Genomic DNA, 72089 nt, shown 5'->3' on the forward strand with positions numbered 1-72089 from the left:
CAGAGATGCAGGGATGGTTCAACATACAAAAGTCTGTCAAAGAAATACACCATATCAACAAGCTGAAAAATAAAAACCTCATGATCCTCTTATTAGATGCCAAATAGGCTTTTGAGAAAATACAACATCCCTTCATGATAAAGTTCTTGGAGAGAGCAGGGATACAAGGAACATACCTAAACATAATTAAGGCAATGTACAGCAGGCCAACAGCCAACATCAAACTAAATGGAGAGAAACTCACAGCAATTCCACTGAAATCAGGGACAAGACAAGGTTTTCCACTCTCTCTCCATATCTATTCAACATAGTTCTTGAGGTCCTAGCTAGAGCAATGCAACACTAAAGGGAGATGAGGAGGATACAAATTGGAAAAGAAAAAGTCAAACTCTCACTGTTTGCTGATATGATAGTTTACATAAGTGATCCCAAAAATTCTAGCAAGGAACTTCTATAACTCATAATCACTTTCAGCAATGTAGCAGGATACAAGATTAACTCAAAAAAATCAGTAGCCTTTCTGTACACAAATGATAAAAGGGCTGGGGAGAAAATCAGAGAATCTACCCCCTTCACAATAGCCACAAATAACATAAAATATCTCGGAGTAAGTCTAACCAAACAAGTGGAAGACTTGTATGACAAGAACTTTAAATCTTTGAAGAATGAAATTGGAAAAGACACCAGAAAGTAGAAAGATCTTCCATGCTCTTGGGTAAGTAGAATTAACATCGTAAAAATGGCAATCTTACCAAAAGCCCATCAAAATCCCAGCAAAATTCTTCAATGACCTCAAAAGTGTTTCAGATTTCGAATACACTTTTACACTTTCCATCTGAGCCCATCATAGCTGCGTAAAAGATTTAATTTCTCTAATTATTGTGTTGTATTTGTATATATAGATATGTATACATGTATGTGTATGTGGTATACGATGTGTTCGTGTAGGTGTGTACACATACACAGATGGATGTGCACTCTCATGTGTGGATGAAGATATTGCATGTCCTCCTCAATTACTCCCATTTTATCTTTTGAGACAAGATCTCTCACTGACCCTGGACCTCCCTGATGTGGCTGGGCCACCTGGACAATGACCTCCAGGGATCTGTGCCCCTGCCTCTCCAGGACCGGGAATGTAGATGTGCACTGCTGTGCCCCACATTAGCATAGGTACTAGGAATCCAAAAGCAGGTCCTTTGCTTGTACAGCAAACACTTTACCCATGGAGTGTCTCCCTGTTACTATTTTTCCTAATGTAAAGAGGGCATTTAAATGAAATTAGGCATTATTAGGGTCATGATAATTTATGTGACTAATGTTCTTCACAGTAGTGCATGACTTTTTCAATTTTAGTTCAAAGTTCTTGAATCTTTTACTTAGGAAAAGAAGAGAAGACCTAACTGCATTGAATATCAAATGACTAAAACTCAGAAGATGGTGCTTACGGGACTGTGGCGGCCACAGTGAATGCTCACACGCTGCCCAGGGAGAGCTGAAGACTCAAAGGCACACACTGCTGTGTTCCAATGTGCTGCCCAGGAGCCCAGGTGTCTGTAACCCTGTATCAATTCACCACAAATTACCAGATATGCCAGCAGAGCATGGGAGCGTCTAAAATGATAGTGTGCCTATAAATATGTGTCCTAAGCAGAATACTTAAATCAATAAAAAATTATCACCCATGTTGAAAAATTTTCAGTGATGAAATTTTCCCCATGTTGCTTACATCTTAGCTATTGGTGCATATCCCATGTTCAGTTTTCTATACTTGGCAGTTTATTCCTATTTCTTCCCACCTTTATTTTTTTCTCCAATTATTTGCCTCAGGATCAATTTCTTTTATGTAACCTTTATTTTAAGATAGATTCAGTTGTTTGTTTTTTCATTGAATTTCTGTTTTTTAGGAACTTAAAGTGATAGATGTTTTAATTTGTTGATCATAATAATTTAATACATATAGCCTGGGGTCTATAGGTACTAGAATATTAAGGTTTGGTGGGATGGAATGCCTGTTAGTAGAAAAAGCTTGACTGACCTTCATTTAATTCCTAGCATAATAAATAAACTCAAGCTTATATTCTTCACCATCTTGCTTATAGCGTGTTTTTTATGTGTATGCCCTTATTGTCTGTTTTGTTGTATGTGTTTCTCAAGAATGTTTATATAAATCAAGCCAACAATGAAAGCATATTTTTTATAGCAATGAGCATAGAAGTTAATGCAATTTCTTTAGTATCAGAACTTTTTGTGGAATGGAGCCATGCACAGCAAATCACTCTTGGGGCAGTTCCTACTGAAATGGAATTAAGATAAAATTTGATGCTCAAAATGTGTTGCTTCCTGGTCATGGTAGGTATTATTTCACACATTAAATGACATCAATAAATAAGGAAAACTAGCATGTGGCAAAGGCAGCCCGTCCACGCATATGCATCAAATATCTGCTGTTTACATGATCCTTTCAATAAATTACATAGCATCAGTGTGTTTCTCCAGCAGGGAAGACCCGGACAAACTAGAAAAGCAGTTACCTGATTTTGTTGCATGATAAGCTAAAATCATATAATTTTAATACCTTGGCCACATTCTCAATCTTCCCTTTTGGATTAGAGCAGGATTAAAATACCATAACTTTAATACTTCTCACAAACTCTGTGTACTACTTGGAAACACATGAGTAGATACTTTACATCACATATTTCATGGTATAAAGCACAAAACACAAATGCATTCATCAGGGGCTGCTGTGTTAGTCAGAAAACCCTGCTGTTGCCCTACACAGTCCTTGGTAGATTCCAGTGGACACGATTAGTCAGTCTTCTCTAGTCACTGTCATGGTGACCCTCAGTGGAAGGTAATGCTTCATACTAAGAAACTCAACATATCCTAAATAAATTCCCCTAGTGTGGCTGCCTTCCCTTCTTTTCTTATTCCCTTGAAAAAAAATAGCCTTCTCCTTCAAAACCAGGTGCTGTTGTATATAATCTCACCCTGTTTCCCTTCTCTAGGGCTCTCAATTCCCTCTCTCCTCAATCTATGCATCAAAGTTAGATTCAGTCACCTTATATGCTTTATGACTTATGCACGAACTGCATCCAAGTGTGGCAGGAAGCAATGTGGCCATAACAGTGAATTAGATAAATTTACCCTACCACATAGACCTTATATTTGTTTTGCATAGATTGCAATGTTTTGGTTTTAGTTATAGTACAGAACTTTAGCAACGCAGACAGAGCCAACCAACAACATATTATGATATCGGCACATAAACAGATATAAAGAATAATGAAGTAGAGGATATAGAAATAAAAGCCTGGAGTTACAGCTGTCTGATTCTAGACAAAAGTTCCAGAATTATGTTGGAGAAGACAGCCTCTTTCACAAATAGTATAGGAAAAGCAATGTGTCAACTAGAAGAATGAAACTAGATTCCAGTCTCTCAACATTTAGAGAAATCAATTCAGACATGAAAATTTGAAATACTAGTGAAAAACATAGGGGAAATACTTTAAGATCTAGATATAGGCAAGGACATTCTGAGTAGAAAATAAGAGGTAAAGTTCACAAATGGCCTTGCATGAAAAGAAAAAATTGCACAACACGCTTGGGAGACAACTTGCTGCGCAGATGCACCTGCTCTGTCAGCATGGGGAGCTAAGTGTAAGTCTGTAGCATCCCTGTGAGTTTTGTTTCTTGTTGTTGTCCTTGTTTTTGTTTTTAAAGCCAATGTGTTTGTTTGAATGCAAATGGCCACCATAGGGCCATAAGGATTGACACCATTAGGAGGTGTGGCCTTGTTGCATAGGTATGGCCTTATTAGAAAAAGGGTCACTGGGAGTAGGCTTTGAGATTCAGATGCTCCAACCAGGCTCAGTTTTATTCTCTCTCCCTGCTGCCTGCCAATCCAGATGTAGAACTCTCAGCTACCTCTCCAGCACCATGTCAGCCTGCATGACACCATGATACCCACCATGAGGATAATGGACTAAACCTCTGAAGGGTAAGCCAGCCCCAATCAAATGTTTCTTTTATGAGTGTTTCTGTGATCATGGTGTGTCTTCACAGCAATGGAAACCCTAAGAGAACCATGTACACAATCCGTGCCTATAATACCAGCATTAGGAGGTGGGGCAGATCCCACTGCCTAGCCAACCTCATGGAAATGGAAGCTTCCAGTGCAGTGAGAGACTCTGCTTAAGACAATAAGGTGCCCTACTCTGTCCTCCACATATGTGTCAATAAGCTGGTGAACCCACACACTCATGTGTACACACGCACTATGCATATACATATGATATACATATACATGCACCCTAAAAAGTTGCACAAGAAAGTAAACAGCAAATTGGAGAAGTGGCATCCAGAAAGGAGAGAATCTTCACCATCCATTGGTCTCACAGGGAATTATTACTCAGAATGTATAACAAATTTGAAAACTTAATGCCAAATGAACAATCCAAACAGTAGAGGAGTAAAGGAGTTGGATGCAGTTTTTAAAAGAAGTTCAGATGCCAAGAACTCCTTGCACACATGTCCATCTCTGCCATGTGAATTCTTGAAGAGTCACAAGCCAGCATCTATTCACCTGGACAGGATATTTATGACAGATCAAAGAACCAATTCTACTCAAGTCTAGCTTGGTGATCCTAAGAGAAGTTACAGCAACATAGAGTGATTGGGGGGCAACTGAAGTCCCCAAAAGACCCACCCTACTGTGTGTATAGAATCAAGAAAGCTACACCCCTGGAATTTCCTGAAAAACTTCCAGGCATCTCCACTAAGAGTCTATTCTCCTCTAGCAATTGCACTTTGCTTACAAAAACTCAGAGAGGGTCCCGTGAATTTGGTTTCTAGGCCAAGTTTTATGGACTTCAAGCCTTGTGAGTTTCCTTTGGTACTGATTCTTAGGAACTTCCCACTCTTCTCCAGAATGGTGCAACTCCGGGAACTGGCTACATTAGCCATCATCTTTAGCCATCAGGGAAATGAAAACCAAAACTACATTGAGCTTCCATTTCACCAGTCAGTGGCCACCATCAGGAACATTTCGGGGAGGAGGTGGAGGGACAGGGAATCAGTACCAAAGTTTCTCAACAACTAAGGATAGAACTGCCGTGTGATCACCATACAAATCCCAGATGTGAACCCAAAACAGCAAAGTCAACATGTGAGAGATTGCTGCAAGCCCATGTGTGCTGCAGCAACATTAACAGCAATTGATTTCAGGGTTCAGTCTAAGTACCCAGCACAGGATATAGGATAAAGAGAATTGACAGAGACATCTCTCTGGCTGGACAGTCATCCAAAGTTCTTCTATAATGTTGGGGCATCCATCTTCAACCTACAGGCCCATAGTATCTGGCAGACTTTTCAATGAAGCAGGAAATTGGAAAGACTTCTGCTTACATTGGCCGTTTGTCAGTCAAATTTTCCTGTGCCCTCCTGAATGCATGGCAGACTCATGCATGAAGCAGAAACCCTGAAAGATTCTCTCACCTTCTTTAGGCAAGTTCAGCAGTCATTTTTCTGTGGGTTCTGCATATCCAGTTTATATAGCATACTGTCAAGCAGTCTAGATAAGAATAGTTTTTTGTACAAATTACTAGCCTTCTCTCATTGCAGGTGAATTCCATAATGAATTTCTTCAACGCGCATCAACCTCCCTGAAGCAGATTATGTCTCACTGTTGAGAAAAGTCTAAGTGCTTAAAACATTTTAAATGCCATACTCTGCAGCTCTTTAAAGTGTTGAAGATTATCTAACTGAAACATATCTCTGTATATCTAGAAAGCCTAACTAATATGACAAGTTTGATTATTAAAAATGGCTATCTATTAATCTATATTTCTTAACTATACATTTTATATGAGCTGCATAAACACAATACTTAAACAATAGAAAAATATAACATATAACAAAATTGAACTTAAATTTTTATCAATAAACCAAAGTCCATACCAATGTAAAGTATTTATTTCTATATCATATTCCCGTTTAAGTAAAAACAAGCTTTTGTAAACAATCATTTTGAGAATTATGGCATAGTTTTCTCCAAATTGCTTCTTGCTGTTTGTTTGGTAGTGTATTTATAGGGTTCATGCAGACCTTTCCAGGGGTATTTTTTCATCAAATCACATTAACCTAGAAGGAATCTACAGGTTCTCATCATCTATGAAAACAAAAGCAAAACATCGTTCCCAAAGTAATATATGTTTAGATTCACATTTTGAAGTCAAGATACCTTTACATTATATTAGTGGGTTTAATTTAGCAGCCCCCCAAATCAATTATCTCCCCTCTGTAGTCAGAAAGCTCAATGATATACATAATCCAGACTCTCTGTGTATTTCTCATTTTTAAGTGGTTTTTTATTGCTCTATTACTTTTTTTTTTTTTTTTTTTTTTGGTTTTTTGAGACAGGGTTTCTCTGTGGTTTTGGAGCCTGTCCTGGAACTAGCTCTTGTAGACCAGGCTGGTCTCGAACTCACAGAGATCCGCCTGCCTCTGCCTCCCGAGTGCTGGGATTAAAGGCGTGCGCCACCACCGCCCGGCACTCTACTACTTTTTAATATTTATTTTATTCTCTTTACTCCTTTAATCTAGGCCTGTACTCTTTCTTCTCTCTCTTAAGCCCATGTATAAATATATATCCATCACTTTGACCCATTCAGAGGTCTTTTTCATATCTTATTGTATATCTGTAATTATTTTCTGACCAGGAGTTTATTTTGTCTGTTTTGTTGTTGTTGTTGTTGTTTGTTTAGAAACGCTAAGCAGGTGAGTCTAGGATTAAGGCTGCAGATTTGCCTGTTGACTCTGCCAGTCCAATGTGTTGGAGGTGTGTTCACTGTCACTGTGAACCATGCTCAGCTCCCAAGCTCCAGGGATACAGCAGGTCTATGTCACCATTAAGCAATCTGTAAAACACTGCTAAAAAACCCAGTTTAAGTGCTCTGTAGCAATACCTCCCACCAGAACCAGAGCCTCAAAATGTAAACAATACAATGTAAACAATCTAAAGTATCTTATAGTAGTTATATCAGCATCATGACATCATATCAAACAAGTGAAGTCTTTGTTGTGGGGCCCCATTTTATTCCTGGAAGCTTCAACGATTACTGCAGGAAAATTTGTTGTTCATTGTTGAAAAATTAAATATTGGCACCGGCGCGCAGGCAGTCCTGGGCGGCAGAGGCAAAAGGCAGGCAGGCAGGCCCGGGTGGCGGAGGCACCGGCAGGCAGGCCCGGGTGGCGGAGGCGCCGGCAGGCAGGCCTAGGCGGCGGAAGCACCGGCGCGCAGGCAGGCCCGGGCGGCGGAGGCACCGGCAGGCAGGCAAGTCCGGGCGGCAGAGGCACCGGCGCGCAGGCAGGCCCAGGTGGCGGAGGCACCGGCAGGCAGGCCTAGGCGGCGGAAGCACCGGCACGCAGGCAGTCCCGGGCGGCGGAGGCAACAGCAGGCAGGCCCTGGGGGCGGAGGCACATGCAGGCAAGCCTAGGCGGCGGAAGCACCGGCGCGCAGGCAGTCCCGGGCGGCGGAGGCAAACGGCAGGCAGATAGCATCGGTAAGAGGAGATGGGCAGACGCCAAGGCAAGAATTCACCCAACAATCTGAAAAACAACATGAAAACACCAGAACCCAATGATCTTACAACACAAGGACTTGAACACCCTAACACAGGAGAAGAGGAAAAAACTGACTTTTTGAAAGCAATAGAGTCCCTTAAACAACATGTAAAGAACGCCCTCATAGAAATGGATGAGAAGTATAACAAAAAGTTTGAAGAAATGAGTAAATACGTAAATGATACCCTGGGAAGCCAAGAAAAAACGATCAAACAGGTAATGGAAACAGTCCAAGAATTGAAAACTGAAATGGAAGCAAGGAAGAAAACACAAACTGAAGACCAGCTGGATAAGGCAAATATAGGTCAAGGAGCAGAGACTACAGAAACAAGCATAATCAATAGAATACAAGAGATAGAAGAAAGAATCTCAGATTCTGAAGACACCATAGAGAAAATAAACGGACTGATCAAAGAAAACACCAAAACCAACAAATTCTCAACACAAAACATTCAGGAAATATGGGACACAATAAAAAGACCAAACCTAAGAATAATAGGGATAGAAGAAGGAGAAGAGGCACAGCTCAAAGGTCCAGAAAATATTTTTAACAAAATTATGGAAGAAAACTTCCCCAACATAAAGAAAGATATTCCTGTGAATATTCAAGAAGCATACAGAACACCAAACAGACTGGATCAAAAAAAAAAGTCCCCTCGCCATATAATAATCAAAACACAAAATATACAGATTAAAGAAAGAATATTAAGAGCTGCAAAGGAAAAAGGCCAAGTAACTTATAAAGGTAAACCGATCAGGCTTACACCTGACTTCTCTATGGAAACCATGAAAGCCAGAAGGTCCTGGATAGAGGTACTACAGAAACTAAGAGACCATGGATGCAAACCCAAACTACTATACCCAGCCAAGCTATCGTTCACTATCAATGGAGAAAACAAGACATTCCAGGATAAGAACAAATTTAAACAATACGTTGCCACAAATCCAGCCCTACAGAAAGTAATAGAAGGAAAATCACAACCCAAGGAATCCAACATTGCCAACACTGCCTACAATAACCCAGGCATCTAGCGACCCTTCAACAGCACAACTCAAAGAAGGGAGACACACAAACTCTTCTACCAAAAGCAATAAGAATAACCTGAGTTAACAACCACTGGTCATTAATATCACTTAATATTAATGGTCTCAATTCACCAATAAAAAGGCACAGGCTAAGAGATTGGATACGAAAACAGGATCCAACAGTCTGCTGTTTGCAAGAAACTCATCTCAACCACAAAGACAGGCATCTACTCAGAGTAAAGGGTTGGGAAAAGGTTTTTCAAGCAAATGGTCCTAAGAAACAAGCAGGTGTGGCCATACTAATTTCTAACAAAACTGACTTCAAACTAAAATCAATCAGAAGAGATCAAGAGGGACACTTTATACTCATAACAGGAACAATTCAGCAGGATGAAGTCTCAATCCTGAATATCTATGCCCCTAATATAAAAGCACCCACTTATGTAAAAGAAATACTGCTAAAACTCAAGGCAGACATCAAATCACACACTCTAGTAGTAGGAGACTTCAACACACCTCTCTCACCAATGGACAGGTCAATCAGACAGAAAACTAATAGAGAATTAAGAGAATTGTTGGAGGTAATGAATCAAATAGACTTAACAAACATCTATAGAACACTCCACCCAAATAGGAAAGAATACACCTTCTTCTCTGCAGCTCATGGAACCTTCTCGAAAATTGACCACATACTTGGAAACAAAGGAAACCTCCACAGATACAAAAAAATATCAGTGTCCACCTGTGTCTTATCAGATCACCACGGATTAAAGTTAGAAGGCACCAACAATACTACCCCCAGAAAGCTGATAAACTCATGGAAACTGAACAGTCAACTACTGAACCACACCTGGGTCAAGGAAGAAATTAAGAAAGAAATTAAAGTCTTCCTTGAATTTAATGAAAACAAAGAGACAACATACTCAAACCTATGGGACACGATGAAAGCAGTGCTAAGAGGAAAGTTCATGGCACTAAGTGCCCACTTAAAGAAAACGGAGAAAGCATACATTGGGGACTTAACAGCACACCTGAAAGCTCTAGAAAAAAAAGAAGCAGACGCGCCAAGGAGGAGTAGAAGACTGGAAATAATCAAACTGAGTGCAGAAATCAACAAAATAGAAACACAGAAAACAGTCCAAAGAATCAATGAAACAAAAAGTTGGTTCTTGGAGAAAATCAACAAGATTGAGAAACCCCTATCCAAACTAATTAAATGACAGAGAGAGAACACGCAAATAAATAAGATCAGAAATGAAAAGGGGGACATAACCACAGACACAGAGGAAATTCAGAGAATCATTAGAGCTTACTACAAAAGCCTGTATGCCACAAAACTGGAAAATGTAAAAGAAATGGACACTTTTTTAGATAAGTACCATATACCAAAGCTAAACCAGGAGCAGTTGAACGATCTAAATAGACCTGTTAGTCGCAAAGAATTAGAAACAGTTATCAAAAATCTCCCTTCCAAAAAAAGCCCAGGACCAGATGGTTTCAATGCAGAATTCTACCAGAACTTCCAAGAAGACCTAATACCTATACTCCTTAATGTATTTCACAATATAGAAACAGAAGAGTCATTGCCAAATTCCTTTTATGAAGCTACAGTTACCCTGATACCAAAACCACACAAAGACCCAACCAAGAAAGAGAATTACAGGCCTATCTCACTCATGAACATCGACGCAAAAATTCTCAATAAAATACTGGCAAACCGAATCCAAGAACACATTAGAAAAATTATCCATTATGATCAAGTAGGCTTCATTCCAGAGATGCAGGGCTGGTTCAACATACGCAAATCTATCAATGTAATCAACCATATAAATAAACTGAAAGAAAAAAACCATATGATCATTTCATTAGATGCTGAAAAAGCATTCGACAAAATTCAACACCCCTTTATGATAAAGGTCTTGGAGAGATTAGGGATACAAGGGTCATACCTAAATATAATAAAAGCTATTTACAGCAAGCCGACAGCTAACATTAAATTAAATGGAGAAAAACTCAAAGCCATCCCACTAAAATCAGGAACACGACAAGGATGTCCACTCTCTCCATACCTCTTCAATATAGTGCTTGAAGTTCTAGCAATAGCAATAAGACAACATAAGGGGATCAAGGGGATCCATATTGGAAAGGAAGAAGTTAAGCTTTCATTATTTGCAGATGATATGATAGTATACATAAGCGACCCCAAAAACTCTACCAAAGAACTCCTACAGCTGATAAACACTTTTGGTAATGTGGAAGGTTACAAAATCAAGTCCAAAAAATCAGTTGCCTTCCTATACACTAAGGATAAGGAAGCAGAGAGGGAAATCAGAGAAGCATCACCTTTCACGATAGCCACAAATAGCATAAAATATCTTGGGGTAACTCTGACCAAGGAAGTGAAAGATCTATTTGACAAGAACTTTAAGTCTTTGAAGAAAGAAATTGAAGAGGACACCAGAAAATGGAAGGACCTCCCTTGCTCTTGGATTGGGAGGATCAACATAGTAAAAATGGCAATTCTACCAAAAGCAATCTATAGATTCAACGCAATCCCCATCAAAATCCCATCAAAATTCTTCACAGATCTGGAGAAGACAATAATCAACTTTATATGGAAAAACAAAAAACCCAGGATAGCCGAAACAATCTTATACAATAAAGGATCGTCTGGAGGCATTACCATCCCTGACTTCAAACTCTATTACAGAGCTACAGTACTGAAAACTGCTTGGTACTGGCATAAAAACAGAGAAGTCGACCAATGCAATAGAATAGAAGACCCTGACTTTAGTCCACAAACCTATGAACACCTGATTTTCGATAAAGGAGCTAAAAGTATACAATGGAAAAAAGAGAGCATCTTCAACAAATTGTGCTGGCAAAACTGGATGTCAATCTGTAGAAGAATGAAAATAGATCCATATCTATCACCATGCACAAAACTCAAGTCCAAATGGATTAAAGACCTCAATATCAGTCCAAACACACTGAACCTGATAGAAGAGAAAGTGGGAAGTACTCTACAACACATGGGCACAGGAGAACACTTCCTACGTATAACCCCAGCAGCACAAACACTAAGGACATCATTGAATAAATGGGACCTCCTGAGACTAAGAAGCTTCTGTTAAGCAAAGGACACTGTCACTAAGACAGAAAGGCAACCCACTGACTGGGAGAAGATCTTCACTAACCCCGCAAGTGACAAAGGTCTGATATCCAAAATATATAAAGAACTCAAGAAATTAGACCGTAAAAGGTTAATCAATCCAATTATAAAATGGGCACTGAGCTGAACAGAGACTTTTCAACAGAAGAAGTTCAAATGGCCAAAAGACACTTAAGATCGTGCTCAACTTCCTTAGCAATCAGGGAAATGCAAATCAAGACAACATTAAGATACCATCTTACACCTGTCAGAATGGCTAAAATCAAAAACACCAATGATAGCCTCTGCTGGAGAGGTTGTGGAGAAAGGGGCACTCTCATTCATTGCTGGTGGGAATGCAAACTTGTGCAACCACTTTGGAAAGCAGTGTGGTGGTTTCTCAGGAAAGTTGGGTTCAGCCTACCTCTCGACCCAGCAATACCACTATTGGGAATATACCCAAGAGATGACCAAACATACAACAAAAGTATATGCTCAACTATGTTCATAGCAGCATTGTTTGTATTAGCCAGAACCTGGAAACAACCTAGATGCCCTTCAATGGAAGAATGGATGAAGAAAGTATGGAATATATACATATTAGAGTACTACTCAGCAGTAAAAAACAATGACTTCTTGAATTTTGCATACAAATGGACAGAAATAGAAAACACTATCCTGAGTGAGTTAAGCCAGACCCAAAAAGAGGAACATGGGATGTACTCACTCATATTTGGTTTCTAGCCATAAATAAAGGACATTGAGACTATAATTCGTGATTCTAGAGAAGCTAAATAAGGTGAACCCAAAGAAAAACATATAAGCATCCTCCTGAATATTAACCTTCATCAGGCGATGAAAGAAGACAGAGACAGAGACCAACATTGGAGCACTGGACTGAAGTCTCACGATCCAAAGGAGGAGCAGAAGGAGAGTGAGCACGAGCAAGGAACTCAGGACCGCGAGGGGTGCACCCACACACTGAGACAATGGGGATGTTCTATCAGGAACTCACCAAGGCCAGCTGGCCGGGGTCTGAAAAAGCATGGGACAAAACCGGTCTCGCTGATCATAACGGACAATGAGAACTACTGAGAACTGAAGAACAATGACAATGGGTTCTTGATCCTATTGCACATAATGGCTTTGTGGGAGCCCAGGTAGTTTGGATGCTCACCTTAATAGACCTGGATGGAGGTGGGTGGTCCTTGGACCTCCCACAGGGCAGAGAAACCTGCTTGCTCTTTGGGCTGAGGAGGGAGGAAGACTTGATTGGGGGAGGGGGAGGGAATGGGAGGTGGTGGCGGGGAAGAGGCAGAAATCTTTAATAATTAAATAAATTAATTAATAAAAAAGAAAAATTAAATATTATTTATAGACATATATTCAATGAAAGATACAAGATATATAAAATGTGCATGGAAAATGTAAATTATTTCCTTAAAAATCTATCTTCTTTCTGTCCCATACCACATGGCTCCTGACAAGAGACAGAAAATCTGAATTTTTCTTTTAACAACATTCTTGGATTTAGAGAAGAATAGCCATTTTCCAACTCCAAAGCCATTTACTATCTTTAAGTAGAAATGTATACATGTCCAGATAATCAAATTTTACCATGTAAATTATACAGAACCATCAGTCTTATTACTCTTTGTTTGGTAATTCTTTCTGAATAGCTATCTTTTCATCTTTAGGAATCTAGATGTCCAAGGTCTCTCAACTCTTTGAAGATGAGTATTTTTCTTCAAAGACAAAAACAGAACCATGTTCCAACCCATATTAGGTTTTCTTACAATCTATATGATTGTCACCTCTGTGGATGAGCTGTCATTTCTTTTTCTCAAGAGGATTCTCTTTTTTAACCAAATCTTTATTCATTTTGATGGTATCCATAGCTTTCCTTCTCCTGTGGAAACAAGAGTGAAATCCCTTCTCCAACGTAGTACATCTACTGGTTTCTATTGTGAGGTCAATACATCCTTGAAATACACCAGCTGATTTAATTCTGAAGTTTCTTCTACTGTCCAGTGTCTCTCTGCTGATGTCGCTCCTTTCTCATTAGCGTGTGGTGGTGTAAATGAATGCAGAAAGATTATAAAAATATATACTGCTTTAATAAGGAAATAGACTTACAGGACCACAGGTTCCTGCGGAGAACAGGAAAAGCAGAGAAAAAAAGGGCTGCTGGGATCACGCCCGGCGGATTTATCAGTAAACATTAGCCCAAGGCAAACACGCCCCCAATGGGTGGGGCTATATCCCTACATCTCCCCCTTTTGTCTAAATAAGATAGAACTAAACCAAATACAACTATAGACAATAATAACAAATAATAAATATAACAAACAATATTGAGAACAAAAGTTTTGCTAAATATTCTATCTTAAGGAGTCTAAATAACATAAAGAGTAACTACAATTATATAATCTTCAACTTTGTCAAAGATCTGAGAAGGGAATAAATATTACTTAACAATCGAGAGATATCCAAAATGTGCAACAATTGACAGAGACAACTGACTACCTGGGCAATCACCCAAAGTCTCGTTTGCAATGTTGAGTCAACCAACTTTGGCTAAGGCCTAACATAACTGGCATACCATTCTTAGAACTATCCTACCCTGTCTTGGCAGGATAAGACAATCCTGTTTCATCCACTTAGGGATATTCTGTATTTTTGTCAGAAGTTGAGGTATGGGCTTTTCATAACCCAAAGGCCAGTTCTGCCAAGTAGACAAGCTCCCAGTGGAGTGTCTTTGGTGCTCAACGTTCTCTCGGGAGTAGAGTGGTGTTGCCAGGAGTGATTGTGTCTCATTGGCACAGAAATTTTAGGTTAGATTAAAGGCCATTTTCTACAGCTCTTTGAAGAGGCTGAAGATCATACTATCTATACTAAATATAATCTCTATGTAACTAAAAGACCTGATTAACTTAAAAATAAATATGACAAACATATAATTCTCAATACCTATCTAATTTGAAGACTAAAAGAATAAACAACTGTGCAATATATGAAGACAATGATCTTCAACTGTAAACAATGTCATAGTATCAGAGGTAGAAATGTACATTGTAATATGGTAGATGTATCAATACAAAGTTATAAGCATACTCATATAAAAATAGAGGTAGTAACACTCACATTCAATATTCAATATATCAATATACAAGAAACAGTACCAATACAATTTTCTATAAACAGTAATTCACAAAAACCAATCATCCCATAAAACCAGTTAATCCCCCTTCTTCCTTCTCTTCTTCTTCTTTTTTTTTCATAAAAATATCACCCCATCCCCTCAACCCTAAACCAACCACTAAAAGATGTCCCTAACCCTGAGGGCAAACTCTGTTGGGAGAGGGGATGTTGTCCTCTAAGATTGCTTCTAGCTGACATGGGGGCGACGTTCTTCTTAGGGGGTCCTGTGAAAGCAAATGATGGTAAAATTCCCAATTTAACCTTTGACCTAAGAAAATTGTAACTAGTCTCAGAGCGTTTTGAGAAGGTTCGGCCAGAGTGTTGTCAAAAATGTGCACCATTCGAAATTGTCTCATGTAGTTAGTACCAAAAAATAGGTCTAATATTAGCGCTTTAAAAAAAAATTCATGACGTCATAAAAAGCAGATTGAGTTGATGTCGTGGGGCCCCATCTTCATCCTGGAAACTTCAAAGATTACTGTAGGAAAATTTGTTGCTTGTTATGGGAAATTTAAACATTAACAACAAGGACATATACTGACATATAAAGAAAGACACAGATATGAGGAAAAGCAAAGAAAGTTTAAGACATACATATATAAAAAAATTAATACTTACAGAACATGTCCCTCCATCAGTAATTAAATATTAAGGGTCCCTTAAATTCTTTGAAGATGGGTATTTTCCTGTGGAGATAAGAAGAGAACCCTGCCCCCAACCTATCTGTATTTCTTACCATCAGTACGATCGCCATCCATGTGATTGAATTGTTATTTATCTTTCCCAACCGGCTTCTCTTCATCAAAATGAACCTTTATCAATTTTGACAGTATCCACAATTTTTCCTCACCTGTGGAGACAAGAGCAAATCCCCTTCCCCAACGCAGCACATCTCCTGGCTTCCATTGTGAGGTCAGCACATCCTTGAAATAAACTGGTTGATTTAGTTCAGTAGTCTTTTCTATTATCCAATGTCTTTCTGCAGCCGATGTTCCCTTCTCATTAGCGTTGAGAAAATTCAAGGTTAACAAAGCATTATGTAACCTATTTCTGGGAGTGTTTTCTACCCCTTTATGTTTGTTCAACATATCGTTTATAGTTCGATTTGATCTTTCTATGACTGCTTGACCTGTAGGATTGTATGGTATACCTGTAACATGCTTGATATTGTAATAATCAAAAAACCGTTTCATTTTCCTAGAGACATAAGCAGGACCATTATCCATCTTTATTTGTGTAGGTATACCCATGATAGCCATGACTTCTAATAAATGAGTGATAACTGAATCAGCTTTTTCTGAACTTAAAGCCGTTGCCCACTGAAAGCCTGAATACGTGTCAATGGTGTGATGAACATATTTTAATTTGCCAAATTCTGCAAAGTGGAACACATCCATCTGCCAGATTTCATTCCTTTGAGTGCCCTTTGGATTAGCCCCTGCAGGCAGTGGCATTTGGTTATAGAAAGAGCAAGTAGGGCATTTCTTTACAACCTCCCTAGCTTGTTGCCATGTAATAGAAAACTCTTTCTTCAAACCTTTGCTATTAAAATGATGTTTTTTTATGAAATTCAGAGGCTTGTAGCACACTACCAATCAATAATTGATCAATTTCTGCATTACCTTGTGCTAAAGGACCTGGCAGACCCGTATGGGATCAGATGTGTGTTATGTACATAGGGCAAAGCCTGTTCCTAATCAAATCTTGCACCTGGATAAACAAAGAGGTTAGTTCTGTATCATCAGGTATAAATTCAGCAGTTTCAATATGTAAAATAACTCTTTCTGCATATTGTGAATCAGTAACTATATTAATAGATTCTTTTTTTTTCGTTTTTTTTTTTGTTTTTTTTATTCTTTTTTAATTAAAATTTCCAACTGCTCCCCGTTTCCCATTTCCCTCCCCCTCCTCCCACATATTGCCCACTCCCCCCGCTCCCCTCCCCCATCCCCACTCCTCTTCTCCTCCCCCCAGTCCATTCCCCCTCCCTCTCGATACTGAAGAGCAGTCCAAATTCCCTGCCCTACAGGAAGACCAAGGTCCTCCCACTTCTATCTAGAGCAGACCCGAGAAATTGCTGCTGCCAAGAAAACATGCTTTACTCTATTCTTTCCCAAGCTTTCTCAGGCTTTCTGTAGATTCAGTGCCCCATGTCTGGGCGCCATCTGTAGTAGGAGCTGCGGGCCTCTTCCCACAGCCCGGCTCATGGCTGCCTAGCTAGCTTATGACCCGAAATAAAAACACACAAATTGTATTCTTTTAAACACTGCTTGACCCATTTCTGTTCATATGTGTAGCACCCAAGGTGCGCTTACCGGGAAGATTCTAGCCTACGTCCATCCTGGGTTAGAGTTTCATCGCGTCTGTCTCTCAGAGGAGCTGCCCTGCATCTGATCTCACTTCCTCTTCCTCCCAGCATTCTATTCTGTCTACTCCACCCACCTATGGGATGGCCTATCAAATGGGTCAAGCAGTTTCTTTATTTTTAACCAATGACCTTCCTCCATCACTGCTGGGATCACACCCAGCAGATTTATCAGTAAACATTAGCCCAAGGCGAACATGCCCCCAATGGGTGGGGCTATATCCCTACATTAGCATTAAGAAAATTCAAGGTTAATAAAGCATTATGTAATCTATTTCTGGGGGTATTTTCCATCCCTTTATGTTTGTTTGGCATATCCTTCATAGTTTTATTTGGTTTTTCTATAACTGCCTGACCTGTAGAATTGTTTGCTATACATGTAATATGCTTTAAATTATAATAAGTAAAGGACTGTTTCATTTTTTTAGACACATATGCTGGACCATTGTCTCTCTTTATTTGTGCAGGTATGACCATCATGGCCATAACGTATTTCTAAGAGATGCGTGATTACTGAATCAGCCTTTTCTGAGCTCAAGGCAGTTGCCCACTGAGAACCTCAATAAGTGTAAATGGTGTGGTAAACATATTTTAATTTTCTAAATTCTGTAAGATGGAACACATCCATCTGCCAGATCTCATTCCTTTGAGTACCCTTTGGATTACTCTCCACAGGTAATGGTTATTGGTTATAGAAAGAGCAAGTAGTACATCTCTTTATAAGTTCCTTTGCTTGTTGCCATGTAATAGAAAATTCTTTCTTTAAACCTTTGCTATTGACATCATGTTTCTTATAAAATTCTGAGGCCTTTAGCACATTTCCAATAAATCAGTCAATTTTTGCATTATCTTGAGCTATAGGACCTGCCAGGCCTGAATGGTGATGAGATTTTTGTTATATATATGAGACAAAGCCTATTCCTGATCATGTCTTACACCTGAATTAATAAAGACAATTCTGTATTGTCTGGTATAAATTTAGCAGTTTCAACATGCAAGACAACTCTTTCTGCATATTGTGAATCAGTAACTCTATTGAGAAGTTCTTTAAAATCCCTTAGTACCACGAAATAACATATAATTATACCTTTGGACAGAATTATAAGGGATTTTTTCTACTGTCTTAATTCTTCTGATTTGTAACCTGCATTTTCTGATTATTTGCACCAGTATAAAATGTACAGGCTCCAGTTATAGGTGCATCATGTACAATTCAGGGAAGAATCCCAGTAGTTCTCTTTATAAGGTTAAATCTATTGCTTTTGGGATAATTGCTATTAATTCTCCCAAAAAATTAGCACAAGCTCATTATCATGGTTCATTGTCTTCCCATAACTTTTTAATTTTATTAGTAGAAAAAGGCACTATAATCTCTGCTGTGTATATTTCTGCTAGTTGATGAAGTCTCAATTTTCCTTTTATAATTAATTCAGGAACTTTTTCCATATAAGTTTTTAATTTTTTACTTGGTTTATGTGGTAAAATGATCCATTTTAACATACTATCTTCTCTCTGCTTTAAAATTTCTGTAGGGCAAATTTTAGAAAGTAATATGACTAGTATACAATTAAGATTTGGATTCACCATATCTACATGTGCTTCTTGTAATTTCTCTTCAACAACTGTCATTTTTTTTCCACTTCACTTGTTAATTCTCTGGGAATATTAAGTCTTTGTAACTATCTAAGGTTTTGTTTAATTGTACTGTTAGATCAGGTTTTATCCCAACAGCCAATCGTAGACTGGAAATGTCTCCTAACAATCCTTGAAAGTCATTAGGTGTCCACATCAGTCTCTCCTAATTTGTGCCTTTTGTGTTCTAATTTTCTATAAACCTATTTTGTAACCTAGGTAATTGACAGAGTTTCCTCTTTGTATTTTTTTTTAGGAGAAATTTGTAATCCCCATTTAGGCAAAACTTTCTTTACTTCTTCTAACATTCTTTCTAAAGTCTCTGCATTTGAGTCTGATAAAAAAAATGTCATCCATGTAATGGTAAATTATACACTTAGGAATTTGTTTTCATATTATTTCCAATGGCTGACTTACAAAGTATTGGCACATAGTGGGCCTATTGAGCATTCCCTGTGGGAGGATGGTCCACTGGTATCTCCTAGTAGGCTGATAATTATTATAAGTATGATGTGGGATTTCCCTCTGAATGCTGTGATTACCATTATTGAATAAAGAAACTGCTTTGGACCTATAGCAGGGCAGAACTTAGGCAGGGAAATGTAAACTAAATGGTTGGAAAATGAAGGGCAGAGCAGAGAGAAGTCATACAGCCCACAGTGGGGGCAGAGCAGAGAGAAGCCAGGTAGCTCACAGGGGGGGCAGAGCAGAGAGAAGCCATGTAGCCCACAGGGGATGGATACTAGGAACTTTACCCCGTAAGCCACAGCCACATGGCGATACACAGATTAATAAAGATAGGATAAATTATTTTGTAGGAGTTAGCCAATAAGAAGCAGGAGCTAATGGGCCAAGCAGTATTTTCATTAATATAGTTTCTGTGTGATTATTTCAGTTCTAGACATCCAAGATGAAGAAGCAGCATGCTACTACTTAAATAGTCCCTGTAAAACAAAATATTTCTCTGTCATTTTCTTGTATAGGAATAGTGAAGAAACAATCTCTTAAATCAATAATTATAAGAGGCCATCACTATCTTAATAGAGAAGGCAGAGGAATTCCAGATTGTAGAGGGCCTATAGGCTGAATAACCTTGCTAGCAGCTCTTAGATCTGTCACCATTCTCCATATTCCAGATTTCTTCTTAACAACAAATATAGGAGAATTCCAGGGCATTTAAAGGAAGAGAGAAAAAGAAAGAAACTGGAGAATTAAAGTGGCAAATTGTTAACAGTAGGAAGAGAACTGAAGATTTGCAGGTCATGCAGATAGCTGCTTTGGCTGTGGGCCTTCTGCCCATGCAATTTGGCTCAACACAGACCCTCACAAGTCTGTGGCTCCTTCCTGTCTTAACCTCAGATAAAATGGCAGCAATCATGCAATTGCCCTTAGCAAAGATGGTGGCTGCCTACATGCTGTAACTCTTTCTGATTTTGTCCACCAGCTGAAGTTAGAAATGTCTATGGTTTTGCCAGCCTGTTTCCCAGAAGGATCAAGGACTGCTCAGAACATTATCCATTCATCCACAAGATAACAGGGACCAAAGGTACGAAACACAAAGAACACAAAGTCCAAAGGCACAAGGTAGAGAAAGGGAGTCACCTGAGAGGCTCTAGGCCTTGAGGTGAATGGTATCCCGGAAAGGATCCACAGGTCTGAGAAGCGTGCTAGGGCCCTAGGTCTGAATAACGACGGCACCGCTCAGTGTGTGCAGTGCTAGGCAAAGCCCAAAGGCCTTGATCATGAGGAGTGGCAGAGGTGATTGTCAGCAATAGCTGACTGGGAGGGGGGGATCTTACCATCGTAGCAGGGGTTGCGTGGAGAATGGCAGCAGACAGGGGGATGGAAAGTGGGTGGTTGTTAGGTTTCCATCACCCAGAGCTTTGGCAAAATGTCCAGCTACCCCAAACGCTGGCACTTCCGGGTTCGGGGCCACATGTGTGCCATTAATCAATCAGGCAATTTACATAGCCACCCGGGGCCCTCGAATCCTACATGACATCCGTGCAGCATGGTCACATTATCTACGCAGGCCTTAGGTACCGCTACATAAACCCGTGTGCGCATGCGCTAAGCAGTCTTTAAAAGCTGAACACGTATGCTCCATGCTCTTTTCGTCCCTCTTCTGAAGAGGTAACTACTGCCTCCCTCTCTCCACCTATCTCTATCCCCGTGGGCAGGAAGGAACACGGAGAGAGCCTGGTGGCTCAATGAATGGGGTGATAGGACATTTATAAGAGAGACAGATCCCACCCCAGACAGTCACAGCCTGGTCAGGCAGAGGTCAACATGGCCAGATTACACACTAGGAATGAAAGGCAGACAGACAAACAGAGAAGGGACAAAGAGTAGAGACTGCACTTCCAACTACTGATCACTGGTAAGATGTAGGCTGACAATAGTCATCTATGTAACTTGATATCTGAGCGGGGAGGCACAGTTTCCATGAGGGAGGAAAGAAAGTCAAAGTCTGAACTTCAGTGACCTAGAGGTTCAGTGTGGACCACGGGTCAGGTTGGCCATGGGTCGTCACTTACAAGGACCAGTGGCCATGAGAATGGGTGAGCACAAACCAAATCCCTATGTCATCACATGGGATTGGTGATCTGGGGAGCAAAGGGCTTTAAGCACTATAGGCTGGTGATTGACAAGTCCTGGGTCTTTTCACATGAGGAACCACTGTTGAGATGAATCCACGCTCTTGGATACATGAACAGAGGTGGGGGGAGGGACCGTTAGTGTCAGGGTGTAGAATTTCCGGAAATATTGAGATGGAAACGTGACCGTATAGAAGGGTTACAGGTTACAGGATCCCCAGAATTCCTAAGTTATAAGAGAGAGCCTACCAAGTTCACACCAATGAAAGATTTATGGTGAGTGTGATCCTGGCAGTTCCCACTGCGGGTGGGGGACCAAGCAGGCAGGAAAAAGAATACACCATGCAGACAGAGAGTGAAATTTTATTAAATTATAGAATGAAGAAGGGTGGAGAGGAAGAGAGAGAGGGGGGAGGGAAAGGGAGGGAGAGAGAGAGAGAGAGAGAGAGAGAGAGAGAGAGAGAGAGAGAGAGAGAGAGAGAAGAGGAGACTCAGGAGGGGAAGGGAGACAGAGAACTGTCTCTTCAGAAGAACAGTGGCCAGCCAGAGAGAAAAGTAAGAGAACAGACCAGCTTGCCTCAGTGGGAATGGGGGTTGGCCTTGGATGAAGGTTGTCTCTTAAAGGGAATGTGTACTTACAGGGAAGGCCAGCATAATCATAACAGAGACCCTTATCCAAACACCTTTTCTTGGAAAATTCCTTCTGAGGAGTAGACATCATACTACAATTTCCTACTCTTACTATATGGGCCTGTTCCCCTTGTACTGCTCCCACAGGGAAGATCCTGATGTCTGATTTCTCTCCACTTCTTAATGAACTCTTGCCTTACATGGCTTTCAGGATCTGGATCCAAATTGTAGGCATTTCATCCTTGGGATCACGTGTGTCAGTAATTCTCTAACATCCCTGCTCTTGATGTAATTAGGAGGGCACAATGCAATCCCTGGTTCTATGGTAACGGGCATATTTTCCCAGCGAATTATTTTCTTCAGAGAGGCCAACATTACACACATTTTTATCCTTTTATCAAAGCCCACACAGAATATCCTCAAGGGAAAGGCATTTAACAGGACCTGACAGCATCATTAAAAACGAAAGGAACAAGGTGCTGGAGGCGTGCGGTCTGCAGTGTGGAAACACTGGGACTTGGTCAAACCATGGTGGTCACCATGCAGTCCACACCAGTTGCTAATGTGTTTCTGAGCATTTGGTCCTTCCCTAATGACATATGGGTTAGAACGGAAGAACAGTGGCAGTCAGATGTCAACATCGGTGATTTATAGGATGCAGGATACATCTCTTACAAAGAAACTGACTGCAGCTATGCTAAGTAGGTATGATGCCGAATTTTCCAGGAATGGTGTTTGTTTTAAAAGTTAGCAATGTTCTAGAATACATTCTTGAAAAAAAAACACATATTGCAAAAAAAATTCTCCTCATATTTTTGGTAAAATAATCACTTCTTATTGCATGAAAGGAGACTATCACTATTATAATTTAAAAGCACCACAAAGAGAAATACGGCACTGCAATGAAGTTTACATAGGTTTACTGGAAGAGGTCAGGGAAGGAGCAGTTTTATGGTTCTGTGTAGGAGAGACCTCAGCAGGTGAGAGACAGACACAGCATGCAGACAGAGCACATGCAGAGTTTTATTTGAGGAAGGTAAGGGATTGGGGGAGGACAGGAAGAAAAGGGAGAGAGGAAGGGAGTGCAGACTGACTTCGTCAAAGAGAGAGAAAGAAAGAAAGAAAGCCAAAGCAGAAAGATACACAGAGAGAAACAAGAAGAGGAATAAGAAGGGGAAGAAAGCAAAGTTTCACCTTTTAGGGCTAGGGTACTGCCTGTCCTGCACTCAGGTTGACACAGGGGGACAGACTCTGTCAGGTCACACATTCTGTCATATTGTTAAAGGTTCCATAGCAGTAAGAGAAGGACTAATGTGCCTGCAGTTCAAGCCCTGGGGAAACTGAGCAAGAGAATCAAAAATTCCAGAATGTCCCAGAACATAACACAATTCTCCAGTCTCTAAAATAACTCAGTTCTGAGGAGCCGCTTTTGCTGCTGTGGAGAACACCCTTGTCTCACAAAAATTCAGGCAAATAAACCAGTTCCCTGACTCCCAGAAACATCACTCTGAGGAACAAGATGTTTTATTTTTCTTAGTCTTATAAAATATTACTCTTTAATCTATTTTAATTTTTTTATTTGAGAATATCATACAATTACATGCTGTATTCTGGTTACTCCAAGTTCAGTATTGCCCTCTAGACAATACCAGTTATTCCCCAGATTCACGACTTTTGGTTTTGCTTTGTGACACATTGACTTTCACCAGGACCACCTGGAACAAGGTTTTGGCAATAGCCATTTGGGGGACACTTTCGATCAAAACTATAGCAGATAAGTTTGTCTTAGTCTGAGCAATGAAAACTGACTTCATCTGGTATTTGCTAAAGTTGGTTAAGGGAAGTAACAAGAATGGAATGAACGGGAACACTTGAAAGAAATTGTTTGTGGTTTACATCAAAGGCTTATGAACCCTGTGTCAGCAACCCCAGGGCTTCCACACAGCTTTCTCCATGGGATTTGGAAGCACATATGGGGTAATTAAGACTGCCCGACTCTTGCTCACTTGGAGTGACTGTGCTCTGTATACACTGAGAATGTCTTTATCATTCTTGCTTTTGGGGAAGATACTTTAAACTAAATATATTTAATACAGTTCAAACATACATACGCAGGACACCAAGGCAACTGTAAAATAAGAGGCAATTTGCTTTAAGGCCCCCAACTGGAAATAGCTTGAATTCCCAGGTCCCCTTGCACACAGTTGCTTGGCAAGGCACTTAGGTAACTGTGGTTGTGCCGGGGTTGTAGGCACAGATAGTGGGAATGCACACATTCCTCATATTTCTGAAGACATGTCTTTGTGGGTATATGATGTGGGAGTATCTTCTTCCTATCTGTTGCTTTCATTGGTTAATTAATAAAGACAACTGCTTGGCCTGATTGGGCAAAATTTAGAAAGGCAGAGTAGACAGAACAGAATGCTGGGAAGAAGGAAAGTGAGCCAGATGCTATGTCTCTCCTCTCCAGGTCAGATGCATGGAGCCAGCTGTCAGGTCATGCATGCTGAATCTTCCCAGTAAGCCACCAACTCGTGGTGCTACACATACTAATAGAAATGGGTTAATCATGATGTGAGAGTTAGCCAGTAAGAGGCTAGAAACTAATGGGCCAGGCAGTGTTTAAATAAATACAGTTTGTGTGTTGTCATTTCGGGTGTAAAGCTAGCCACGTGGGAGCCGAGTGGGACAAAAAGCAGGCCAGCTGCCTCCTCACTACAAATGGTGCCTAGATGTGGATAACTGAATCCACAGAAAGCCTGAGAAAGCTTGGGAAAGACTAGACTAAAGCATGTTTTCTTGGTAGCACCAATTTCTTGTGTCTGCTCTGCTTGCTAGAGGCAAGCAAGCGCTCTCATCTAAGAGAGTCTTCCTGACTCGGCTTTAGCTGCAAAACCCTGCAACTCTTTTAAGAGGTCCTGCCACAAAACACTTAAACTGTGTTGATGAAAAGCTGAACGCATGCTTTTTGGTTTTTAGCCATAACAGGAAATGAGCTATGCCGTTTTAAAATGCCGGCTTTCTGGGCCATCCTGCCAGGGCAAACTCTGAATCTTTCAGGCAGGCGGTTTGTGTGGTTTGTAAGCACACTGCTGAAGCTTGCTTGCTGGCAGGGACCTTGAAATGCCATCGAGTTGTTGCAATAAAAATGGCTACATCCAGTACCTCCGCCATGAGGCTGGAAAGCTAAGGAATGGGCTGGATCCAGCCATCAAAGCCAAGGCTTCAATCCTCTCCATAAAGACTCATGTGGTCAGAAAAAAAAAGAAAATACAGTAAAGAAAGAATACAGTAAAGAGAGATTCAAAAACAAAGAAAACCTCTAAATGATTTACAGTGTGTTTAAAAGTATATGCAGGCTTGAAAAAAAGTTAAAGTTCTTAAAGTAAAAAAGAAAGAGAAAGAGAGTAGCTGGGTGTGGTGGCACACACCTTTAATCCCAACACTTGGGAGGTAGAGGAAGATTGACCTCGGTGACTTCAAGGTGTGGCAGGACACACCTTTAATACCAATGCCTGGGAGGCAGAGACAGATGGATCTCTGAGAGTTCAAGGACAGCCTGGTCTACAGAGTTATTCCAGGACAAAGATATACAGAGAACCTGTCTCAAAAAATAAAAGTAAAAATAAAGGAAATAGAGGTTAAAATAAAGCTGCACAAAGATGGAAAATACACAGAGAATCTTGACACTGATGCTTGATACTATTATGCTCTCTTTGAATTGTTTGAATGCTGAGGAAGGAGCAACAGCTGCTAAAAGATATTTGTTTATAAATGCTGCTGAACTAATCCAACATAGATATTTTGAAAATACCTTGACTTTAAAATTTGGTTCTAAGGACATGATGCTTTGGAAAGGAGTTTCTGCTTTTGTTTTCACAGAGGATGAGACCCTGTGGATTGCTTCTATCCCAATATGGTATGATAGACCACAACCTCCTGAAAGGTTGCTGTGAACACCCTCAAAAAACTACTTCACTCAACTGCTGACTGAGATGAACCTGGTACACAGGTTATACCATGAAAGATCTAAATAACAGTGCCCCCATTCAGCACGGAGCAGTTTGGAGAGAAATAACTGTGCCCATATTCCCAAATGTTGTTTATAAATGTTCTTTTATATTTAGAGGGGGATATGATATAGATATGAATACTTTGCGTTGGTATAGATTTGACTTTATTGATATAAATTTAAGGTCAATTTTGTTATATGGATACATATTTCTAAACTTGATTAAGGTATTGTGATTGTGTAGTTCATGTAAAAATGTAATGTATAAGGTTGTTAATGGATAATCATTAATAATAGTCAAGCTTGTAGTCATGTTAGTTAGATTTTATAGATGTGCATAGATATATTTCAGATAGACTTTCTTCATATCTTTCAAAGACTACAGAAAGACTATGGCATTTTAAATGTTTTAATAACTTAGGGCTTTTCATGACAATGAGACACGTCTGCTCCTGGAAGCACCAGCTATTTCAAGAGGAAGATGGGCATCAAAGAGGATCCTTATAGAGTTTGATAGCCATTTGGGCAAGAAACTGATCTTGCCTGGACTGTTGCATAAACATAAAGAACCCGCAGAAAGAGGACTGTTGAACTTGCCTAAAGGTGAGATGGTCTTTCGGGGTTCCTGATTCATGAAAGAGTCTGCGAGACATTCTGCAGGACACAGCAGATAGTGACTGAACTGCCTTTGAAATTTCCTGCTTCATGGAAATGTCTGCTGGATACTATGGGCCTGTAGGCCGAAGATGGATGCCCCAGTGGTACAGAGGAACTTTGGGTTACTGTCCAGGCAGCGAGATGTCTCTGCCATTTCTAGAGTTTGGAAGTTGCTTATTTCTTGTTTACATAGGTAATATTATATCCTTCTGGTATCTTTGATGGAGGTGAAGAATGAAGTAATAGTTATAGTTTTCCTTAGTTATGATAAAAGATAAAGTAGATATAAATGTTGTAAGTGTAATTCTTACTTTATAACTGTTTTGTTATATGTAATTTTACTATGTTAAAGTTAAAGTCTTTCTTTTTTGTGTAAACAGAAAAAGGGGAAATGATGTGGGAGTGTTTTCTTTCTATCTGTTGCTTTCATTGGTTAATTAATAACAAAACTGCTTGGCCTGATAGGGCAGAATTTAGATAGGTGGAGTATACAGAACAGAATGCTGGGAAGAAGGGAAGTGAGCCAGACGCCATGCCTCTCCTCTCCAGGTCATACGCATGGAGCCAGCTGTCAGGTCAGACATGCTGAATCTTCCTGGTAACCCACCACCTCGTGGTGCTACACACAGTAATAGAAATGGGTTAGTCAAATGTGAGAGTTAGCAAGTAAGAGGCTAGAAACTAATGGGCCAGGCAGTGTTTAAATGAATAGTTTGTGTGCTGTTATTTCCAGTATAAAGCTAACCATGTGGGAGCCGGGCAGGAAAAAAAGTAGGCTAGTTGCCTCATCACTACAGGTATATGCTATAAATAAGTTAATACTAACACTATTGAGGCATAAGACTAAATTTGAAACCAAAATCATCTTGAAGAACAAACCCCTGTGACAGCCCAAACTGCTAAATAAAACTTACATCTTTGTCAGTTCTCCATTTAGAAAGATTCTGCTTCAGAGGAGACAGACCTCTGTCTCTGGTTGTCCTCAGACTGCACGGACTCCAGGGGGCAGGAATGGATTGTTCCAGCTCTCCTGTGCTAACCAGGCAGCAGGCACTGGAGGCCAACAGTGTGGTGAGCTGAACTTCTAACAGCTACACACAGAATAAAGGGACACTGCTCATTTAGAGCCCACTGATAGTTCCTCCCTACAAGTTATTTCACCTTGAAAATCATACATTAAGACCCTTTGTTTGTTCAGAAAAGGAAGCCTGTGGTTTGTGTTAATAGGTGATTTCTAGACTGTTTCTCTTTAGTAAATAAGTATGAAACAAGAAAGTAAAGAGTGTTCACTTGACAGACACACCCTCCAGGGCCCCTTCATGTCACAGCCACTTAATAACAACGAAGAAAGTGGATACAGGAGAACTGAGCAGGACGCAGACCATGAGAAACTTGAGAACCAGGATGTCGCACAGGTTTCTGGCAAAGGCAACATGGCTGGGGGGAGGTCAGGTGAGATTACAGTGCCACATCACAGTCCATCACTGTGGGAAGTCAGGGCAGGAGCCCCAGCAGAGCAGGAACCTGGAGAAAGGAGCTGAGGCAGAGGCCATGGAGGGGTGCTGCTCACTGGATTGTTCCCCATGGCTTGCTAAGCCTATTTTGTTGTACAGCTCACAGAAACACCTGCCCAAGTATGGCACTGCACACAATGGACTGGGCCCTATCACATCCATTTTTTTATCAAGAAAATGCCCCACAGTTTTGCCCACCAGTGATTCTCATGAGGGCATGTCCCAACTGAAGTTCCCTTTTCCCGGATGACTCTAGTTTTTGTTAAGTTGACATAAAAATTAGACAGCACTCAAAGCAAAGACATCTGGTCCCCAGAAGACAGGTGACATTTACAGGAGGTTCAGTGACCCTCAGGTTTTGAGCAGAGTTGAGCATCTCCTCAGGGATACAGGAGATACTCTGTCATAAAAACAAGAGAGAGAGAGAGAGAGAGAGAGAGAGAGAGACAGAGACAGAGAGAGAGAGAGCCAGAGAGACAGAGAGAGAGACACAGAGACACACAGAGAGACACAGAGAGAGACACAGAGAGAGACACAGAGAGAGACATAGAAAGACACACGTAGAAACACACACAGAGAGAGAGACAGATAGAGAGAGAGTAAGAAAGAAATAGAAAGAAAAAGAAAAAAATGCAATACTTGTTCAAAAACAAGAGTGAACCACACACCACAATCAAACATTTGGCACAGGTGACAATTAACTCCTGAAGAAAGCCTGTCGTGGAATGACATTTAGAAGACAGCTGGATTAAACAGAATGGGTCAAACAGCTGAGCTCCTGACTTGCTGAACCTGTCATCCTGTAAACACTTCCCACAGCAGTGATCTGAGAACAGCGCTTTCTAGTTTTTGCTCTCCTACCACAGACAGCGCCCATTGCTGGCACTTGAAGTAAAGTTGGTACGTGTCCATTGGTCGGTCCTTACACTCTTGGGTTTTGTTTACAGAAAGTGATCACAGAAGCACTGTTTGCTTTAACTTGACTCATCTTTTGCAACCCAGCTTAATCATTTTACAGGTTTTCTTTGGAAATAAACGAGATAGCTAGTTGGATGGCAGTGCAGATGCTTTCCATTGTGATGCTCTGTATAAAAGGAACACTACTGTTAGTGAAATAGTGCATAGAATTTTTCTTCCCACTCCTTTTTCTTTGACAAATTCATGATTAAGCTACTGCTAAATAGAACCTTACTAATACGGTAAGGATGCCATTGTGAGTGTGACCAAAATTCTGACTTACAGGACTGTGTTTAGACATCTCTTCATTATCATCATCAACACTGTTATCATTATTATTATTGTAGACAGGGTCTCATGTCACCCAGGCTGGTCTCAAAATCACTAGTGGCTGAAGATGACCTACAATTTCCAATCCTCCTGCCTCTACCTCCCGAGTGCTGTGACTACAGTGTACACTACCACACCTGACAGTCATGTGAGGCTGGGACCCAACCCAGGCCTTGGGCATGCTCAGCAGGCCTCTACCAACTGAAATACACATCCAGCTCCTGGACATTTCTTTTGTTACCTTGAAATACAACACACATCATATACAAATGTACAAATGATTGACAAAAGAAAATCTAAATGCATTTTCTAATGAACATAATATAAAAATGTAAATTTAATAAAATTTCTAAAAATTATCTTTTGCTTAAATTTACTTAATTGGAAATGAGTCTTGAAAATCAACACTTGTGAGATGTAGTTGGACTTGCTCCAATCCCAGTACTCTGGAGGCATAGAACACTCAACTCTGAGTTCAAAGCTAGCCAGGTCTACAGGGTTTCCAAGCCGACACAACCCTTTTCCTTCCACTGCACTGCTTCTTCTCTAGACTGGGATGGACCATGGATCTAGTTCATGGACCATCTCTACAGACCTAGGTACCCTTGGCAATCACCAGTACCAGGGATGCTACTGCCACTCCTTCAGGTAAGACTATTTGTTTGTCTATAAAGAAATCTATCTGTCTATCTATCTATCTATCTATCTATCTATCTATCTATCTATCCATCCATACATACATATTGCTTATGTCTGTACTTCTGTCTGTCCATTCATACATCCATCTGTCTATCTATCTGTCTGTCTACCAATAATCTATTTTTTCTTTATTAGGTTTTCCAAGAGAGAGTATCTCTTTGAAACCTTGCCCGTCCTGGAACTTGTTCTGTATAACAGGCTGGACTTGAACTCACTGAAATCTGCCTGCCTCTGTCACCTGAGTGTTGGACTTAAAAGCCAGCCAAACTCATTCTAAAACCATCCATTTAAAATGAAATCTGGTGAGTCTTCCGTTAATCTCAGAGACAAATGAAACCTGCCAGAATCAAGTTTGAAGGTAACAGGGTGTCAGCACAAAGGACCTGGCCGAGAAAAGAAAGTCAGAGGAAAGTGGCTCCTGGCTCCCAGCGCTGAGCCTTCCTGCAGTGTGGCATGCACCCAGGTTAGGACCCTTTTACTTGTATTCATAAAAACAAGTTCCTGGGTCTAAGTTGATGTCAAACACCCCTGTCTTTATTACTGGACATGACAGGATGGTAAAACATGTTTTGTATTCATTAATACAGCCTCATGTGCCCATTCCTGATTTTAACTTTCTCATTTAGAGATCTTCTTCTCTGACGTTAATAATTAACCAGAAAACTAATTTACACAAACTCTTCAACACAATTTACTTAAAAGTAGCTCTAAGAAGGTTGAATCTCATTGGTTTATGCCAATTCCAGTCATGGGCCTTTGGGGAACAATTTGCTTTTTAATTTTCCTGAGCAAAACTTGGGGACAAGAACAAACGTAAGTAAAATGAGCCATCTTCACTTTCCTGGGCATCTTACCTGTGGTGAGTGGAAAGTAGACTTGGGTTGTATCAATTCGATAATAACTGTCTGCTCCTGACATGAGTGGGTAGTCTCAGCTGACCATGAGAGCCGTGGACACGTCTGGATTTGGTGAGCAGCTAACAACACAACTGATCCCATGGAATGGTTACCTATGACAATGACAGAGATGATTATTCATTTCTTAGTCAGCAAAAGTGCAGCATGAACCAGAGATCATCATTTTATTGGCAGTTATTACCTACTTGTACTTGGTGCTTAGTTTGTGCTTTTCTTGATCTAAGTGCAGTTAAGCTGTTGCAAGTCAACTACAGTGATCTTATAAAACCAATCACAATCATAATTCATTTTAATAATGATGTATAAGAATATTTTATAGTGGTCACAATGTATTTGCACTACGGAAAAAAAATGAAACACTATGTTTGTAATAACATCTACATCATAAACAAATTTGTCACAATTTTATTGCTGCCAGAATCCTGTTCTTGTAAATACTGTGATCATCTTAGGATTGGAAGTTAACCAAATGCTACATCACTGAACTTATTCTTTTCTGTTGTTTGTTTTAAGATGAGGTTTCACCATGTTGCCTAGGCTGGACTCCGATCATATGCCCATGTGAACCTCTGCCTTCTGCCCCCTGCTAGCTGGTACTCTAGGCCTTTGTTAATAAGCAGAGCCTGCTCAGTCCACATATGATAGGAAATCCAGACAGAAGTCATTGGCCAAATGTCACACTGCTAGAGGAGAGGACTTTTACTGTGGTCTCCTGGTTAGCACATCAATTCCCCCTGTCTTTGTCACAAATGCATCTGTGAAAATACAAGTGTAAAAAAATGTGGACTAATGCCATTAGCTTGCACAGGCGTCTACTCTGAGATTTCACTGCAAGACCACACTCACCCCACTATCTTAACTACCTTTATTATTCTGTTTTGACAGACAAGAAATTGTAGCTCAGGGACATCCAGATTATACCCTGGGACCTGGACTCTCATGATTCTTGTCCAGGGGTATTCAGAGTTCTCCTGCTCTACCCCATTGTCCCATGCTATGAAAGTCTTTCCTCTCTCCGAGGCCATGAGGAAGTGTGCCATGGACAGCACAGTAGTTGATCACTTTGACTGATTCAGGACATTTTTTGATCCTCATCCTAGTTAGGTTTCTGCCACTGTGAGAAAATCCTAGACAAGGCCACTTAAAAGAGGAATGAATTGTGCTCAGATGTCAGAGGTTTTAGCCCACCACCGCAGGAAGGGTGTGACAGCCAGGACAGCTCCTATGGGGCAACTCAGGAATAAAGAGAGAATGCTTGCTCTCAAGCTCAGCTCCTCTGAAACTCAGAACCCCATTGCACGTGGTGATCTAAGGGACGTTGTCCTTATCCACATTCATGTGGATGCATCCCTTAGTTAACTCTCCCTGAAACCAGCATAGGCACAGCTGGCCAGATGTATTTACTAAGCTCGGAGGCATCTTCAGTCTGAGAAAGAGGACAGTCAAGCCAACTGTCATGACATCTACTTTGTAATGGGTTCTGAGAGTGGGAGAAGATGTTTCTAGAACTTGAATTCTATCTGAAGAATCAGATAAGGAATGGGTAAGCCTATGAAAATTAATGAACCAATGAACTAAAGAATAAGCCAATAAAGAACAAATGAGTCAATGAGGAACGAATGGGCCAATGAGGAATGAATGAGCCAATGAAGGAACGAATGAGCCAATTACTGGCAAATGAATATGAAGGCAGTATCCAGAGTGTAAAGAAACTAGCAGGATAGCTCATAGACCAAAAACCCCTATATATGACTATGGACTGATAAGATTCTTGGACATTGGTGATGTGCATATAGAGCCTGGAGGAAAAGAGGGGATACCATGCACATGTCTGCAGACAAAACAGAAACAACCCTAGTGATACCTTCCTGTGCAGGCTCAGCGGCCTGAGCTTCTGAGAGTGCAGAGAAAATACACAAGATGAAATTTTCTCGCATGCGAAGACTGTTTTACTGATGCCCCAATATGGACCAAAGTTTATCTAAAGGGAAGCTCCTCAGCCAGTATTTCAAAATTTGTATTTATTTGTGTATGTGTGTGTGTGGGGGGGGTACGCATGCCCATTAAACCACAGACGTGGGGAGCTCAAAGGACACCTACAAAGAGTCGGTTCTCTCCCTCTACTATGTGGGTTTCTGGGATCAAACTCAGGCCATTGTTCTTGGTGCCTTTATATATCGATTACTGTTTTTCTAAATGGACACCAACCTCTTAGCTGTTGCTGGAGTTCAATTACAACCTGTTTCATGATGAAAAGTTATGTTTTCCATCGTAATAAATTTTGACTTTCAAAATATAATTTTAGTTTGATTTTTTAAACACATGGTTTCTCTGTGTAGCCCTGGATGTTCTGGAATTAACTCTGTGGAGTAGGCTGGCCTCAAACTCAGAGAAACACCTTCCTCTGCCTCCTGAGTGCTGGGATTAAAGACATGTGCCACTACTGCTTAACCTATGTTTTTGAAATTAATCTTCAGTGAAAGAAAAAATATCCAAAGTATAAGAAAACCTGCAAAACTAACAAACCTTTTCTTTTACTGTTTCTACAGCTTCGTCATTTCAGCACCCAAAGTCTTCCGGGTTGGGGCATCTGAAAATGTTGTAATTCAAGCCCATGGCTACACTGAAGCATTTGATGCGACAATCTCTATAAGAAGTTATCCTGATAGAAAAGTGACCTACTCCTCAGGCTGTGTTAATTTATCTTCAGAAAATAAATTCCACAACTCAACACTATTAACAGTATGTACTTATTCTTTCTTTTTAACATTTTTTTTTTTGGTAAAATTTGGGCACAAGTGGAACCTTGGTAAAACTGTAGTCGTTACTGTTGCTCCACAGGTGTGTGGTTGTGAGATGGTAACAGGGGGAGTGGTGAGTGAAACACCAAACTCTGTGCAGAAAATTACATTAGATTTTGAGCCAAGTGTGCCATGCCCACATCCTTAAAAATAAACAATTCTCTGTGAAAACATTTGGAGATGAACAGGAAATATCCTGAGGTGAAATTAGAAAAGGGAGCTGCTAACTGAATGTGCACACGGGCTGTTGGGTATTTGCTGAAGCTCAGTATTCCCCAGTTGTACACAGCGTTCCCGTGCTGGGGGACTGCTGACCGCTGCAGCCATCAACTCTCTGGACACACACAAGGGTAGAAGGGACAAACTGGTCAAATAACTGCCGTTCATTGAGACATTTATGCTCAGACTGGTTAGAAACTTCTTTATTTTGCTCATGTCCATTGAGGACACTGATGGGTCTCATAAAGACAACTTCTTCCAAGTGTGTCGTGTTCTTTGACTGTATTGACCCCCTCACCCCACCTCGTCCACTCTTCCTTTTCTCGTCCTCCTCTTATGTCAAGTGTGTGTACGTACACAATCTTTGTGTTATCTGTGCACAGTGACAGAAAACTCGCAGTATTTGGCTTCTGAGTCCTGCTTCTTTCACTTTCTATGGAGACCTCCTGTTGCATCTATTTCCCGGCAGTTTTTTCCTTTCTGGCTGAATAAAACTCCCCCATGTTTATCGCATTTGCTGTGTTCACTTAGCTGCTGATGGACTAGCAGACTGTCTCCATAGCTTGGGAGTCATGTACAGTGCAATGAAGAGGATGATGAATAGTGCAAGCCTCTCTCACCATGTTGGCTTTAATCCCTCCTGGGAGATTCCCAAGTGCTGCAGCTGGGCCAGAGGTAGCTCTATTTTTAGGAACTCCCCCACTGGTTTTCCTGGTGCCTGTACCGTTTTTCACTCCATCTAGTAATGCATAAAAGTTCCCTGCCCCAACATCTTCCCCTGCATTCTTGGTTATGTTACTGTTCTCAATGATAGCTGTTCTTCCTGCAGTGAGATGGAATCCCAGTGTCATTGGCGCTCTCCAGATGGTAAGGATGTCAACAGATTTCCACATGTCCACCAGTCCTCTGCTTCTCTGCTTATGAACTGTGTGATTGTTTCATTAGCCAATTTATTGCCTAGCTTGCTTGGACTTTTGTTTATTTTAGTTTTAGTACTTAGTTTTAAAAGTTCTTTATTCTAGAAATAATTTGTCTCAAAAATGCTAACATTTTATTATAATGTCAGACTATGAAGTGATTTTGGCAAAACTAATTTTTAATTATTATTCCTACAGTGGTTTTAGTTAGTTTTGTTGTTTGGTTATGTTTATAAGACAGATTCTTACCATGGATAGACTTGAAAACAAGATCTTCCTGCCTCAGTTTCTGTAGTGCTATACTGTGCTATTATTATTATTATTATTTACTGTTTTCCAGACAAGGCTTAGAAAGGAACAACCTAAAGTGGGTGGGAATGTTGCCACCTTCGTAGATACAGTGTCTTTGCCAGAACTGTTGATCTGACCCCAACAAGACAATTTTACATACAAGATAGTAATCTTGCAATCTAGCTTTGTCTGCTCAGGAAATAGCTATGTAGAACAGGCTGGACTTGAACTTTCAGAGATCTGCCCTCCTCTGACTCCAAATGATTGGATTAAAGACATGCACCACTACAGGCTCATTATTATTTTTTACAATTTCCTGTTAATGGGTATTTGGCCTACATGTGTATCTGGGCACCACAGCATGCAATAACAGAGGAGAGAAGAGGAGGTAGGATTCCTGGCACTGGAGTCAGGTGATTTGAGCTGCCACGTGGGTGCAGGGAACTGAACTTTGTCCTCTGGAAGAGCCACCAGTGCTCTTAACTCGTGAGCCCGGTCTCCAGTGTCTCTTTAAAATTATGCAATGCACAAGCTCAATTTTGCAGCCAGGTGGTGGTGACACATGCAACTGGGAGGCAGAAGCAGGTGAATTTCTGTGAGGTCAAGGTCAGCCTGGTCTACAGGAATTAGTTCCAGGACATCTCCAATGCTACAGAGAATCCCTGTCTCAAAAAAACAAAAACCAAGCCAAATAAACAAACAAAAACCAACAACAAGTTCGATTTTGGTCTTACAGATTGAAGTGGTTTTTTTTCTCTACAAGGTCAGCACGCTTTAGGACTTCACAATCACACTTTCACACCGTCATGTTTGTTTGTTGCTTTTCAGATTCAAGACAAACAGTTGTCTGAAGGACAAAGCTCATTTTCATATGTGTATTTGGAAGTCGTGTCAAAGCATTTTTCAAAATCAGAAAAAAGGCCAATCCTCTATGACAATGGCTCTCTCTTCATCCACACTGACAAGCCTGTGTACACTCCGCAGCAGCACGGTAGAGTATCTGGTGCTTCTTCCAAGGGAGAATGACGTAAAGATGTGGAACTTTGAACATCTGAAGTTGAGTGTAGACCAGTTTCTACTAACTCAAGAGAAACTCAGATCCTCATGACTTTTATATTCTCACATAGCATTTTCACTTGTAATTTATAATGGAATTAGTAAATTAATAACATAACCAATGATTACTTTATCTTTCCTGTCAGGGAATTTATTCATCAAAAATAGAGAAGACATAATTGCAAATACAATTTTGGCACGGGGAAATGATTTATCTTAAGATCGTCTTTGTAAAACAATCTTGGATTCAGAAGCTAGTCGCTTGGATGGAAAAAGCACCCCTGTGTAAAGGATTAGACCTCTGGCAGAGACTAACGTATGTCATAGAGGTGCCCAAGTGCTGATTGTTCACAGCGAGTCACCTCAGAAAGTGTCTGTTATGCATGGTTTCATATTTATAGTTTTCCTGTTGAGGGGAAAGGCAGGAAAGACACTGTGACTGAGGAAAATCTACATTTCCCCCCATGAACTGAATATAAGACATAGGAAAAGTCAACATTGCTTGGAAAACCTTCTGCCTTTCCCCTGCCACTTGCCATCTCTGGATAATAAGAGATGAATTTAGGGAAGATGTACATTGCAGGAAGGAGCAGGAAGGTTTTTCATTCATGGTACTTTGGTTGCCAGGTTGTCAGAGACAAGAAAGACTGTCATGTTTTGTTTTGGTGTTTATTTTGTGCACAGTAGAGACATTCTAATTTTGGTGGAAGCTGGGGATGTCCATGGTGAGGAGAATGGGGCTGTATGATAATCAACACATTCAGCAGGGCCACCTGTTATGTTGCCTTACAAAAGAAAGACCTAGATGGTGTCAGGATGTTGGCACCAGCTCAGACAGTGAGTCATTGCCAGAACTGTTGATGTCACTTCAACAAGACGACTTCTTATATGAGATAGTAGTCTCTGCCTATAAGAACAACCTAAAGTCCTTATCCTACTGATGTATTTAATGTGAAGACACTTGAAGGATTATTAGCTTAAGCATCTTAGAATAAAGGCTTAGTCTCCAAGGCTTTCTAGGATAAAGGACCTTAGAATATTGTCCAGAGTCCTGCAGTTCTGCACAGCCTGTGTCCCACCCTCTTTCCCAGGTCCCTTCTCTGCTATGTCCCCTCAGCTGTGGACTCAAGTTAGTTGCTTTTCCCGCTACTTCTCAGGCACATGGAGGTGGATGCAGTGTTACTTCTGCATGGTACATTTTTATATTTTTCTTTGACTCAGGAACTCCTGCTGGTAGCATCCGCATACACGGATCCCTTCAGGAACCTGCAGGTACAGCTTAGCCTGCCACCCCTAGCACATTTCCTCTCTCTCCTCCTTGTCAGTGCTAGGGATAAGTCCAGGGCCTCCTACATCCCAGGCAACTTCTCCATCACTTAGGAACATCCCCAGTCCTCTCTTTTGTTCTGTCCAAAACCAAGGGCGTGTCCTCTTTAGCACCCAGTGCTCGTGGGTACCAAGATAACTGTGTTTCTCCTCTACTGTAGCATCAGAAGGCATGCATATCAGACTTGGTCACCATTCTTTACTCATTGTCTAGCACAAAGCAGTAATTGCAAATAAGTTGTGGCTTCATTAAACAGATTTTATTGATCTTGTCTCTGATACACTCTGAGTCGCCACCTGCCTCTGTGCACCTACTTCCAAAGTGAATGAAAAGAAGAAGAAAATTAAGCACGAATCAGCTGCGAGACACACAGCACTTAGAGAGAGGAGGGTCTCACAGGGCTTGGTGGTGCGTGTCCACGATCCCACAACCAGGGAGGCTGATGAGAGGAGGTTGGGAATCACAGGCTACCCTGGGCTACGTAGCAGGGACACAAAGAGACGTGTTTCCGGACAGAGTGCTGCCTAGGGTGTGCAAGGACCAGCAGTTCTGCAATGTCGCCTCTATTCTTTTAATGAGGAGAGAACAATCACAGGACCTGGGGCAGCAGATACAACATAATCACACGATCACAGCATATCACGGGAAGAGCTAATTTGGAGCCTTGCTAGTTTTTATAAAAAATAGCGTGTATACTATCTGAACCAAACCCCAGTTTGTCCTTCAACCCCCAGCCCTAATGTAAGGCAGTACTGTATGTTTTCATAGAACCTACTCGGAGCTCACTTTTTGTTATGATGAAATTCCCAATAAAATGTGGTCTAATTACAGAAATAACTAATTTTATACTATTCACATATTTCCAGCAAGTTGAACCTAAGTATTTTAAAAAGTTAACTTTCATTTTCACTATAAGTAAATCTCAATAATTTATGTTGAAATGAAAGAATGTTTAGGAATATATGTGTTTACCAACAACTTTCTTTTAATGTGAGTTTTTCTCTAGGGGCTACAATTGGTTTTGAACAAGATTTATCTCATTGAAGATGTTTTTAAAATATATTATTAATCGTTGACACTGTCACACACTATTTTAAATCATTTTCACCTTGATAATGTTTGTTTCAAAAATTAGAATAGTTCTTGCTAAACAGGGTTTTTCATGATATCACTTCTTCTGCAGTAAAGGTTGGTGTCCTTTTGCTGGGAGATGACTTGGAGCCAGTTACATGGGAAACTGTCTTAACTTTCATAGTAAGTATGTGCTTAGTCCCGTGATGCTTCCCTCACAGACAGATACACTGAGCAGGACTGTTCTCGTGCAAGAGCTTTCTTGTCACATGAACAAACTCTTCCTAAGCACTTGCTTGCTGTTCTGCTTCTCCATCCAGAATCGAAGCAGGGCAGCTCCTCCCTGCACAGCGTCATCTCCTTACAACCCTGGCCTCCAGCACTGTGGCCAAGATAAATCTCTAGTCTTTAAAAATTACCTGGTCCTATGTATTACTTTATAACAATGAAAAATGAACCAAGGCAGGCACGTTTTCTTATTTCTCTAAAGGACCCTGAAGGATCAGAAGTTGACAAGGTACAAGGAAACAATCTTACGGGAGCTGTGTCTTTTCCTGACTTCCAGATTCCTTCTAACCCCAAGTATGTAAAAATGTTTGTTAATAAGTCGTTTTCTGAAAAAAAAAAAAAAGAAAAACACCTGGAACTTTTGTTTGTGGGGCAGAGGAAAGGTTAAGTGAGCACCTGCTCTGACCAAGGACAGCACACATGTGGCTATGTGAAGCCTTCCAAAGGATGGTAGAAGTTAGGCCCACTTGTCAGAAAAACACAAATGAATCCCAGATACCAGAGCACTGCCCAGCATACCAGGAGTCTCAGATTTCCAGCACACCTTGAAAAGAGAATCCCTTAGATGTAGATATTACCAGCCAGCCTCAGCAGATAGCAAAACCCTGTTTCAGTAAATAGATACACAGACACACAGACACACAGGCACACACACACACACACACACACACACACACACAGAGAAAAAGTTTCCAAAATACCCCAGTCATTCATTATATAGAGAGAGCAATCAACTTAGAAGAGAAAACAATTTTCAGTTGTCTGGTTTTTTTTTTTTTTTTTTTGCCTTTTCAACCTAACAGAGTGTCTATCTCTGGGGAGAGGGCATTAGGTTTTGGTCTATTGGGAGAGCACTTATGCCTAGCAGTTACAAAGATTTAGTCAAAACCTATGTGTGTGTAGGAAATTTTGTTTTACTGGTTTCATATGCAAGGATTTAAGACCATGCTCATACAGAGGTTTATAAAATACATGTTTAATGAGCACTGCTTATGTGTGGAACTCACAATAAGAGAGCAAGCTGCCAAATAGAAGTCAAGTGCCCACAATCCCTGTTCTCAAGGAACATAGAGCAGGATGTCTACGACAAGGGCAGCTATATTTTACTGTACTATACTGTACTGTTCTTTATGGTACTGTACTATACCATACTGTACTGTACTGTACTATACTATACCATACTGTACTGTACTATACTATACCATACCATACTATACTGTACTGTACTGTACTATACCATACTATACTATACCATACTGTACTGTACTATACCATACTGTACTGTACTATACCATACTACTGTACTATACCATACTATACTGTACTATACCGTACTATACTGTACTATACCATACTGTACTGTACTATACTATACCATACTATACTATGCTGTACTGTACTATACTATACTATACCATACCATACTATACTGTACTATACCATACTATACTGTACTGTACTATACTGTACTGTACTGTACTATACTATACCATGCTATACTGTACTGTACCATACTGTACTGTACTATACTATACCGTACCATACTGTATTGTACTATACTATACCATACTGTACTATACTGTACTATACTATACCACACTATACTGTACTGTACTATACTATACCATACCATACTATACTATACTGTACCATACTATACTGTACTGTACTTACTATACCATACTATACTATACTATACTATACTATACTGTACTGTACTGTACTGTACTGTACTGTACCATACCATACTGTACTGTACTATACTATACCATACTATACTATACTTACTATACTATACTAGACAAGGGTAGCTATACTATACTGCAGTATAGTGGACTATACTATACTAGATAAGGACAGCTATACTATATACTGTACTGTAGTGGACTATACTATACTAGACAAGGGCAGCTATACTATACTGTAGTGTAGTGGACTATACTATACTAGATAAGGACAGCTATACTATCCTGTACTACACTGTACTGTACTATACTAGACAAGGACAGCTATACTCCCCTGTACTATACTAGATAAGGACAGCTATACTATACTGTAGTGTAGTGGACTATACTATACTAGACAAGGGCAGCTATACTATACTGTAGTGTAGTGGACTATACTATACTAGATAAGGACAGCTATACTATCCTGTACTACACTGTACTGTACTATACTAGACAAGGACAGCTATACTCCCCTGTACTATACTAGACAAGGGCAGCTATACTATACTGTAGTGTAGTGGACTATACTATACTAGACAAGGGCAGCTATACTATACTGTAGTGTAGTGGACTATACTATACTAGATAAGGACAGCTATACTATCCTGTACTACACTGTACTGTACTATACTAGACAAGGACAGCTATACTCCCCTGTACTATACTAGACAAGGGCAGCTATACTATACTGTAGTGTAGTGGACTATACTATACTAGATAAGGACAGCTATACTATACTATACTGTACTGTACTGTACTAGACAAGGGCAGCTATACTGTCCTGTACTACACTGTAGTGTAGTATACTGCACTGTACTAATATCTTTGCTTCTTTGGTTTTGAATATTGCTCTTTGGTCTTTCAAGACAGAGTTTCTCTGTGTAATCCTGACTGTCTTCACTCTGTAGACAGGCTCAGCTTGAACTCAGAGATGCACCTCCCAAAGTCCTGGAATTAAGCTACCACTACCCAACCGTAATAAATTTTTTGGATGAAGGTTGTTGGACAGGTTGTTTTAATCTTTAAAACAAGCCACACTTTGTTTCCAAATACAATTTTGCTTAGATGAGGTGTGATTTACATCACTGGCATGCCGTCTTTCCAGACACATTATTATCAATTTTTATACTATGTTGTGAATTTAACATAAATTCCTGGATAAATTAAATTCTAAAATTGTAATCAGTTGTCCAAACAAAATTGTGATATTTAAGCAAAATATGTAGGAAAAGAATACGATATAAAAAACCTATTGTTATCAGTTTATTTTATTTTTGAAATGTTGAGTTATGTCCATTTATTTTTGAAATATCTTTCTTCCAAACTTTTACTTAGGGTACGTGTCTGTGTGTCTGTGTGTGTGTGTGTGTGTGAGTTATCATACACACATACATACTCTTACCTCTTCAAAACAGACATTGCTAGAGTTCTTCTTGAAAAATTAAAACTCTTTATTGCCCTCCATGATTTCAAACATCTGGCTTCCACAGATACGGTAGATGGACGATTCAGGCTAAATATAGAGAAGACGCGTCTACCAACGGAATGACACACTTTGACGTCAAAGAACATGGTAATCTTCAATCTAAGATTCATTTATAGAACGTTTGTTTTTTTCCAGTAATTCTTTTCAGTAATGTAGCTGATGGAAACTGCTCCAAGGTGAGGATGAGGCCCTGAGCCAGGATGGTGGGAAGTCCTGTTTGGGTATCCGGCCAGGGAGTCAGTGCTTGTCAGAGGTTTTAGAGGGACGCGATGGTGTGGAAGAGAATACCGTCGTGGGACTGTTTTAGAAGAATTTTATGCCTTCCATACCTCCTTCTGTCTCACAGATAAAGCCTACAAAATAAGTCTCACGCCAGTAAGTGATCGGCAGCACGAACTGAAAATTCAAGGTACTCTAACGCTTTGGTGGCTGTTCGGGAGTCTGGGGTCAGCTTGCCTGTTAGTTCAGAAGAATCCCGCTGGCTCTTGTGGATTCGTGTTCTCCATAACAGAAGTGGTACAGTCCCCATGGGAGCCTGACTTATGGAGGATCTTTCTAGGCTCATGATTTTAGGAAACATAAACAATTAGCGACGAGTCAAATAGTTAAATCAACAAACGATTCTTAATGTTTCCAAAATCAAGAATATTACGTGTCATATTGCAGGGAAAGACCTATTTTTAAGTAATATAACAACAGTATGACAATGACCACTCTTTTCTCACTCCATTCTCCCGCTCTTAGATGAAGCCCAAGCCGTGAGTCTCCAGCCAACAGATTACCTGAGGAGGAAAATAACAGAACAAGGTAGTCCACAAGTTGTATAGAAATGTGTTTACTGCATTCAAGACCAGAGAGCGGAAGACACGGGGTTTCCCTAATTGCAATGCAGCGGGCGGGGAAAAGATGCCTGTGGAGGTTCAGTTCACCCCTCAAATGATCCTTCACGCAAACTCATGATTTCATTGGCCAGATCCTTACCACGAACAAAGTAGTTTTTTATTATTTCCTCCCCTAAAACTATCTAAAATGTTTGTTTTTCCCGAGTATCTAGTGAGGGAGTCCTTTGATGGTAGAGAAATTGACGCTTGAGATGCCTACGACTGTTGGTGGTAAGGACATGCATATTGACATCGTTTCAGCTTTTACATACAAACATCCGGTGATAAGGACGTGTTGTTATAACGGAGCCAGACTTAATAACTATGAAACCTGTGAGCAGCGAGCAGAACGTGTGAAAATAGGCCCAAACTGTGTCCAAGCCTTCACTCAATGCTGCACCATGGCAACCCGAATCAGAGCTAGTGACACCTTTAATGAATTCATTGGATTGGGCCGTGGAGGTATTGTATTTTCTATGGGAACCTTCCGAAGTCTGGGTAACTGTGTAAATGATCTTCTCCAAGAAAAGCAGTTTCCATGTCCTACTTACGATTAGAGTTGAAAGGCAGATAACTTGCAATGCCCAGAAGGAAGCCCTGTCGTGTATTTGGGGAACTGGAAACAGGATAACACACTTAGAGAACACTAGTCCAGAGCCCCAAGACTCAGTGGCACAGAAGGCCAGCTCACTATGCAGACTCGAAGGAGATTGAGAATCCCCAGTCGATGAAATGCAATGATTCTGGAACATTAGAGTCACCAAAAGTTAAAATCTATTTCAGTCTTAGCTTTTGTAAATTTGTCAGGATTAAAGCACATTTTTGATGTTTCCAAAACTTACGGACTCTCATTCATACATTTTCTTTAAGCATTTTTTAGCAGTTCACATAAGCAGGTGCCGCCCTTTAATCACAGCACTCAGGAGGTAGAGATAAGAGGATCTCGACGAGTTCCAGGCCAGCCTGGTCTATGGAGTCAACTTGAGGACAATCTCCAAATCAACAGAGAAATCCTGTCTTAAAAACAAACAAAAATAAATAAATTAAATAAAGATAAAAGAAAATGACCAGAAAGAAGCCTTCTTTTTTTACTTTTAATATTTTTCCTTTTCAATTATATCTTTATTGGGAGATTATGATATGATCATATTTTCTGCTTTTCCTTTGCTTTCTCCAAACAGTCCATAAATTTCTCCTTTCTCTCTTTCAAATTCACGCCCTCTTTTTCATTCATCGTTATTACATTCATATGTGTATTTATGCATATATATTCCTAAGTATACATATATTTCTAAATATAACCTTCCCAGTCTATATATTTACATATAACTTTTAGAAAGGAAGCCAGGCGGTGGTGGCACACGCCTTTAATCCCAACACTCGGGAGGCAGAGGCAGGCGGATCTCTGTGAGTTCGAGGCCAGCCTGGTCTACAAGAGCTAGTTCCAGGACAGGCTCCAAAACCACAGAGAAACCCTGTCTCGAAAATAAAAAAAATAAAAATAAAAAAAAAAACTTTTAGAAAGGACCAATTGTCATAGGATGACCAGTGCTCTTTCCTGGGGAAGACTTTCCCATGGCCAGCATTCCTTAGTTATCCATACTTCCTTCAGTAGGATGGAGGCCTCATGGTCTTTACCCTCACTCTGGCATGTCTATTGTTGTTGTCCTTGTTCAGCTCACATTCAGGGGACCATGCTGGTAAGACTATGTAGTGAGGTGGGATTCCCCTCTGTATGCTATAAATGTTTTATTGCTATTGGATAATAAAGAAGCTGCTTTCAGCCAGTGGCTTAATAGAATATAGCCAGGCTACAAAAGAAATATAGAGATAGAAGGAGGAGTTAAAGAGATACCATGTACCCGCCACATGAGACAGATGCACTGGAAACTTGCCGGTAAACCACAAGCCTCTTGGTAAAATATAAAACAATAGAAATGGGTTAATTTAAGATGAAAGAGCTAGCTAGAAATATACTGAAGCTATGAACCAAACAGCATTGTAATTAATACAGTTTCTATGTGATTATTTTGGGTTTGGGCAGCCCAGAAACAAACATGCAGCCTCTGTCTACATTGTGGTACAGAATCTGGTGTTACTAGGAGTCAAAGTCTCACACCAAAACCTGATCCTCTGGCACACAACTGCCTATGACTAGATTGAGCCCTCTTCTAGCAGCTGAGAGCACCTACACTTGTGTGCACATAACCACACTCAGACACATAACATATACATGATTGAAATAAAATAAATTTCTAAAGCAATAGTAAAGTGTCCATATAAGTGTTTAGATAGAAGTAGTACATATTTTCCATATAGCATTTTATTATTGACTTTTCATATAACCAATCATATAAAGTATGATATACCCCACTGTGGTGTATCTAACCTATACCACTCTGAACACAGTGGTGTATCTTACCAGGTGTCAGTGAATAACACCTAAGGATCAACCATTTTCTCAAAATATTTGAGACAAGCTTTAGATTTACAGTAACCACTTTCTATCACCCACTAGGCTTCATGAGCTCTGAGGTGGTTCTGGAAAACAAGGCAATGGGCCAGGTTTCAGACGCTCTAAGAATATAACATTAAATTATTATTATTATTATTATTATTATTATTATTATTATTATTACTGGCTTATGTAGGTGAGGCTTGTGTTTATTTGGGGTTTCAGAATTTTTTTTTTATTTTTGTTGAGCTCTACATTTTCTCTGCTCCCCTCCCTGCCTCTCTCATCTCCCCTACAGCTGTCCTCCAAGGTTCCCATGTTCCTAATCTACTCATTGGAAACAATGAAAGCCAGAAGGTCATGGTCAAACATCATGCAGACATTAAGAGACCACAGATGCCAGCCCAGACTAATATACCCAGCAAAACTGTCAATCACCATAGAAGACAAAACAAGATATTCCATGACAAATCTAGATTTCAACAATACCTAGCCACAGACCCAGCCCTGCACAAAATACTAGAAAGAAAACTCCAACCCAAGGAAGACAGATACATCAACAAAAATACAAACAATTGATGATCTCATAATAGTATATCCCAAAAAAGAAAAAATGCACAAACTAACATCACCAACAATGAAAACTAAATTAACAGGAGATAGCAATCACTGGTCATTAATATCCCTTAATGTAAATGGAACCAACTCACCTATAAATAGGCACAGGTTAACAGATTGGATACAAAAACAGAATCCATCTTTCTTCTGCATACAAGAAACATATCTCAACCTCAACAACAGATATTATCTCAGAGTAAAGGGTTGGGAAAAAATATACCAATCAAATGGATCTGAAAGACCCCCATCCCAGCCTGTCATAATGAAAGACCCCTCGTCCCAGCCTGAGCAAGGTTCAAATTAGGTCACCTACATAAGCTTAGAAAAACAAATTTTACAGAACCAGGAGGGGCTCAGCTCAGCTGTACAGGATATCTGCAGTCAGCTAGCTCTGTAGAAACTGGACCAACAGGAAGACAGCTAACCACTATGACAGTCTGTCAAAATACCCAGAGAGCTGAACTTAGCTTTATCTAGATTTTATGGTTTTCCATAAAACTGCAAATGGATAAACAACCCTGTCCTAAACTGGACCCTAGCCTACCCAATATATAGGAACCAATGAAATGCTTGTTGTACGCCGTCTTTTATGTAACCCCTAAACCTCCTATAAATGCATGATGTATTCTCAGCCCAGTGTGCTCATTCAGCTAGCTCATCCAGCTGAGCTGTTTTGCAGCACCTGCAGGTATCTGTGTAACCATTAAACTGCCTCTTGCTTTTGCATCCAGTGGTCTGGTCTCGGTTCTTGGGTGGGGGGATCCCCAAGGTGTGAGACACCCTTTTAGGGGGTCTTTCAGATCTAAGAAACAAGCTGGTGTAGCTTTCCTAATACTTAACAAAATAGACTTCAAACTAAAATCAGTCAAAAGAGACAAAGAAGGTCATTTCATATTAGTCACAGGAAATATTCATCAAGAGGAAATTTCAATAATGAACATCTATGTCCCAAATACAAGGGCACTCTCATATGTAAAAGAAACACTTCTAAAGCTTAAATCATACATTAAACCACACACACTAACAGTGGGAGACTTCAATACTCCACTCTCACCACTGGACAGGTAAATCAGACAAAAAATGAACAGAGAAATAAGAGAACTAACAGATGTTATGACTCAAATGGACTTACCAGACATCTATAGAATATTCCATCCAAACAGAGAAGACTATACCTTCTTCTCAGCACCTCACGGAACTTTCTCAAAAATTGATCTCATACTTGGTAACAAAACAAACCTCAACAATTACAAAAAAAATTGGAATAACCTAATGTACCTTATCAGATCACCATGGTATAAAACTAGAAGTCAACAACAATACCAATTCCAAAAACCCACAAACACATGGAAATTAAACAATGCTCACTTGTATTATCAATGGGTCAAGAAAGAAATCTAAAATTCAATGAAAATGACCACACAACATACACAAATTTATGGGACAAAATGAAAACAGGGTTAACAGGAAAGTTAATAGCACTAAATGCCTACATAATGAAGCTGGAAAAAATCCCTCACTAGTGAATTAACAGATCATTTGAAAACTTTAGAACAAAAAGAAGCAAACTCACGTAAGAGAACTAGACTGCAGGAAATAATCAAAGTGAGAGCTGAAATCAACAAAATAGAAACAAAGGAAACAATACAAAGAATCAGTGAGACAAAGAGTTGGTTCTTTGAGAAAATCAACAAAATAGACAAACCTTTTTCCAAACTAAGCAAAGGCAGAGAGAGAATATCCAAATGAACAAAATCAGAAATGAAAAGGGGGACATAACAACAGACACAGCAGAAATACAGAGAATCATCAGGTCATATTTTGAAAACCTGTACTCCACAAAATTGGAAAACTTAAAGGAAGTGGACAACTTTCTGGAAAAATATCACTTACTAAAATTAAATCAAGACCAGAGAAGCAAATTAAACAGACCTATAACTGCTGAAGAAATAGAAACAGTCATTAAAAATCTCCTAACCAAAAAAAGCCCAGGACCAGATGGTTTCAGCTCAGAATTCTACCACCCTTTCAAAGAAGAACTAATTATTGCACACAATAGAAACAGAAGGAACGTTGCCAAACCCTTTTTACGAAGCTACACTTACATTGATACCACAGAAAGACAATTCTAAGAAAGAGATTACAAACCAATCTCACTCATGAACATTGATACAAAAAACTAAATAAAATATTGGCAAATTGAATCCAAGAACATATCAGAACCATCATCCACCATGATCAATTCGGCTTCATCCCAGAGATACAGGGATAGTTCAACAGACTAAAATCTGTCAGCGTAATCCACCATATAAACAAGCTGAAATGTTGCGGGAGGTCCTTCTGCTCCTCCAGCCAATAGCCGCTGAGATACCAGCCCATTGGGGCGTGGTCTCTCTCCCTTTTAAAAAGCGGCTACTTCCCTCCTCGCTCTCTCTTTACTTCCTACTCTGGTTCTGGCGACTAGACTTCTTCCTGATTGTGCAGAGGGCTGTTGTCTGGGAGGGTGATCTGTAAGTTTTTTCCCCTTTAAATAAATACCACCCTATTAATCATAATTCCAAACTGGTGTGGGATTGTTTATGACTTACGCCATCACTGAAAAATAAAAACAATATGATCATCTCATTAGATGCTAAAAAAGCATTTGACAAAATACAATATTCCTTCATGATAAAGGTCTTGGAGTGAGTAGGAATAAAAGGAACATACCTAAACATAATTAAGCCAATATACAGCAAGACAACAGCCAATATCAAACTAAATGGAGAGAAATTCTCAGCGAATCCACTGAAATCAAGGAAAGACAAGGTTGTCCACTCTTTCCATATCTATTCAATATAGCTCTTGATGTCCAGGCTAGAGCAATAAAACACCAAAAGGAGATCAAGGGGATACAAATTGGAAAAGAAGAAGTCAAACTCTCACTGTTTGCTGATATGATAGCTTATATACGTGATCCCAAAAATTCTACCAAGGAACTTCTACAACTCATAAACACTTTCAGCAATGTAGTATGATATAAGATTAACTCAAAAAATCAGTAGCCCTACTGAACACAGATGATAAAAGGGCTGGGGAAGAAATCAGAGAATCAACATCCTTCACAATAGACAGAAATAGCATAAAATATCTCAGAGAAACTCTAACCAAACAAGTGAAAGAGTTGTATGACAAGAACTTTAAATCTTTGAAGAAATAAATTGAAGAAGACACCAGAAAGTGGAAAGGTCTCCCGTGCTCTTGGGTAAGCAAAATTAACATAGTAAAAATGGCAATGTTACCAAAAGCAATCTACAGATTCAGTTCAATGCCCAACAAAATCCCAGCAAAATTCTTCAAATATCTCAAAGTGTTTCAGATTTCGAATGCACTTTTACACTTTCCATCTGAGCCCATCATAGCTGCATAAAAGATTTAATTTCTCTAATTATTGTGTTGTGTTTGTATGTATAGGTATGTATACATGTATGTGTATGTGGTATACAATGTATTCGTGTAGGTGTGTGCACATACACAGATGGATGTGCAGTCGCACATGTGGATGAAGATATTGCATGTCCTCCTCAATTACTCCCCACTTTATCTTTTGAGACAGGATCTCTCACTGACCCTAGAGCTCCCTGATGTGGCTGGGCTACCTGGACAGTGACCTCCAGGGATCCTGTGCCCCTGCCTCTCCAGGGCTGAGAATGCAGATGTGCACTGCTGTGTCCCACATTAGCATAGGTACTAGGAATTCAAACGCTGGTCCTTTGCTTGTACAGCAAACACTTCACATCTCAGCCATAAGCACAAGCCAAACAAAGAGGGACAGAGTTAACTGGGAATGGCATGGACTTTGAAACTTCAAGGCTTTTTCTTTAAAACCCCAATGACACACATCCTCTAAAAGAGTAAGCATAGCAGTACACCCTCTAATCCTAATCTCTAGGTTAGGCAGGGGAATCAGAAATTCAAGGCCTGCCTGGACTACATAGCCTGTGTCAGAAGCTAGGGACTAGAGGAAGCATAACATGTGAAAGAAGCCAGTTGCAAACCAGGAAGATCACATGGAAAAGCCTCCAGATGTGGTGGCTCATATCTGTAATCCCAGCACTCCAGATGGGAGACAAGGCAGGAAAAATGACTGGAAGTTTGCTTAAACTGTGCAGTAGCAGAAACATGAAAACCTCTGACCTCCACATGTGTCCCGAGGCACCTGCACAGCCACCCTCACCCACACACACTAGAGACAAATAGAGGGAGGAAGGTAAGGAGGGAGGGAGAGAAGAATGGAGGGAGGGAGAGGGAGGGAAGGAGGGAGGGAGGAGGAGGAGGGAAGAAGGGAGAAAGGAAGGAGGGAGGGGGAAAACAGCCACTTTACAGGAGATTGGAATTGCTTCTCTACCTGGGCTGTGCAACACGCACACTCACGGAGAGCTGTGCTGCACACACATGAGAGCTGAATGCAGAGCAAATGATCCATGCAGGGTCCTGAGCCTTACGGCCTGATGCTTCCCCCCATTCTTGAGTGGCTGTATCTTCTTTAATAAATGTCTATTTTTGTTGTTGTTGTTGTTGCTCTTTCTGTGAAACTGTGGTTGTGCCGACTCCTTATGTAGAACAGGCTGGCCTTGAACTCACAGAGATCCACTGTCTCTGCCTCCTGAACAAGGGCATGAAAGCCTAGTGCTGTTACACTCCGCCCAACGGTCTCTAATAGCACAACCTTACCACATGCCCTTGGGGCAATCCTTTGTCCAGGAGCATATGGACCTGTAACTACAGTGGGTGCCCTCAGAACTCAGACAGGAAACTGTAACACTGAGATCAAAGGAAACTTGAAACAAGCCCTTGGAGGAGACAGAAACAGTGTAGCCCCAGGCAAAAGTTCCCAAGTATCTCCTAGAAGATTGTGCAATCAGGTCTTCTGTTCGGCTGCAGTGTCTCTCAAGGTACACACTCTTTTTTACTTGTTAATTACATTTATTCATTTTGTGTGATGTGCATTGTGTGTGTTGGTGTGTTGTAGTGCATGCATGGAGATCAAGGGACAACTTAGCAGAGTCAGTTCCCTCCTTCCACCATGGCATCAATGACAATCTTCCTAGGATCTGATGGAGTGTGTTTAGGACCTCAGTTCCTTCCAAAAATGGGAGATTATAATCTGTATCCCTAAACAATGGTGTTGAGGCATGGGTGTGTAATTTATGTGGTGTGGTTGTGTGTGCATGTGTGTGTGTGTGTGTGTGTGCAGAAAGCATCAATGTTGGCTGCACATAAGAATTCACTTGCAAAGACTTCCAAATCAGGCAGCTATGCCTCTAAATATGGCTCCCACTAAGGAATCATTTAGTCATCTGGAAAATGCAGAGCTGTGGGAAATTGCAGAGTGTGGAAGCAGAAAGCAGGCTTCTCTTCACTGCCCAGCACCCACAGATGGTTTTCATTCTATCCCCAAATCCCAAAACTGAAAAGCTCACTGAAACGGGAAAGTTCTACATGTATCATGTCTCTGGCTGCACATAATAACATACAAAATAAATCAAATAGAGAAAAAGCAAGCAGAACCAAAAATACTATTCAGCTTGGCTAGCAATGGATTTGAAGAGGAATATGCTATCAGGAGATGGGAAGAAGCAGGCTGCAGTGGGACTCAGTGCAAGAGCGTGTGTTTGGTATGTGCAATACTGTCCTGGGATCGATCCCCAAATAGATAAGTAGAAAGGGGTCTTTTTAAAGATTAAAAAAATCAAATTCTACTCAGAGGCATTAACTATGAATAATGGAAAACCTTGAGATGGTGAAGGTGACATTTCTTCTGAAACAAGTTTTTGGGAGAGGGGAGCCCTTCCCATATGGACAAACAAGACAAACTCTTAGTTGAGTGTTTACCTGGCACAGCCCACCCTTTCACCCTGGGTTTCAGATCCCATCAGGGAGGTGTGATAATGGCGCCCCTCACTGAGAAGGCCTAAGGATAAGCGTGACAGTGCACAGAGTCTAGGAAATGCTCAGTAATGAACATTTGAATTATTACCCATTGCAATTAGCATTATTACTCTCAGGGCTTTTACAGTTCTGAAACTGTAGGATGATGTGTCATAAAGAAAAGCTAACAAAGGAAAAACAAACTAAGCCCTTTCTTTTTCAGCCTTGATCAAGTTGTTGCAGTGGGGTGGCCACCTGGGAGGTGGCTGTGTCTCAGGGCTGCACTTACCAGTGGTGAGTCACTCACAAGCATTCAGCTGCCTTCTGTCTCCCCTGCAAAGAGAGGGAAAGAAGAGGGTAGATCTGGAAAACTGAGGCAGATGGCTCCCCTCAAATGTTTTTCCATGCATATAAACCATTTGTTAAAATGAGAAATTACTCTTCCCCCTGCAAACACCTGTTGAGGTCGGTGCTGTTGATTCCCAGTCCCAGAGAGGACCTTTCTTCTCCCTTCTTAGAATCCTGATGCAGCCCAGGGTCTGGACTGGGGGATCCAGAAACAAGGGCCCGGTTTTCTGCAAGGGCAAGGAAGCCTGATTTTTGTTTTGTTTTCTTTGCTTTTTCAGACAGAGTTTCTCTGCATAACAGCCCTGGATGTCCCAGAACTCTCTCTGGCCTCATATAGTTCCACCTTCCTCTCCCTCCCGAATGCTGAAAATAAAGATGTTTGCTTCATACTAAGATGTACCGCCAGCCCTCAGCCATCTTTAGTTAAACACACCCAGAAATTTGACATAGAAGCTGAACAAAAATGTTAGATTGGGTTTAAGTAGTTAATAACAGCCAATAGTTGTGGTTAGTCCGTAGTGTTCATTTGAATCAAGAGGAAATCAGGACCCGAGGTCTAAAGTAAATACAAAAGGCATCCAAACAGAATGATATTATTAAACGTGTTTAATTATTACACTTCAATATGAATGAACTGTAATATTAGCCCCATGTTGCAGTACAAAAGATTTCAACACTAGCCCAGAATGGAGTATATCAAAGGTTTATTCATTAGGGGGTTAACTCACAGAAAGAGTAGTGATCTGCAGCTCTCTGTGTGCTCTGGCAGCTAGATCTGAAACCAGCAGCTAAGGGGACTATGCATGCTTTTTGTCTGAATATATAGTATATGAGATCATGCCCAAAGTGGGCTGGTATCTGGTGCAGGAGAATTGTTTGTGTTCTGTTGATCATGTTTTAGATAAACACTGGTTGGCCAGACAGGAAGTATAGGCAGGTCAACCAGACAGGAAGTAGAGGTTAGGCAATGAGAACAGGAGAATGCTAGGAAGGAGGAAGCCCATTCCTCCCATTCTTGCCCAGAGAACTGAGAAGCAACATGTGACCTGCCCTGCTGTGAAAGGTACTGAGCCACATGGCTAACATAGATCAGAATAATGGGTTAATATAAGCTACAAGAGCTAATAAGTAGCCTGAGCTAATGGGTTAATCAGTTTTATAATTTATGGAGACCTCTGTGATTTTCTTTGGGGCTTGCGGGCTGTGGGGTACTAGGTGGGACAGAAACTCCAACAAGTCATCCATCTTGTTACAGGTATCTTAAAGGCTATTGACTGAAGAAGTTCCCATAGCACCTCCCCTTTGGTATAAATAAAAGAGTTCTAAGCCTAATACAAAACTATATACAATAAGAACAAATATCAAGTATAAAAATTATAATTACAACTTGAACAACATCAAGTAAGAAGTATATGCTAAATATTTCAATAGTTATCTTATCCTAAGGAGTCTAAGTCTTATATTACAAATGGCTTGGCTAAGTCATGAGAGAAAAATAACTATGATTAATCTAGTATTCAACCTCATCAAAAACCTAAGAGGGAAGTAATATTACTTGAGTAAACAGGAAGTAAAATCAAGCAACTTCCAAAATATGCAAGAAATGACAGAGGCAACCAGCTACCTGTGCAATTACACAAAGTCTCATTTGTAACATTGTGTCAACCAACTTTGGCTAAGGCCTAGAACAACAGACAGGCTGTTTTCAGAGACAGGAAAAATTTAAAAACCATATTACCCTGTCTTGGCAAGGTTTGGCAGTCTTTTTGCTTGAATCCTGCTTGTCTAATTTGGACACCTTGTGTTTTGTCAGTGGTCGAGGCAGGGACAGATTTTTGACCAAAGACTGATTTGCCAAGTAGGAAACAACTCCAAGTAGAGTGTCTTTTGTGCCCAATATTCTCTCGAGAATAGACTGATGCTGCCAAGAGCAATTGCATCTCACGCCAACAGAACCCTAAGTTATTTAAATGCCATGTTCTACAGATCTTTGAAGTGGTTGAAGATTACCTATCTATGCAGACTACAATCTCTATGCATCTAAAGAACCTGTTTAATCTAACTATAAGTATGGCAAACTTGGATGACTATAGACCTAAAATTCTTAATACCTATATAGCTTAAAGACTAAAGCTTCATATTAAAATATTAAACATCTTTAAACAAATGTGCAACAAATGAGAATGATCTCAAAATGTAAACAATGTATAAGTATCTTGATTAGAGGTGCAAAATAATAAATATATGCTAAAATTGGATCAATATACAAACTAAGTTTTGCAGAGTAAGAAACATGTATGCATACAATATGACAAAATAGCTTTGCACAGGCACACAAATTTTGTACACAGAAATAGGAGCATATTTAATATAACAAATATAATTTGAATTTGTATCAATATACAATAATCTACACCAATGTAAGTCATCTATAAATAATAGCTCACAAGTATTCTCACTATTATTATTGGTATGAGTAAGCTCACAGTAATCTATCTATTATCCCATCCAATACCTTTTTTTTTTTAAAAGAGATCCATGAGCCGACATAATTTTCACCTCCAATCCTATACCACTTATAACCAACCATAACTCTGAGAACAAACTTTGTTGGGAGAGGGAATGTCATCTTCTAGAATTACTTCCAGCTGTCATGGGGCAATGTTATTTCTATAGAATATTGTGAAAATTAAAATGATGGTTGAGTTTCAAAATTACTATCTGGTACAGTTGCACATAGTGTCTGAGTAGCTGGTTGGGTTTTCCTGAAGTTCTTATTTGAAGTTCTGGCCAAAACATTGCAAGAAGTTGCAGCAGTTAAGCTAGCCAAGTTGGAATCATCTTGAGCAGCTTGTAACCCAAAACCAATCTTAAAGTGGTGCTATCAACATACTGACATCATATCAACCAGGTGGAATCATTGTTTTGGGGCCCCATCATCTTCCTGGAGACTTCAAAGATTACTGCAGGAAAATGTATTGCTCATTGTGGAAAACTTAAACATTATTTATATAGACCTATATTAAACAAAAGGTACAATAGAGACAAAAGTAGGTATGGGAAAAAACAAGATTTTCTAAATCTTTTCTTCCTCCTGTCCCATACCAGGTGGCTCCTGATATAAGAAAGAAACTCTGAATCTTTCTTTTAACAACATGCTTGGATTTAGAGAATGATAGCCACTGTCCAACTCCAAAGCCAACTTTGATTTTTAAGTGAGTTGCAATTATCATTATACTGAGAAGTAGGGAGATATGTATGTTTAGGTAGTGAAATTTTACCCTGTAGAGGTTATGGGTACCAAAGTCAGATTTCTCTTTGCTTGGTGATTCTTCCTGGATAGCTATCTTTTCTTCTTTAGGCGTCTCAATGTCCAAAGTCTCTCAACCTTTTGAAGATTGGTATTTTCCTTCAAAGACAAGAATAGAACCCTGCCCCAACCCTTACCACCCATAGGATTGTCATGTCTGTGGATGAGCTGTCATTTTCTTTCTCAAGAGGTTTCTCTTTGTCAAACCAAATCGTCATTAAATTTGATGATATCCATAGCTTTTTTCCCCCCCTGTGGAAACAAGAGGAAAAACCCTTCCCCAACTGATGGAGGAAGGTCATTGGTTAATTAATAAAAAAAACTGCTTGGCCTCATAGGTTAGAATATAGGTGGGTGGAGTAAACAGAACAGAATTCTGGGAGGAAGAGGAAGTGAGCTCAGATGCAGGGCAGCTCCTCTCAGGGCAGACGCGATGAAGCTCTGACCCAGGATGGACATAGGCTAGAATCTTCCTGGTAAATGCACCTTGGGGTGCTACACAGGTTATTAGAAATGGGCTAAATTAATATGTGAGAATTAGCCAAGAAGAAGCTAGATATAATGGACCAAGCAGTGTTTAAAAGAATACAATTTGTGTGTTGTTATTTCAGGGCATAAGCTAGTCAGGCAGCCGGGAGCTGGGTGGCAGGAATGCAGCCACCAGCTCCCACAACAGAATGGCTGCCCAACGTGTGGACAACTGAGTCCACAGAAAGTCTGAGAAAGCTTGGGAAAGAATAGAGTAAAGCATGTTTTCTTGGTAGCAGCAGTTTCTCAGGTCTGCTCTGCTTGCTAGAGGCAAGCAAGCGCTCTCATCTAAGAGAGGCTTCCTGACTCAGCTTCAGCTGCAAAACCCTGCAGCTCTTAAGAGGTCCTGCCACGAAACACTTAAATGCTATTGATAAAAGCTGACTTAATGCTTGTTTGCTTTTAGCCGTAGCAGGAAAAAGTTGTGCTGTTTTAAAATGCTGGCATTCTGGTCTGTCCTATCAGTGCAAACTCTGACTTTTTGAGGCAGGAGGGCCAGCTACAGAGAGAGGAACTGAGTGTTGTCTGTTGCAGCTTGCTTGCTGGCAGGGACCTTGAAATGCCATAGAGTTGTGGCAATAAAAACAGCTACAGCCAGTACCTCAGCCATGAGGCTGGAAAGCTAAGGAATGGGCTGGATCCAGCCACCAAAGCCACGGCTTTAATCCTACCAATATTGCTCAGTAATTTACAGGCTCATGTGGTCAGAAAAAGAGAGATACAGTAAAGAGAGATACAAAAAAAAGAAAACCTCTAAATGATTTACAGTGTGTTAAAAATATATGCAGGCTAAAAGTTAAAGTTCTTAAAAGTAAAAATAGGAAGAAAGCGAGTAGTTGGGTGTGGTAGTACACACCTTTAATCCCAACACTTGGGAGGCAGAGGGAGATTGACCTCTGTGACTTCAAGGTGTGGTAGCACACGCCTTTAATCCCTGGACGGCAGAGACAGAAGGATCTCTGAGAGTTCAAGGACAACCTGGTCAGCAGAGTTATTCCAGGACAAAGATATACAGAGAACCTGTCTCAAAAAGCAAAAAATAAAAGTTAAAATGAACAAAATAGAGGTTAAAATAATGTACGCAAAGATGGAAAATAAACAGAGAATTTTGATACTGTATGCTATTATGCTCTCTCTGAATTGTTTGAATGCTGAAGAAGAAACATCAGCTGCTAAACGATACTTGTTTATAAATGCTGCTGAACTAATCCAAGACAGATATTTTAAAAATACCTTGACTTTAAAATTTGGATCTAAGGACATGATGCTTTGGAAAGGAGTTTCTTTTTTGTTTTCACAGAGGATGAAACCCTGTGGATTGTTTCTATCCCAATATGGTATGATAGACCACACCCTCCTGAAAGGTTGCTGTGAACACCTTCAGAAAATTACTTCATTCAACTGCCAACTGAGATAAACCTGGAACACAGGTTATACCATGAAAGACCTAATTAACGACGTCCCCATTCAGCAGGAAGCAGTTTGGAGAGAAATAACTGCACCCATATTCCCAAATACTGTTTATAAATGTTCTTTTACATTTAAAGGGGGATATGATATAGGATTTTTCATGACAATGAGACACATCTGCTCCTGGCAGCACCAATCTACTTCAAGAAGATGGGCATTGAAGAGGCACCTTATGGAGTTGGTTAGCCATTTGGGCAAGAAACTGCTCTTGCCTGGACTGTTGTATAAACTGGACACAAAGAACCCACAGAGAGAGTACTGCTGAACTTGCCTAAAGGTGAGATGATCTTTCAGGGTTCCTGATTCATGAAAGAGTCTGCGAGACATTCTCAGGACACAACAGATAGTAACTGAACTGCCTTTGAAATTTCCTGCTTCATTTAAATGTCTGCTGGAAACTATGGGCCTGTAGGCCGAAGATGGATACCCCAACGGTACAGAGGAACTTTGGGTTACTGTCCAGGCAGCGAGATGTCTCTATGATTTCTAGAGTTTTGTAAGTTGCTTACTTCTCATTTACTTAGGTAATATTATATCCTTCTGGAGTCTTTGATGGAGTTGAAGAATAGATAGATAGTTATAGCTGTTTTCCTTTGTTATGATAAAAGATAAAATAGATGTAAATATTGTAACTGTAATTCTTGCTTGATAACTGTTTTGTTATATGTAATTTTGCTATGGTAAAGTGAATGCCTTTCCTTTTTGTTTAAACAGATAAAAGGGAAATGATGGAGGAAGGTCATTGGTTAATTAATAAAAAAACTGCTTGGCCTCATAGGTTAGAACATAGGTGGTTGGAGTAAACAGAACAGAATGCTGGAAGGAAGAGGAAGTGAGCTCAGATACAGGGCAGCTCCTCTCAGGGCAGACGCGATGAAGCTCCGACCCAGGATGGATGTAGGCTAGAATCTTCCTGGTAAGCGCACCTTGGAGTGCTACACAGATTATTAGAAATGGGCTAAATTAATACGTGAGAATTAGCCAAGAAGAGGCCAAGCAGTGTTTAAAAGAATACAATTTGTGTGTTGTTATTCCAGGGCATAAGCTAGTCAGGCGGCCGGGAGCTGGGTGGCAGGAACACAGCCCGCAGCTCCCACAACACCCAACGTAGCATATCTTCTGGTTTCCATTCTGAGGTCAAAACAACCTTAAAATACACTGGCTGATTTAATTCAGAAGTTTTTTTTTCTATTATCCAATGTCTCTCTGCTGCTGTTGTTCCTTTCTCATTAGCATTAAGAAACTTCAAGGTTAATGAAGCATTATGAAATCATTTACATGAGTATTTTTATCCTTTTCTATTTGTTTAGCATATCCTTTATAGTTTTATTTCATCTTATTATAACTGCCTGACATGTAGAATTGTGTGATATGCCTATAATATGCTTTATATTATAATGAGCAAAAAAACCTTTCATTTTCTGAGACACATATAGTGGACCCTTGTCTTTATTTGTTGCAGGTATGCCTATTATGGTCATAACTTCTAATAAATGAATGATTACTGAATCCAAACTGAAAGCAGTTGCTCATTGAAAACCTGAATAGGTATCCATTGTGTAGTGAAAGTATTTTAATTTTCCAAATTCTACAAAGTGGAACACATCCATTTCCCAGATTTCACTCCTTTGAGTACCCTTTGGGTTACTTCCTGCAGGTAGTAGTGTTTGGTATATAAAGAACAAGTAGGACATCTCATTATAATCTCTTTAGTTTGTTGCCATGTAATAAAAAACTTCCTTTTTAAACCTTTGCTATTGACATGATTTTTTATAAAATTCTGAGGCCTTTAGCACACTTCCAGTCAATAAATGATCAATTTCTACATTACTTTGTGGTAGACGACTAGGCAGGCCAGTATGGGATCAGATGTGTGTTATCTGTTTGGGACAAAGCCTATTCCTGATTATTTCTTAAACCAGAATAAATAATGAAGTCAATTCTCTATCATCTGGTATAAATTCAGTGGTTTAATATGCAAAACAACTCTTTCTGCATATTATAAATCAATAACTATATTGAGAGGTTCTTTAAAATACCTTAGTACCATGAGAATAGCATATAATTCTGACTTTTGAACAGAATTATAAGGATTTTCTTCTACTTTACTTAAATCTTCTGATTGTAACCTGATTTATTTGCATCAGTATAGAATATAGGGACTCCATTTATTGGTGTGCCATGTTCAATGTGGGAAAAAATCCAATTAGTTCTCTTTACAAGGTTAATTCTATCGATTTTGTGATAGTTGTTATTAATCTCTCCCCCAAAATTAGCACAAGCTCTTTGCCAGGGATCATTGCCTTTCCATATTTTTGTAATGTAATCACTAGTAAAAGGTAGTATAATCTCTGCTGGGTCTATTCCTGCTAATTCGTGAAGTCTCAATTTTCCTTTTATTCAATTTAGAGACCTTTTCTACATAATATTTTAATTTTTTATTCAGTTTATGTGTTAAAAAGATCTATTCTAATATAATATCTTCCCTCTGCATTAAAATTCCAGTAGGGGAAATTTTGGAGTATAATATGACTAGAATGCAGTCATATTCTGCAATATGCATCTTCTGTAATATCTCCTCAATCAAAGTCAATTCTTTCTCAGCCTCAGTTATTAATTCCCTTGGGATATTCAAGTCTTTGTCACCATCTAAGGTTTTGTTTAAATAATTATTATATCACGTGTTATCCCAGAAGAGAGTCATAGATTCGAAATGTTTCCTAGCAATCTTTGAAAGTCATTAAGAGTCCTCAATCAGTGTCTCCTAATTTGTGCTTTTTTTGGTTCTAATTTTTTGTAAACCTATTTTGTAACCTAGGTAATTGACAGATTTTCCTCTTTGTATTTTTTCAGGAGCAATTTGTTACCCCCATTTAGGCAAAACTTTCTTTACTTCTTCAAACATTCTTTCTAAAGTATCTACATTTGGGACAGATAAAAAAGTGTCTTCCATGTAATGATAAATTATAGACTTAAGAAAATGCTTGCATATTATTTCCAATAGCTGACTTACAAAGTATTGGCACAGGATGGGGCTATTGAGCATTCCCTGTGGGAAGATGGTCCACTGGTATCTCCTAGTAGGCTGATAATTAGTATAAGTGGTCACTGGGAAAGCAAATTTTTCTCTGTCCTTTTCTTATAAAAGTATAATGAAGAAACAATCTTTTAAACCAATATCTTTAAGAGGCCATCCTTTAGGCAATAGAGAAAGCAAAGGAATTCCAAATTGTGGAGGGTCCATTGGTCGAATTACCTTATTGACAACTCTTAGATCTGTCACCATTCTTTATTGTACAGATTTCTTTTTAATAACAAACACAGGAGAATTCCAAGTGGTTGACTCTTCAATATGGTGAGCATCTAATTGCTCCTGTACCAGCTCTTCTAAAGTCTGCAGTTTCTGTTCTGTTAAAAGCCAGTGTTTACTGGAGAGGGAGGAGGAAAGGAGTGGGGAGAGGGGGAGAAGATTGGGGGAAGGGGGAGAGGAGTGAGGGGAGGGGGAGAGGAATGGGAGAAGAGGGAAGGAAATGGGAGGGGAGAGGAGGCAGAAATTTTTTCAATAAAAGAGATAAATAAAAAAAAAACAGCCAGTGTTGAACCCATATTGGTTCTTTAATTAACCATTTTAAATGTAGGGCCATTAGTACCTCTCAAGTTTTGCTAGTTGTTTTGTGTTTTTTGTATACCCTGAATGACTGGTGACTGTTTTTTGATAGTACCTTATAATATCCTTCCCAGAAACATAAGTTGGTTTTGTTCCATTTCTGAGACTGCAGGAATATTAGTCTGGGTATTCCATTGCTGCAGCAGATCATGACGCCATAGATTCACTGCTATATTAATCACTTATGGCCTCAGTCTTCCTCTCTGTCCTTCTGGCCTTATGCAGTCAACACATTTCATGCTTTGTTTTACTAGAGATAGGGTTTTAATTCCTAAGAATTGAACATCTCCCACCTGAAGAGGTCAATTTTAATGCCATCATCCTGGAGTAATGATAGCCACATCTGCACATGTGTCCAGTAATCTGTCAATTACAATGTTATTTATTCATACTCTCAGCTTTGGTTTTTGATCATTTATAGAATGCCAAAATATACATTTCCTATTTTATATTGAAATTTTTGATTCATCCTCCATATTTATTCTATCATAAATCCAGGGCAGTATGGTTTTTTTTACAACAGGCACTGGATTTTTTTAATTTTTCTGGAGAGATATGTCCTCCACAATGATTGGGAATGACTGGATCACATTTGACCTGGGGGCCTACAAGATGCCTCTTAAGGGTTTTCCAATGTTAATGGGTTACCTAGTTTGTCTTTTTTTGTTCTGCATTCATTGGTTCAGTGTTGGCCTTTGCTGCATCTTCTACATAATCCAGAAGACTGAGGCCTTCTATTTGACATTCCCAGAGGAGACATTATTTCTAGGAATGTCTTGTTTACAATCATTTCTCAGTTGTCCTCTTCTACCACAATCAAAACATTTGGTATTTTGATATCTCTTCATATCTTTGGAAATTGCTTCTCCTACCCAAGACTCAGTATTATAGTTAAATGACTCAGCATTGACTGTGTGCAGGATCCATTTATCTATTGGTGTTAATCTGACTTTTAAAGGCCCAAGTATCTTTTTGAATTCTAAGTTGGCATTATCAAAAGCCAAAGATTCAATGAGTACTCATCTATCTTCTGAATCTGCTACCCCTATTTGGACAGATTTAGTTGATCTTTGTAAACAGTCACTTTATAAAAAGTCTCTTAGGCCTTATTTAACCTTACTATATGATTTAATTTTTCCTGTTTCTTGAATACTGTCCCAAGTATTTAAGGCTGCTGTATAGCATAGGGACAAGATGTGTTTCATTATAAATAGCTTGACTCTGTGGATCAGCCTAACAGCCCTTGCCAAGAGTTTGATCTTGGGAAGCCTCAATTCCTTTGACTCCTTCTTGCTGTTCTAAGGCTTTAGCCTCTTCTCTCCAATAGCATTTCCCTGTAGCTGTGGCCCATCTCCAAGCACTGCTGAGACTAATTGAAGCCAATAATGTGGAGTAACCTTATTGCTTGGAGTCCATGTCTTTACCAACCCTCTAACAAATGGTGAATTCATGCTGTAAGACACTACTGCTTGTTTTTATTTCTTCTAGACCTTTCATACCTATAGGTTCCCAGTTACATTCTGTGTATCCATTTGGGTATTGACTCAGGCCTCTATTGAGATTATCGTGGGTGATCCCTACAATCTCATGTCTTTTATATGTGAATTGTTTCTTTGTATATCACACAAATGAATGTTTGTTGGTACATTTTATACACTTGGAATTAAATGTGATGTGAGACAAGCTTACATACATATAATGGGAAGTATGAAATGAAGAACAAGCTTTTCATTTAGGGTCATCATAAAGAATCATAAAAGTTTGAGGTAGATAAAAATCTGAATATATAATATATATAATATACCATAGGTTGTTTTTAGTACTTTTACTTTATGCTTGAATCAAACAAACTTTATTTCAATACATTTGTAAATAATGTTTAAAGAAAATTAGGAAACATTCACATCTTATTATGCACAAAATATGCTGACTCAATGCAATATTAAGTGAACACCATACATTTATTTATCAAAAGAAATGAAAATTATGGTAATGGGACAGGCTTTTAATCCCAGCACTTGGGAGGCCAAGACAGGTGGATCTCTGTGAGTTTGAGGCCAGCCTGGTCTACAAGAGCTAGTTCCAGGATAGGCTCAAAGCTACAGAGAAACCCTGTCTCAAAGAAAAATAATAAAATTATAAATTAAAAAGAGTTACATTTTCTGCATTAATCTAAATACAATTACATTGCAAGGAGCTTCTGCTTGCCCATTCCTGGCCACCCAGATAGCTTTGACTTGAAAAAATCACACAGAAACTGTATTATTTAAATCACTGCTTGGCCCATTAGTTCTAGCTTCTTTTTGGTTCTTACATTTTAGTTTAACCCATTTCTATTAATCTGTGTGTCACCATGAGGTCATGGCCTACAAGCAAAGTTTCAGCATGTCTATCTCAGTCTATGGCTTCATGGCATCCCCTGACTCTGCCCTTCTTTCTCCCAGCATTCAGTCCAGTTCCCCTACCTACCTAAGTTCTGCCCTGTCAACAAGGCCAAGGCAGTTCCTTTATTCATTAATAGTAATCACAGCACACAGAGGGGACTCCCAAATCACCTCCCCTTTTTGTTTAAATAAAAAGGAAGGTTTTAACTTTAACATAGTAAAATTACATATAACAAAATAGGCATCAAGCAAGAATTACGGTTACAATATTTTTATTTACTTTATCTTTTATCATAACTAAGGAAAACTACAACTATCTATCTATTCTTCAACTCCATCAAAGACTCCAGAAGGATATAGTATCTAAGTAAACAGGAAGTGCATTGCAAGCAACTTCCAAAACTCTAGAAATGACAGAGACATCTCACTGCCTGGACAGTCACCCAAAGTTCTTCTGTACCATTGGGGCATCCATCTTCAACCTATAGGCCCATAGTTTCCAGCACACTTTTCCATGAAGCAGGAAATTTCAAAGACGGTTTAGTCACTTTCTTCTGTATTCTGTGGAAAGACTCACATTCTCTTTCATGAAGCAGGGATCCCGAAGGATTATTTTACCTTTAGGCAAGTTTAGTAGTCATTTCTCTGCGGGTCCTGCATGTCCAGTGATGGAGGAAGGTCATTGGTTAAAAAAATAAAGAAACTGCTTGGCCCTCATAGGTTAGAACATAGATGGGTGTAGTAAACAGAACAGAATGCTGGGAGGAAGAGGAAGTGAGCTCAGACTTGATAGCTCTCCTCTCTGGGGCAGACACGATGAAGCTCTGACCCAGGATGGACATAGGCTAGAATCTTCCCAGTAAGTGCATCTTGGGGTGCTACACACATTATTAGAAATGGGCTAGTCCAGGTGCGAGAGTTAACCGAGAAGAGGCTAGATATAATGGGCCAAGCAGTGTTTAAAAGTATACAGTTTGTGTGTTGTTATTTCGGGGCATAAGCTAGCCAGGCGACCAGGAGCTGGGGCGGCAGGAACACAGCCCGCAGCTCCCACTACAGTCCAGTGAAGCGGTCCAGGCAAGAGCAGTTTCTTGCCCAAATGACTAAGCAACTCCGTAAGGAGCCTCTTTAAAACCATCATCCTTTTGAAGTCTTAAGTTCTTGAAAACATTTTCAGTGCCATATTCTGTAGTTTTTGAAAGGTCTGAAGAATGTCTATCCATCTGAAATATATCTCTATACATCTAGAAAATCGAACTAACATGACTACAAGCTTGACTATTATAGTTGATTATCTATTAACCTATATTTCTTAATTATTTTTTAAATGAGCTACTCAATCACAATACCTTAATCAAGAGCAGAAATACACATATACAGTATAACAAAATTTACCTTAAATTCGTATTAAGAAACCAATATCCATACCAATGCAAATTGTTCATATCTATATAATATCCTCCCTTTACATGCAAATAAACTTTTATAGACAATATTTGGGAATATGAGCATAGTTATTTTTCTCCAAACTGCTTCCTGCTGTTTATTGAGTGAAGTATTTTCTTTGTGGGGTGTTTATAGCAACCTTTCAGGGGTCTTGTTCCATCATACCATATTGGTCTGGAAACAATCCACAGGTTCTAATCTTCTGTGAAAACAAAAGAAAAACCTCTTTTACAAAGCATCATATCCTTAGACAAATTTTGGAATCAAGATACCTTTAGAACATATATGCTGGTTTAGCTTAGCAGCCCATACAATGCAAATTGGATCCACACCCTGGGATCTCTCAGTCCTCACCATCACCTAGAGAGAAGTTGAGGGCGGTTCCACACCCCTGAGCTGCAGCAAGCCCTAGACAGGCCAAACGGAGGTGCAGAGTTAGAGCACCAACTCTGAACATGTCCGACTCACTGGCCACCCGTGGCCACACAGGGAGAAAGAACAGAGAGAGGGCTCACTAGGATTAAGAAGTGTAGTCTTTAACCTTAGTAAACATGGCTTCCAGTCCACATGGCCATCCTTAGTAAACATGGTGGTTAGGTCATCTGACCCTTAGTCAGATATGGCCCTTAGGTCATGTGACCCTTAGTCAACATGGCGGTGAAGTCACTCTTTTAACCTCTAACAAAATGGCAGAGATCATGTGGTCACCCTCAGTAAAGATGGCTGTTAGGTCATCTGACCTGCCCTTACCCAAGATGGTGCCTGCCCATGTGTTATAAAGTACTGACAGACCACATGTTTTTGGTTTTTTTATTTTTTATTTTTTGAGTAGTAATAAAGATTTTAAACATATCCAATTAGCAACATATACATACAGGACATTCAGAAACACATGTGTGTGGCTACACTGTTTACATATTTCACACATACGAAATGGACAGGAAACATCTGAGCATAGGCAGCTAGTCTCAGGTCTGTTCACAGCTTAGCTGGAAAGAGGAACACTCCTCCCTCCAGTAAGCGGGATGGCATTGCAGTGGTGGTGACAGGGGGAGGCAGGAACCAAACAGAGACAGGACAAGCTGGAGAAGGAAGCACTTTGCACACGAGCATGAGATGCCTAGCCCCAAGACAGGTTAAGCCTTAGCCATGGTGGGAGGTGGCTATAATTCTGTGTGAGAGATACCTTGGCTTGGGTGGTGACAGCCCACAGCAGATGAGAGCCCACAGCGGTTGAGAGACAGGCATGCCTTGCAGTAGGAGTTTATGTGAGAAGTTTTATTGGAGGAAGGGAAGGGAGTAGAAGAGAGAGGAAGGTAGTGCAGTCACCTCATGGAAAGAGAGGGAGGGAGAGAGACACAGAGAGAGAACAAGGAAGAGGAAGAAGAGAGAAAAGTAGCAGAGTTTGCCTTTTAAAGGGACGGGGTGCCCTGCACACAGGTGTGACTCTGGGTGACACACTTTGTCAGGACCTCAAGGGGCAGGGCCAGGTGTGCCTGGATGCTAACAGACAGAGAGGAGGCAGAGACAGGTGCAGAGACTGGTCCTTGGGGAGAAGAGTAGTGGGAGAGAAAAAGAGAGAGAGAGAAAGAGGATGTGGGCAAGACCCACCTTTTAAAGGGGAACAGGGAGGAGTATGACACCATTGCCAATGACGAGGAAGAGGAAGATAGCAAAAGAAGATCCAAAGCCTGAATATGCTGGCATCCCAGGGATCCAGGGAGGATCAGACTGAGTGGGCACAAGCTGTTTCAAACAATCGTCATACAAGAATAGGGGCCAAGGGCTCTGAGCCCACGAGAGACACAGTTGTCTGGTACCAGGACTTCAAGCAAAATCAAAAGATGAGGAAAGGACTGTGCTTGAGAAAGGAAGCCTCGCTTCCAGGGGGATGAGGTGGATAACCCCACCAGAGACCAGTTGTTGCTAGGAATAGAAAACAATGCCACCAGTGAGTAAAGGCAGATTTGCTGAAGGCGGAAGAGAGCAGATCAGAAAGCAAGGTCTAAGGGATAGTTGGGCCAGCTCTGACTGCAAAAGTAGATGACTTTAGAAGTCCTTAAATTGGATAACGAGTGCAAAAGTTGGAAGTTAGATGATGATGCAGTTCCCATGAGTGAGGCAGACAAGCGAGACTCAGGGTCTGTCATTCCTAGCATCCCAGGACTTCAGAGAGGGTCGATTTTGAGACGGCAGAGGCTGCTAAGGGATCTGTCAAACACAGAGCAGGGGCTAAGGGCTCTAAGCCTGAGAGTGCCGTGGTTGCCTGGTACCTGGGTTTAATGAAGCCAAAAGGAAAGAAACCATGCTCAAGAGACAAGTCCTCACTTGTGGAAATGACCAGAGGTGGAGAAGAGGGGCTCACCAATCATGCTGATGTTAGATGGAGGGGCCCAGTATTCATTACTTGGAAAAGCGAGTCTGTCAAATGTGGGCCAGGTTCCAGGGTCCTGGCATGCTACCAACTGCCTGCCGGCGGCAGGAGGATGCACAGGAGGGCCATTTCCCAGTCATGGAAATGGTATCATTTGAAAACGACATGAACAGAATTTGAAGTCATGCCATTTAACAATGCTTACATAGGAGGTTTATTGGAAGAGGAGAGAGAATGGGAGAGAGAGAGAGACAAGACTGGGTCCTGGGGTCAAGTGTGGTAAAAGAGAAAAAGTGAGGAGAGAGAGAAAAAAGAGAAAGAGACAGGAAGTATAAAATGTCCACCTTTTAAAAGTGAACACAGCGACTGTGCACAGGAGGTGCTCTTAGTGGCTGCAGCTGGGATGTATTCAGGCCAGTAGAGATGCCTGAATACTAAACATCACGTCTTACCTTGGGCATTAAGAGATTAGTTGGAGGAAATACATCCATTCCTATGGCTTTTCTGGGTGGGTATTGCTGCTGAGGATGCTCAAAACCATGTTGGCCGTTGGGCCCTCTCCCTGCGTGACCCTGTCCATCCACTCTCACTCTTCTCAATGTTATTGTTCCTGGGTTGTTTTTGTCTTTACGGTGGGTGCAATGCTAAACTAGTCACGCCTATCTATCAGCATGCGGGGCTCCTGCCAACAGGGAATCACTGTATCTTTTATTCAAACTTTTCATGGACCTGTCCAGAGAGTGTCCTGTATCAAGGGGGTCTAGAAATGAGAAGAAGAAAATTATATGAATTTAGTAGGTGGAGAGAGAACAAGCATTGAGGCTTAGTGTTGGGAATCTCTGCGCCTGTCTCACTCCTCCCATTGCAGACCCCGCCCCTCAGAAAGCCTGCCATTGGCAATTCCTCCCCTGGAACTGCTCAAAAGTGCCTACAGCGTATTGAAGACCAGGTCTGTAGACCTGCCTTTCTGAGAATCACCCAGGATTGCTTTGATCTGTTTATTAAGCCTGGCTTTATTGATCAGTTGGATTTCACTTATTGCATCACTGCAGAAACCCACAAACAGGGGTTCCAATACTTATCACTTATTTTAGAAGGAAAGAGTCCATTGAAGTTCTGTGGGTGGCTGGAGAGATGGTTCAGAGGTCAATATCACTGGCTGACCTTCCAGAGGCTCCGGGTTCAATTCCCAGCACACATGGCATGGTAGTAACCATGTCGGGCATCCTCTTCTGGCTCTTCTGACACCAGGCATGTACGTGGTACATAGACATACATGGAGGCAAAACATCCATACACAATAAATGAAAATAAATTTTAAAACTTTATAGGAAAAGTTATGTGGTATTTGGCTTTTGAGCTAACATTTTGTTTATGTATGTATGTATCTCCTTAGGAAGGAGTTGCTCCCAGGTCCTGGCTGGATCAGAATAAATTCTCACTTTGGGACTATATTAACTTCCTACAAGCAGGTGACACGTCTATAACGGACTTTCAGGAGGGCATGGAAGTTTAAGTGTATAATCCCAGCACTTTCCAGGGAGAGACAGGAGCTCTTGAACTGCTACAAGTTCAAGAGCAACCCAGTCTATATATTGAGTTTTAGACCAGGCATTTAGGAGAACCCCATTTCAAAAAAATTAAAATTTAAGTTAGATTTAGCTTTAAAGCAACTTGTTCTTTAATATCTCAATGTATGCTTGGAAATTAAACATAGATGCATAGAAAGTATGAATCTGTTAGTGGAAGGGTGGATGTAGGAGGTTTTCACGAGTATTATCTTTTGAGAAAGTATGCAGGTGTACAAGTTACTGCAATGTTATTAAGTATAAACTCAGTGGTTTAAATAAACAGCAGACACTATCTTCACAATGGCTTAGCTGGGTGAGCATTCTTCAATTCTCTTATGAAATTGCACTCAAAATATTATCTGGGCTATAGTCATCTAAAAGGAAGACTAGAGCTGTAGGGTTCACTTGCAGGGAGACTTGTTCACGTGACTGTGAGCCAAGGCCTGGGGGGGCACACGTGTGTGCATATGTGTGTACATATGTGTTCACATGCATGTGTGTAAAGTGATATTTCATTTGTATTTTAATAAATAAAGTTGCCTGAAGATCAGAGAGTAAAATAGTCCCACTGGTCAGCATTAAAGACCAGGCAGTGGTAATACATACTTAGCCCCAGTAGCCACACCAGTTTGCCGTAGAAACTGGGCAGTGCATGCCTTTAATCCCAGTGGTGCATGCCTTTAATCCCAGCCCTAGAGAGTTATATAAGACAGGCGAAGACAGCTCTCAGTCTCAGTCTCATTCTGAGGTTACTGGAGGCAGGATCGCCATTTCACACTGAGGTAGAGGTAGGAGCCTGTGGCTGGCTGGTTTGCTTTTCTGACCTTCAGGTTGAACCCCAGTTTCTGTCTCTGGGTTTTTATTAGTCATGCTGCATGTGTGTACATGAACTCATTGAGGCAGAGTCAGGCACAGGTCTTTCTACCTGCATAGCAAGTACTTTATCAACTGGGCCGTCCTACCTTGGGGTTCTTATATGTCCTCATTTTGTGGAGTCTGGTTTCTCTCATGACTGGACAACACAGGAACAGCAATGTCACTATGACCTAACCTCACAAGTCACACTCCTTCACTTTGGCACAGTCAAACTGTGACCTGTGACAGCCTGACACCTTGGGAGAGCGGCACACGTGTGTGGATACTTGGGTTGGGAGGCAAGGGTCAGTAGGGGATGTCTCTGAGGCTGGTGACTGCAGCAAGCCAATGGGTGGGTAACAAGACACTATGATTAGATGAAAGAACTAACATAGAGCAACATAAGATTGTGAGAAAAATGTGGGTTTTGTGACCAAAGAGATTAATGGGCCGAACATGAGTCCCTTTCTATATTTGTTTATGGAAGAGGTTTCAATTTGCTATAAAATTAGGGCGTCTTGACCACAGGGAGAAGAGAAATGGGTAGTTCAGCTTCCCTTCACTACAACAAACCCCTGACAGAATCAACTCATAAACAGCAAAGGTCTGCTTGGGTCATGGTTTTAGAGACTGGGGAGGCGCATTGCCTTCAGGCGGGAGTGCAGAGAGGGGCAGCTCATTATGGTGGGAAGGAGTGACGGAGAGGAACCAAGCTGCTCATGGCAGAGCAGAAACAGAGACCGAAAGACTGCCGTCTCACTCACAGGTATACCCACAGTATCACTCACAGTGTACCCCAGTCTCACTCATGGGTGTACCCCAGTGTTATACACAGTGTACCCCAGTCTCACTCACAGTGTACCCCAGTCTCACTCATGGGTGTACTCCAGTCTCACTCACAGTGTACTCCAGTCTCACTCATGGGTGTACCCCAGTCTCACTCATGGTGTATCCCAGTCTCACTCATGGGGTACCCCAGTCTCATGGGTATACACCAGTCTCATAGGTGTACCCCAGTATCATGGGTGTACCCAGGTCTCACTCAAGGATGTACCCCAGTCTAATTCATGGGTGTACCCCAGTCTCACTCATGGGTCTGCCCCAGTCTCACTCACGGGTATATCCACAGTCTCACTCACAGTGTACCCCAGTCTCACTCACGGGTATACAGCAGTCTCACAGTATACCCCAATCTTACTCATGGGTGTACCCCAGACTCACACACGGTGTACCCCAGTCTCACTCACGGGGGTAGCCCAAGGAAACTGGAGACGTCCTGCTAGGCCCATGTTTAAGGGTTCCATAGCAGTCAGTGAAGGACTCATGTGCCTGCAGTTGCAGCCCTGGGGAAACTGGGCAAGAGAACCAAAAATTCCAGGATGTCCCAGAACATAACACAATTCTCCAGTCTCTAAAATAACTCAGTTCTGAGGAGCTGCATCTGCTGCTGTAGAGGACACCCTTGTCTCACCAAACAACAGACAAATAAACCAGTTCCCCAACTCCCAGAAACACCACTCTGAGGAACAAGATGTTTTATTTTTCTTAGTCTTATAAAATATTACTCCTTAATCTTTTTTAATTTTATTATTTGACAATATTGTATATTTACATGCTGTATTCTGGTTACTCCAAGATCAGTATTGCCCTCTAGACATTGCCAGTTCCTCCCCAGATACACGACTTTTGGTTTTGCTTTGTGACACATTGATTTTCACCAGGACCACCTGGAACATGGTTTTGGCAATAGCCATTTGGGGGACACTTTAGATCAA

At 40.4% G+C, this 72089-nt stretch overlaps 1 protein-coding gene across 1 annotated transcript; it reads left to right on the top strand.

The window, feature by feature from the left end:
* Positions 1–31145: 31145 nt before the first annotated feature.
* On the top strand, positions 31146–44400 carry LOC130864368 (complement C5-like). The gene is made up of 10 exons (XM_057754626.1): positions 31146–31210; positions 33864–34056; positions 36371–36533; positions 39109–39179; positions 39487–39578; positions 42502–42584; positions 42844–42906; positions 43242–43304; positions 43640–43840; positions 44249–44400. The coding sequence occupies exons 1-10, from the start codon at positions 31146–31148 to the stop codon at positions 44398–44400; spliced, it is 1146 nt and encodes a 381-aa protein (XP_057610609.1).
* The last annotated feature ends 27689 nt before the right edge of the window (positions 44401–72089 follow it).

This window comes from Chionomys nivalis, chromosome 22 (genome assembly GCF_950005125.1).
Source record: "Chionomys nivalis chromosome 22, mChiNiv1.1, whole genome shotgun sequence".
In the NCBI taxonomy this organism is placed as follows: Eukaryota; Metazoa; Chordata; class Mammalia; order Rodentia; family Cricetidae; genus Chionomys; species Chionomys nivalis.

Excerpts from the sequence above, each read along its gene's own strand:
- LOC130864368 (XM_057754626.1), top strand. The coding sequence starts at position 31,146 with ATGGGCCTTTGGGGAACAATTTGCTTTTTAATTTTCCTGAGCAAAACT. Across the intron at positions 34,057-36,370 it reads ACAACTCAACACTATTAACA|ATTCAAGACAAACAGTTGTC; the intron begins GTATGTACTTAT and ends GTTGCTTTTCAG. Across the intron at positions 36,534-39,108 it reads GTACACTCCGCAGCAGCACG|TAAAGGTTGGTGTCCTTTTG; the intron begins GTAGAGTATCTG and ends CTTCTTCTGCAG.